This window comes from Lissotriton helveticus, chromosome 2_1 (assembly GCF_964261635.1).
Source record: "Lissotriton helveticus chromosome 2_1, aLisHel1.1, whole genome shotgun sequence".
NCBI lineage: Eukaryota > Metazoa > Chordata > Amphibia > Caudata > Salamandridae > Lissotriton > Lissotriton helveticus.
In genome coordinates, this window is record NC_136059.1 from 1,242,031,149 (window position 1) to 1,242,103,237 (window position 72,089).

General features: G+C 47.8%; 1 protein-coding gene across 2 annotated transcripts; it reads right to left on the bottom strand.

Moving 5' to 3' along the window:
* Positions 1-41,170: 41,170 nt before the first annotated feature.
* HNRNPDL (heterogeneous nuclear ribonucleoprotein D like) lies at positions 41,171-60,360 on the bottom strand. Of its 2 annotated transcripts, XR_013607142.1 has the most exons (9): positions 60,025-60,360; positions 54,380-54,548; positions 54,138-54,299; positions 46,002-46,133; positions 45,811-45,922; positions 44,871-45,044; positions 42,734-42,828; positions 42,236-42,339; positions 41,171-41,465 (listed from the first exon to the last, which is right to left on the bottom strand). XR_013607142.1 is itself a non-coding variant. In XM_078676144.1 (8 exons), the coding sequence occupies exons 1-7, from the start codon at positions 60,138-60,140 to the stop codon at positions 42,758-42,760; spliced, it is 936 nt and encodes a 311-aa protein (XP_078532270.1). In that variant the 5' UTR covers positions 60,141-60,360; the 3' UTR covers positions 41,171-41,465; positions 42,734-42,757. The 2 variants fall into 2 exon arrangements, 1 of the variants encoding a protein (XP_078532270.1); XM_078676144.1 differs by lacking the exon at positions 42,236-42,339.
* Between the last annotated feature and the right edge of the window lie 11,729 nt (positions 60,361-72,089).

Below are 72,089 nucleotides of genomic sequence, written 5' to 3' on the forward strand. Positions count from 1 at the left end.
GACAGACTTGGACATGTTGATGTGCAACGCCTGATTGTTCAAGAGAACGCACGTCTTCTGGAAGTCCGCTTGAGCTTCCAAGAAGGAGGAGGCCTTGATCAACCAATCGTCCAGGTAAGGGTAGACAAACACCTTGTTCTTCCTTAGGTGTGCGGCTACCACTGCCATGCACTTCGAGAATGTCCTGGGTGCAGACTTCAGTCCGAATGGGAGTACTGTGTATTGATAGTGATTGGCGCCGACTTGGAATCGCAGGAACTTCCTGTGTTTGTGTGCAATGGGCACATGGAAGTACGTATCCTGTAGGTCTATGGCACACAGCCAGTCTCCCCGTTGCAGCTGAGGATAAATCTGATGCAACGACAGCATGCAAACCTTTTCTCTGCGAATCCACTTGTTTGCTTGTCGCAAATCCAGAATGGGCCTGAACTCGTTCTTGTCCTTCTTGCGGACAAGGAAGAACCTGGAGTACAGACCTTTTCCTCTTTGAGACAGAGGTACGTCTTCTATCGCCCTTTTCCTTAACAGGATATCTGCCTCCGCTTGGAGCTCGCGCAGTTGATACTGTGAGCCGACCGGAGGGATTGATGGAGGCGGGCTGGTGAACCGCAGACTGTATCCATTGCAAACAATATTCAGCACCCACTTGTCCTGAGTAATTTTTCTCCACTCTGCCAGAAAAAATCGAACTCTTCCCCCCACCGGAGTGGGTAACGGATGTAGGGGAAGTAAGCGATCAGGGCCTAGACCCAGCCGGGCCTTTAGTCGCTGTAGCCGACTGGTGGCCTCCTCTGCCCCTCTGGCATTTTTGGAACGGTCTTCTGAACTGCTGCTGTTGTTGCTGCTGCTGTTGTTGACCTGAAGACTGGCCATGCCCTCTGCCCTGTCCACCAAACCGTCTCTGGAACGGGCGATACGACTTCTTACTCTCCTTGGGTTTTTCCAAACCCACAGCCGTGAGCGTCTCAGCCTCTGCCTTCATGCGGGCCACTTCGTCATCCGCATGTTTCCCAAACAGGGTTTCGCCAGAGAATGGGAGGTTGGCAACCCTTTGTTGTGCGTCAGGTTTTAATTACGTAAGGCGGAGCCAGGCGTGTCTTCGCTGGTTAATCCCATGGCAGAAACCATGTGCCGCCAGCAGGGAGGAATCGGCAGCGGCACTGATGACCTGATTCGCCACCAACATCCCCTCGCTCAGAACTTCCTGGAAATCCTCTCTCTTCTCACGCGGCAGATGTTCCACAAACTGCTGGAGGGATTCCCAGATGGCTCGATCATATCGTCCCAACAGGGCCGTGGCACTCGCCGCCTTCATAGACGTCGCCGAAGTCCCACAAACCTTCCGTCCAGAGGAATCCAGCCACCTGGATTCTTTATCTGGTGGAACTGTGGACGATGGAGTGGTGGCATGCTGTTTGCGCGCAGCCGTCACGATCACAGAATCCGGAGGAGGGTCCATCCTCAGGAAGGCCGGATCCGAGTCGGGAGCCCGGTATTTTTTCTGTAGCCTCGAGGGAGCCGCCTTGGTCACCGCTGGGGTGAGGAAGAGGTCCATGGCCGGTTCTTCCAGACCCGGCACCAGTGGTAGCAATGGTCGGGATAGATGTTTTTGGTGCAGTGTCTCAAAGATCACCGACGTCTTGGGCGTGGGCACCGTCAACGAGATGCCCAGCTTCGCTGCACCCCTCAAAAGGACTTCCTGAAAGGACACCAGATCGTCAATCGGTGAAACCCTTGTCTCTGGTGATTCCGACAACGTCGGAGAATAGTCCCTGGTCCCCGAGGATCTTGTATGGGAACGAGATCTGTGCCTCCTGTGGCGCCGTCTCGACCGTGTGGAAGACTGGTGGCGCGATCTTTCTCTCCTCCTGGAACGGGATCGCGACCTCCCAGAACGTGGACGCTCCGTAGGTTTCCGAGGAGGCGTCTTCCGTGGTTTCTCCTGGGTTCTAGGTCTTGGTGTCCCCTTCGGAGGTCTAGGTAGGGACGTCGACCTCGGTGGAGGGACCGGAGGCGTCGCCGACCGAGGCCTAGGCCCACGCGGTGGAAGTGGTGGCGGTGGAAGCCCCGGCGGTGGCAGAGGTGGTAGCGGGGGCTTAGTGGGTGGATCCTCCTTAGGTAGAGGGGGAGGCGATTTAGGCCGAGGTGGTGTATAAACCACAGAGTACACCGAGCCGGGTGACTTCTTCGGAGGAGGGGACTGCGAACCAGCCCCTCCAGAACGTGAGCGCCGCCTCCGGCGTCCTTCACCAGATCCCGCCTGACTTCTGGCGCCAGAACTCCTTCTGCGCCATTTTGGGGAGACAGAACGGCTCCCAGACGCCGATCTCTTCCTCCTCGACGTCGAGCGTCGTTTATCTGGCGTCGAACGTCGACCCCGCGACTCAGGCGTTGAACGCAGTCTCCTCGACGTCGAGTGTTTCTTCTTCGGCGCCGAGAGCCGCCACCTCGACGACGAGCGGTCAGCTCTCGACGACGAGCGTCGACTGTCCCTCGCAGTCCGCTTCCTCGCAGTCCTCACGTCGAGGATCCCCTCGACGCCGAACGTCCACTCGACGGCGAACGGCGGTGTCGCCTCGGCGGCGAGCACCGATGCCTACTGGTCCTCCTTCGACGTCGATGGCTCGACGGCGACGAAGACGCCGTCGACGGTGTCTTCGACGGCGGCCTGCCCAGGCCTTTCGACGACGACTTTCCACGCTGTCTCGACCCGGAGCCCCGGAGAGATGGGGAACACACCGTCGTCATCCCTCTCGACGTCGTCGTCGATGCAATCGACGGAGACCAGGATCGTTTGCTGGTCTTCCTGCCTCTGGGGAGCCCCCCAGAGGCCTCAGCAGGGGCAGAGGGAGCCTTCCCAGTCTGCCCAGACCAATCTGCAGCCTGCAGTTGTCTCTCTTCTAGGCCTTGGAGCCAAATCTTCAGCCTTTCCCTCAGGGTCCTTGTTGAAAAGGTCTGACAAGTGTCACAGCCTTCAGGAACATGTTCTTCAGGGAGGCAGAGAATGCAGACGTCGTGGGAGTCCGACTTGGCCTTCTTCCTTCCACATGCAGGGCACTTGTCAAACAAAGCAGGCATTTTAGATCCCTAAAAGCCTGAACAAACACCCAGGAATGAAGAAAAACACCAAGTATTAACAACAGAAAACAGTTTCAAGTCAAAAAAGTGCACAAATCCAATAAACCCTTGAAAAAGGGAGAGCTCAATGCACCAGGGTCCTGTTAGCAGGAGCCGGAAAAAAGAACTGAAAGTAAGTGGGACCTGCTATGCATTCTGGGATACTGGGAGAAAGTTCTGGAAGGTTCTCTTAAAGGCACAGTATCCTATTTAAGCCACATAATGGCAGCCTATGGGGCTTGTCTGTCCATACCTTTCTCTCTATCATTCCAGAGGATTTTACTGGTAGAGGCAAGTTTCTCTATGGTAGAAACTGGGCAGACTGTGCTGTTGTGTGTGTGTTTTTTTGGTGGAATTTCTAGTTGAAGTACTGGACAGTGTAGCCTGTGGATATAGGCTGCATTATTTGTCTTTAAATTATCTCTTAACTGTCTTGCAGTTCTGCAGTTTTTTGACAGCTTAAGAGATTATTTTTGATTGCCGGGGTCCACGCACATGAGCGGGACTATTCACTAGATTATGACTATACACAGAGATCCCCTACTACAGAATCTCCCTTATGACCAGTTCTTGCGTGTTCGCAGGAACTGTTCCACTATACAGAGTTTCCAGAAACATGCAGACAACCTAACATCACAATTAGTACAAAGGAAATATCCCCTCAAATTTCCACGACGTTCTGCAAAGCGAGCACTTAACAACAATCGAGAAGCCTTGCTAGAACACACAACCTCCAAAGTAGAAACATCTAGATTAACGTTAGTTAATACTTTAAGCACGACATCTAATGAAATCAAAAAAGCTGTGTGTAAACATTGGAAAAAATTGAACATTGGAGGAGAACCTATACCAGAAACACTGTTTGCTTTTAAAAGAACAACTAATTTACGGGATAAACTTGTGCATACTATACCTCGTACTGCTAAGGCCCAGATTACAGATACCCTATGGAGCCTTCCAGCGGTACAAGGACATTACCCGTGTGGTTCATGTAAAGTATGTCCACAAACAAAAAAATCGAAGTCAGTGGACATAGGTACAAACAAACCCTGGCTCCAGACCAAATTCACCAATTGTAACAGCGAAAAGGTGATATATCTTATTACATGTCCATGCAAGCAGAATTACGTGGGTAGGACCACACGAAAAGTTAAATTGAGAATAATGAAACATATGAGCACCGTGAGGTGCAAAAAACAAGCTACCAAACTAACCAGCTACTTTCTATAGGCTAATCACCGCCATGATGATTTTGTATGGACAGTGCTAGAACAACCATACATCCCGGGACACATCACCGATATCTCCAAATTTTTGTTACTGAAAGAACAGGAATGGGTCTTTAAATTGAAAAGTGACAGAATAGGATTGAATGATGGTATACCCTGGGTCATGCTATAAGGAAGTAGGCTGTACCATCTTTTGTAATAAAAGTGTCATCAATGTAATTCATCCATATGATAGCACCTAACTTGTTCTCACCACATGGTGTATCTAGCGAGAAAATAAATGAATTTGATTCTGAGAGCCATCATCCTCGAGTGGTGGTTCACATCATATAACATATATATTTCATACATTACACAAGAGGGCTTTGAGATCACACCATATTTGGCTTTGAACGGCTTTAGTTGTGCTGCCCCGCTTCTAGTAAACTATATGTTATATTTATCCATGTACGAGTATTGGTCGGCATCTCGCCATTTGCCATTCATATATATATATATATATATATATATATATATATATATATATATATATATAGGGGATGCCTTACACACAGGTTTTCCACACAGTTCATACTAGAGGTTATATATGGACGGTGACATACAATTATATTTGTACAAACCCATCTTAACCTCTGTTTTATGCACTTATATGAATATACTGAATGATTAGATATTTGAAGTCAATATTGCGGTCTCATGGTGACAAATAAGGATATTTGCAAATTCCTTTTTATCTCTATTTTTTCTCTCCATTTTTGCTATGCGCCGATATAAATACACTGATGACTAACTGTCGATATTGTAGTTCCATGCTACTACGTTTCTTTTCTTTTCTTTTTTAAAGAGAACTACAACTCCCAATGGTTGAAACGTTACGGGATGACGTCATCACGCATGTCAGCGTGATGCGCACCCGGAAACGAGAGAGCTTCCATAGGACATATTAGTTAGCTCCAGCCTAGTCCCGGTACCTCCCAGACAGCCCGGATGACCGCGGTGAGGTACCGACGGATAGGTGAGTAAACGAGGCAGGCGCGTGATTTCTGGAGTTCAAGATCCAGTCTTCCTTTAGTCTTCTTGTGGCTTTTAGAATGTCTAGCCGCTTTAGTACGGTTGTTCACGCGATGGAAGAGTAAAGAGCACAATGATAAAATAGCACTGTTTGTAAATAAGAATATGAGAGTTTTCTCCAGATAAGATGCTGCTTTAAATTTGGTCATATACACATGTCCATTTACTAAGTTAACATACCAATTAGAGGCAGAATGAGTTATTTTTGGCTCATTTAACAAGACGATCAGGAACAACTTACCATTAAGATCCTTTTATTAAATCTAGAGAATGACAAATTATATATGAGTGCACTACATAAGATATAGTGCAAGTTGTCTGTTATGTTTTAAACATTCAGGTATTTGTGTGTTTTACAAAGTATTTTAATGAGACAGAAGACATAAGGGTGGGACGGCGCATCATTAAATATGATGTATTGCTCTGTTTTTCTCCCGTTTAGAGCGGTGCCTCCTGTTTGCCTGAGCTGTTGCCAGGTGGGGTGCGGTAGTTCCCTCAGATATTCGAGGTAAGAATGGTGCACTTGGTTCCTACAAGGAAGTGTGTTAGGTGGCAACATCGTGCCACTTGCACTGTTTGTAAATAAGAATATGAGAGTTTTCTCCACATAAGATGCCGCTTTACATTTGTATTTTTCCAGATTTCTCGAAGAGACTTGAGTATCACTGAGGAGAAATTTGTGTATATTGCTCTACTAACAATCAGGTTGTATGGTGACCAGCAATCATTTTACATATCATTTTTTCACTTTATTGCAGTAGCGTATCATTTTTTATAGGTCCTGATGAATGCACAAGGCTTACTTTTGCTGTTAATGTGCTGAAACATGTTGACCATTTGAATACCATATAGACAGCTATTTGTTGAATCTGTCTAATTGCACTGTTTTTAACCTTGGTCCACGGTGTACAAGAATAAAATGTTTGGGTCCACCGCATTCCAATTTTAACATCACTTTCTCACTATTGCACTGCATATATTTCCCAATTACTTAACTGCTCACTTCTGATAATTAGATAAACTATCTTTATAACAAAACATCCTCGGGCTCCTTCACCATTATGATGAAGTTGTAGCCCTTAAAGCCACTAGGTTGGCTTTCAGAGGAGACCCATATGATGAAGCATGTCACCCCATCTGGGTGAGTGATGGGAATCCGAAAAAATCATGCGTATTTTTTCAGTTAAGAATTTATTTGGCGGAATTATTCGGGAGTAACGTCTCAGATTCATTAGTAGTTTACAGACCAGGGGATATTCTTGTTTGTAGAGGTATGAAATTTGTGCCAACATGCTGATCTCACACACAAACGCAAAGACTCCCCCAGGTGTCAAGTTTTCAGAAACGTCTGGGTTTGGTAAGTTTACCTAGATGGCCACCAAGCCCAGGAACAAAAACCCAGGTCCCCTCCATCTATCACAAAAAACCTGTTTTTGTAAAGGAGGTTCATGTGTTTAAGACCCGGGCTAGGCAGCCATCCAGGTAAACCTACCGGACCCAGACATCTGACACCCACAGGAGTCCAGGGAGGTGTAGCTTGCAAGGATCTCCAACTTTTTTTTTTACCAAGAATACCCTGCAAACAAATGTTGCTAAAAACATTACATTTACCACACATTTGTGTTGGAAAGTTGTGGGATCACCAGGCTGACCTTTCCTACCACCGAGTGTTGCCCCAGGTCTCCAGATAAAAGGTACCTCACTTGTGGGGGTGGGCCATGTGCCTGCAACAAGGAAGGGCCCAAAACGTATTGCAGAGACATCAAAATTATCTCGCACAAAAACCACCCGGTTTTGCAAGTGGCACCACTGGTTTTAGTCCCAGGCACAGCAGCCATCTGGGGAAACCCACCAAACCCATACATTTATAAAAATTAGACATCCAGGCCAGAAGAGTCCAAGGATATGTGGCTTGCAAGGGTGCCCCACGTCTTCTCACCCAGAATCCCCTGCACACAGCTATTAAAAACCCCAAAATAAAAACATTTTGCTCACATTGATGTGTGGGATCACCATGCTGGCACAAATTTCCTACCACCCAATATTCCTCTCGGTCTCCCAAGTAAAAAGATACCTCACTTGCATGGCTGGGCCAAGGGCCTGCCACTCAGAAGGGCCAAAAACGTAGCGATTGATGGGACAGCGCGCTCTAAGATATATTGGTTTAATATACGTTTTTAAGCTGACTCTGTGTTGGATACATAAACAAGTACGGTATCATTTTTATCAGGAGACCAAGGGGAACGCTGGGTAGTAGGAAATTTGTGCCAGCACAACATCCCAGACAGAAATGTAAGGAAAAAAATGTTTAAAGCTATATTTAAGGTTTGCAGGATATTCTGGGTAGGAAAACATTAGTGGGATCTACGCAAGCCATACCTCCCTGGACTCCCCCAGGTGTCTACTTTTAAGAAATGTCTGAGTTTGGTAGGTTAGTTTCTCTCAATGGATGTGAAGCCCGGGACGAATAACCCAGGTGCCCACTTGCAAAACCAGGTAGTTTCGGTATAGCCAATTCAAATGTCTCCACAAAATGTTTTTTGTCCTTCTATGTCCCAGGCACTTGGCCCACCCACACAAGTGAGTTAATTTTTATCAGGGGAACGCTGTGTCAGCCTGGTGATCCCTCAACATTCCCACACAGAAATGAGGGACATTTGTTTTTTCAGCTAAAGTGGAGGTTTGCTGGGTATTCTTGTTAGGAAATTGTTGGGTGATTTACACAAGCCACACCTCCCTGGACTCCTCCAGGTGACTAGCTTTGAGAAACATCCATGTTTGGTAGGTTTTCCTAGATGCCTGCAGAGCCTGGGACTAGAAATGCACATTACTCCCTCGCAAAACCAAGTCTTTTGCAAGCACTAATTTTGAAGTTTCCACAGTGCGTTTCGGGCAATTTCCTGTCACGGGCACCAAGTCTACCCATACAAGTGAGGTACCATTTTTATTGGGAGACATGAGGGAATGCTGGGTGGGTGGAAGTTTATGGCTCCCCGTAGATTCCAGAACTTTCCATCAAAAACGTGAAGAAAGTTTTATTTTTTTAATAAGTTTTCAAGAGATTCTGGGTAACAAAATCTGGTGATAGCCACACAAGTCACCCCATCCCGGATTCCCCTGGGTGTCTAGTTTTCACAAATTTACAGAGTTGCTAGGTTTCCCTAGGTGCCAGCTGAGCTGGGGTCTCACATCCAGATTGCGGCAAAAAAGTATCAGTTCTCACTGGAAAATGTGGTGTCCACAGTGAATTTTGGGCAGTTTCCTGTCACAGGCACTAGGCCTACTCACACATTAGAGGTTCCATTTTTATCAGGAATCTTATTGGGAACACAGAATAGCAGAACAAGTGTTAGTACCAATTGACTTTCTATCCGTTCTACCTTCCAAATGTGTTTATAAAATATTTTAATTAGTTCTGAAAATGCACTCTAATTCACATGCTAGTATGGGTACCTACAAAAATTCAGAGATGTGCAAATAACCACCGCTTCTAAACTCCATATTTTGTTCCCATTCCAAAAATACAAAGGTTTCGATACCCATTTTGCACCCTTTATATTTTACCAAATGAATTGCTGTATACCCGGTTGTTGGACCTGCGATGGGCAAGCCCAGCACAAAGGGGGTAGCTTGGCTCAAATGACAAGGCAAGTGAAGGCTGTAGTGTTAAGCCGGCTCTGACCCAATAATAACTCCTAGTACATCCACACCAAAAAGAAGGACACCACACCACTGCTGTAGAAAAATATGATTCCTTTATATAAAAGTTCTTTGTTGTAAATAGGGTTGACTGGGAAAGCACATATACATTTCTTTTGGTCATACAGTTCTGGTAATAAATAGTATTAATAAATAGAATAACTTCAGGAATGAATATCACAATAAATATCACAATAAAGATCAGAATAAATATCAGAATAAATATCAGAATAAATATTGGTTCATTTAAATAAACAACCACATTTTTCTTCTGGTATCGCTGCCACCAATTAAATACTTTAGAATCATTACATCGGCAATACGTTTCAAATGGGAAAGATAACTCTTACAGTTTATGCTGTTTTCAATGACCAGGTATACGGCTTCTCTGAGCACAAAATAAGGTTTGGGACTCTTTAATAATCACTCAAGGCGTATGCGCGTATATCTAGAAGGCAAGGAAACACAGTAAATACATCATTTGCACTCTGCGGTCACCGGGATAGGATCTCTGCTTTGCCGGTGAAGTCTATGCGCGCCTACGGGCTTTAGCACCACTTGAGCACAGGCGGCACCAGTTCAAAGTCATTAGACTGACGAACGGGCTGCCGGAGAGGTCACACAACCTTCGCGCACAGTCAAATAAATGCCGGTTCACAGTTCCTTCACAACGCTGCATTCACTATGAGGAAACGGGCCCACCTCACATCGGCTGCAATTCAAGATACGATTCAGTCGGGCACAGCACTCCTCTCGTTAGCGACGGGGCTCTCAGGGGCTCCACGGACCTCCCTCCGACTTCCGCATTCAGGGTGGTTCCCGCCCACAGCTACAGCTCCCGGGTCACTGGGGAGTGGCAGAGACGCTAGTCCCGCCCAACGAAGGCCGGCCTTTCCCTGCCCCGGCGCACCACCTCACCTTCAATCGGCGCAGGAAGCGCTCTACGCTGGTGGGGCTCGGAGACGTCACCACCGGGGGGGCGGGGAGGCACACAAATCTGGCCACAGTCTTTGGGGGCAATGAGGTACTCGCTGGGCAGGCGCTGTAGGCGCTAGATCACTTCTCACGTAGCTGACTGGAACGCCAGTCAGACACAACACCAGCAACCCTTTGCTGCTCTACTGCCTGCGCTACCAGCCACCTCAGGGGTCAACAGGGCACGTGTCAATCTGGTGTCAAATCTGGAATCTCTTAATCCTTCATTCAAACTAAAATGGCCGCCAGGGACTGGGCCTTATATAGCCAGTGCCCTGGGGTACTGGCACGAGCCAGAAGGTTCTAGAACCTTCTCTGGCTGTGACAACGACAAGGCACTCTTGAGGGGTATTTAGGACACTCACAGCCACCGTACTGGGGTTCTAGAGCAGCCATTTTCTGTACCTGATGAAAATAAAGGAATTCCTGTCAGAAATGCGCGCCAAACAAAGGGCGCCAAAACCTCAAGAGGCCAGGGTTCATGAAGGCTCCAATGGGAGTCACTTCACATGAGAAAGAAAGGGTGCCCACCATTTTAGGTTCATTTATACAGGTTGACAACCCCAGTTTGTAATGCCACAGGTTTGGGCCAGGCGCCTTGTAAATAGGTGCCACAAACCTTGTGAGCAACTGGGCGTCAAGGAACATCTAACCCCATGAGACAACACATAAAAAGTCCTGATAGACAAATAAAAAGCGACAAATTTTGGGAGGTACAGGGGAACAAAAGAAATCATAGTGGTGAGGGGACTCTCAGAAGCAGACGGGTCTAACACGCGTCCCCCCCAGCTGAAAGTGGGGAGAGCTACCCAACCCCTTGGGAGTCCTCAACACTAAGGCGGAAATACCTGGAGAGACCGTCTGCATTGGCGTGGTCAACTCCGGGCCGGTGTTCCACCCGAAAGTCCATTCCCTGTAGGGAGATAGACCACCTCAACAGTTTGGGATTTTCCCCCTTCATTTGCATGAGCCAACGAAGGGGTCAGTGGTCTGTCTGAACAAGGAAGTGTGAACCAAACAAATATGGTCGCAGCTTCTTCAGTGCTCAGACCACCGCAAAGGCTTCCCGCTCGATGGTACTCCACCTCTGTTCCCGGGGAAGCAGTCTCCGTGACAGAAAGACCACGGGTTGATCCAGACCCTCTTCATTGAGTTGCGATAGCACCGCCCCAATGTCGGATGCATCTGTCTGGACAATGAACTCTTTTGAAAAATCTGGAGCCTTCAGGACTGGAGCTTTACACAATGCTTGTTTCAGAGTGTCGAAGGCTCGCTGGCAAGCCTCCGTCCAAATGACTCTCCTGGGTTGCTTTTTGGCCGTGAGTTCTGTAAGGGGTGCCACGATAGTGCCATACCCCTTCACGAATCGTCTGTAGTAACCTGTGAGGCCCAGGAAGGCTCGGACCTCAGTCTGGGTCTTGGGGGGTTTCCAGGCCATGATTGCCTCAATCTTTGCCTGAAGGGGCTGCACCGTTCCCCGGCCCACCAAGTGTCCTAAGTACACTACCGACCCCTGTCCAATCTGACATTTGCTGGCCTTGATCGTCAAGCCAGCCCGTTCCAGGGCCTGGAGAACGGCTTGCAAGTGCTGCAAGTGATCCTCCCAGCTGCTACTGAAGACAGCTATGTCATCCAAGTAAGCAGCAGAGAATGACTCCATCCCGGTGAGGATCGTGTTCACCAGCCGCTGAAAAGTGGCAGGAGCGTTCTTGAGCCCAAAGGGCATGACGCAAAACTGGTAGTGTCCATCAGGTGTGGAGAAGGCTGACCTTTCCTTGGCTCCATTAGACATGGGAATCTGCCAGTACCCTGCAGTGAGGTCAATGGTACTGAGATATTGGGCAGCCCCAACCGGTCAATCAATTCATCCGCCCGAGGGATCGGATGAGCATCCGTTTTGGTTACCGAATTTAGTCCTCGGTAGTCCACACAGAATCTCAATTCTGGTGTGGTACCAGGTGGGGCAGCTTTAGGAACTAACACCACCGGGCTAGACCAAGGGCTACTTGAAGGTTCGATGACTCCTAGCTCCAGCATCTTAGCTACTTCGCTTTGGATACTGGCCTTCACCTTGTCAGACAGCCGGTAAGACTTTGACTTCACAGGTGGGCTGTCCCCTGTGTCCACGTCATGGGTACACAGGTGGGTCTTACCCGGGACAAGGGAGAACAGAGGAGCGAATGACCCCAAGACCTGGCGACATTCCTCCTGCTGCTCAGGAGTCAGGGTTGGCGAGAGTTTCACTCCCTCCACTGACCCATCCTTTTCTTGAGACGCAAAAAGGTCGGGGAGAGGCTCCGTGTCCTCTTCCTCCGATCCGTCAGTCACCATAACCAACATGACTTCGAGCCTCTCGTAGTGGTGCTTGAGGCGATTGGCATGTAACACCCGATGCGGATGCCGAGGGGTCTTTACGTCCACCAGATAGGTAGACTTGCCCTTCTTCTCCAATACCTCATAGGGGCCTGTCCAACGGTCCTGGAGGGCACTCAGCTCTCCAGGCTCCATCACCCACACCTTCTGGCCAGGCTCCAACTCCACTGGGTGAGCGTTGTGGTCATACCACGCTTTCATGACTGCCTGACTGGCTTCCAAGTTGTCAGAAGCTTGCTTCCACAACTTAGCCATTTGGCTTCAGAAGGCCAGCATGTAGCTCACCACATCCTGGGGAACTTTCCGGGGAGACTTTTCCCAGGAGTCCCTCACCAGGCTGAGAGGTCCACGTACAGGGTGCCCGTACAAAAGCTCGAAGGGGCTGAAGCCCACTCCCTTTTGCGGCACTTCCCTGTAGGAAAAGAGCAAACAGGGTAGGAGGACGTCCCATTTCCTCCGCAGGCTTTCGGGTAGACTTCTGATCATACCCTTCAAGGTTTGGTTGAACCTTTCCACAAGACCATTGGTCTGTGGGTGATAAGGAGTGGTGAACCTGTAAGTCACTCCACACTCCTTCCACATGGCCCGCATATATGCTGACAGGAAGTCGGTCCCCCTGTCAGACACAACTTCCTTGGGGAATCCCACTCGGGTAAAGATCCCCATCAGGGCCTTGGCCACTACTGGTGCAGTAATGGTTCTCAGAGGATTTGCTGGATACCTTGTGGCGTGATCCACCAGGACCAGGATAAACCTGTGACCGGATGATGTAGGTGGATCTAGGGGCCCAGCAATGTCGATGCCCACCCTTTCAAAGGGGGTGCCAACAACGGGAAGTGGTTCCAGGGGAGCCTTCAGCTTCGTCCCTGTTTTCCCACTGGCTTGGCATGACACGCACGACCGACAGTATGTGTCGGACGCCACCCTCATTCGAGGCCAATAAAAATGGGGGACAAGCCGGGCAAAGGTCTTGTCCTGACCCAAGTGTCCTGCCAAGGGAATCTCATGAGCCAACTCTAATAGGAAGGCTCGGTAACCCTGTGGGACTACCAAGGCCCGAGACAATCCGTGCACTGGTGCCCTGGGTTCACTGTAGAGGAGACCATCCTCCCAGTAAACACGATAGTTCCCAGTCTCGTTACCTGCTGCCTGGGCTTCAGCCTGTTGCCTCAGACCCTCGAGGGTGGGACATTCCCTTTGTCCCTTGCTCAGTTCCTCCCTGGATGGTCCTCCTTCCACTCGCCACTCAGCGGGGATAGGCAAGTCCTCCAATGGAACCATGTCCTCCTCCGCGGACTCCGGGTCCACCTCCACAGGTGGCCTATCCGTCTCACGGGGCATGGACCTCGAGGCAGGCTCCTCCTGTCCTCAAAATGTTCCCTCATTAGCAGCTGGGTGGGCCATTGTTCCATGCTCCAACCCACGCGACTTCTCCTCCCGAGCAGCCGCAGACCTGGTACTCACACAGGCCCAATCAGGTGTACCCAGCATCTCAGTATGAGTCCGGTATTCCACCTCCTTCCAAGCATTGTGCTCCATATCATTGCCCAGCAGACAATCGACTGGCACGGTGGGGCTTAAGGCAACTCGAAGTGAACCTGCAACCCCTCCCCACTCAAAGGGAACCTCGGCCACAGGATAGTGGCCCATTCTGCCGTCAGCCATCGCGGCTGGATGAAGTACGCCTGGAATCACCTGCTCTGAGGACACCAGATGACTCCTTACCATAGTCATACTGGCTCCTGTATCTCTCAGAGCTTCCCCTCTATGGCCATTGATGGTGACCCATTGCCCATACTTGGTAGTATTTGAGGGCACCTGGATCTTTGGAACCACCTCCCGATCACGCAGGGACACTAAGGTGACACCCGCCCACTCCCCCCCCTAAACTAAGGGCATCTCCTCGCCGAGCGCTACACTAGAGACTCCCGGGGCCTTTCCTCCAGTGGGAGGGGGTGGTCTCTTTGGGCATTTCACGTCTCCCTTATAATGTCCAATACCACCACACTCATAGCAATGGATAACCCTTGGCTGCTGACTCTGGCCAGGATTAGGGTTCTTCTGCGGGTTAGCCTTAGAAGTGGAGAAGAAACTTTTCCCCTTAAAGGTATTTTGGGGGCCTTTGGAGAACTCCTGCTTCTTGTTATCTCCCCCCTCTTTCTTCTGAGGAGCGCCCTGTCCGGACTTCTGAGAATCTCCTCCCGTCCCCTTCGTGGACACTCGGGTACTTGCCCAAATGTCCGCCTCCTCAGCAAGCTTACGGGGGCAAGTAAGTTTGCTGTCTACCAGGTGTTGCCTCAGCTCGGGAAGACATTTCTCGAGTAGATGTTCCTTGAGTATCAGGTCGTACAACCCTCGATAGTCCACCACCTCATTACCTTGGACCCACCCATCCAGGGCTTTCTTAGCAAAATCCAGGAAGTCAACCCAATTCTGTGAGCTCAGCTTGTGGCTGCCCCTAAACCTTTGCCGGTTTTCTCGGGGGTCAACCCAAACTTCCTGATGAGCGCCACCTTCATGGCGGGGTAATTAACCTGTTCCTCCCGGTCTAGGGCCAATAGGGCATCCCTACCTGTCGGAGGCATATACCGGTATAATCCACCACCCCAATGCTTCTCATGGATCCCATGGGCTCTAAAGGAGACCTCATAGGCTGCCAGCCACTTGGCTATGTCGTCTCCAGCGGTATAACTGGCGACTACGTCCTTGGGTAATTGGGGCCTGGGCTCCCTGGCAAATTCCTTTGACTCGACACCCTTCGGAGTGATGTTAGGGGCCTGGAATTCGAGTTCTCGTAGCTTGAACTCGTGTTCCAACCTCCTCCCTTCCCTCCTTTCTTCCAACTCCATTTTTGCTATTTCCCACCTTAACAGTCTTTCCTCTCTCCTGTCAGCTAACTCGGTTTCTGACAACCCTCTCGATGACACACTGCTGCCCTCCCGTGAGGTTGCCTTGGGGCTGATTGACATCTCACCCACCCCCGGGGGACATTCCGCAGTCCTATCAATGACAGTACCTCTGTCCGATTCCTCCTCCTCCACCGTTACCCTCCGTGTGTGCTTCCACCCATGCTCGCAGACTAGTACGGAGCTCCTCTCTTTTGGCCCCTCGCCTGACAAACACTCCCCTCTCCTGACAGAAATCCTTGAGCTGTGCCACAGTATAGGTCTCCAGCTCTGACATTTCAAATTCCATCTTGTCAGTGAAAAGTGTGGACAACCACTCCGAAGTAGGTGACCAGGATAAGAACCTTGAGGGTCACTTCCACCCACCTCCAGGAAAGAATTTGAAAAAACCAAAAAGTTGAATTGGAAGGCCGCTAGGAGAAAACTCCGGGTGTGTACCTGTGGTGCACACTGAATTATTATGGGGTTCAAAACAAGCACGGCTCGCAATCCCACCCGCTGAGCACCAATTTTATGTTGGACCTGCGATGGGCAAGCCCAGCACAAAGGGGGTAGCTTGGCTCAAATGAGAAGGCAAGTGAAGGCTGTAGTGTTAAGCCGGCTCTGACCCAATAATAACTCCTTGTACATCCACACCAAAAAGAAGGACACCACACCACTGCTGTAGAAAAATACGATTCCTTTATATAAAAGTTCTTTGTTGTAAATAGGGTTGACTGGGAAAGCACATATACATTTCTTTTGGTCATACAGTTCTGGTAATAAATAGTATTAATAATTAGAATAACTTCAGGAATGAATATCAGAATAAAGATCAGAATAAAGATCAGAATAAAGATCAGAATAAAGATCAGAATAAATATCAGAATAAATATCAGAATAAATATCAGAATAAATATTGGTTCATTTAAATAAACAACCACATTTTTCTTCTGGTATCGCTGCCACCAATTAAATACTTTAGAATCATTACATCGGCAATACGTTTCAAATGGGAAAGATAACTCTTACAGTTTATGCTGTTTTCAATGACCAGGTATACGGCTTCTCTGAGCACAAAATAAGGTTTGGGACTCTTTAATAATCACTCAAGGCGTATGCGCGTATATCTAGAAGGCAAGGAAACACAGTAAATACATCATTTGCACTCGGCGGTCACCGAATAGGATCTCTGCTTTGCCGGTGAAGTCTATGCGCGCCTACGGGCTTTAGCACCACTTGAGCACAGGCGGCACCAGTTCAAAGTCAATAGACTGACGAACGGGCTGCCGGAGAGGTCACACAACCTTCGCGCACAGTCAAATAAATGCCGGTTCACAGTTCCTTCACAACGCTGCATTCACTATGAGGAAACGGGCCCACCTCACATCGGCTGCAATTCAAGATACGATTCAGTCGGGCACAGCACTCCTCTCGTTAGCGATGGGGCTCTCAGGGGCTCCACAGACCTCCCTCCGACTTCCGCATTCAGGGTGGTTCCCGCCCACAGCTACAGCTCCCGGGTCACTGGGGAGTGGCAGAGACGCTAGTCCCGCCCAACGAAGGCCGGCCTTTCCCCGCCCTGGCGCACCACCTCACCTTCAATCGGCGCAGGAAGCGTTCTACGCTGGTGGGGCTCGGAGACGTCCGAGCTCCCCTCTAGAGGCACCTGTCGCGAAGGGGGCACAGCTGACGATCGCGGTCGCAGCGAACTTGCTCTCGCCTCGCGACTCGATAAATCGATCACAGTTCACCACCGGGGGGGCGGGGAGGCACACGAATCAGGCCACAGTCTTTGGGGGCAATGAGATACTCGCTGGGCAGGCGCTGTAGGCGCTAGATCACTTCTCACGTAGCTGACTGGAACGCCAGTCAGACACAACGCCAGCAACCCTTTGCTGCTCTACTGCCTGCGCTACCAGCCACCTCAGGGGTCAACAGGGCAGGTGTCAATCGGGTGTCAAGTCTGGAATCTCTTAATCCTTAATCAATCCTTCATAATCCAATCAATAATATTTTGTTCCCATTCCAAAAATACAAAGGTTTCGATACCCATTTTGCACCCTTTATATTTTACCAAATGAATTGCTGTATACCCGGTACACAATGAAAAACCATTGCCAGGTTCAGCTGAGTTATTGGCTCTGGGTACCTTGGGTTCTTGGTGATCCCACAAGTCCTACATATCCCCCCCAAACCAGATGTGTCCAACAGACACCTTTTTTTTTTTTATCAGCCATATTTAGTAGTTACTGATGAAAACAGGCACAAATAACTTTTTTTCCAACTCATTTCAATGTTATTTCAACTGTTAAGTTTCTATAGGAAAACATTGAAGGATCTATACAAAAGACCCCTTGCTGAATTCAGAATGGTCTACTTTTCAGAAATGTATAACTTTCCAGGACCAGTTTTTGATTTCACACCCACTTCTACCACTAACTGGAAAGAGGTTGAAAGCATGAAAAAACGGTGTCCCAGTAAAGTTAAAAAAATCTGACGAAAATTTTGGTTTCCTGACAAAACATCTGCCTGTTCCTGAAAGTAGGGAAGATGGTGATTTTAGCACTGTAAACCCTTCGTTGATCCCATTTGCAGGGGAAAAAACCTGATGCTTTCTTCTGCAGCCCTTCGCTCAGCAACCCCCCCCCCCCCAACCAAAATAAAGCTGCACCCTTTAGAATCCTCAGGATGTCGAAAAAACATATGCACATTTGGCATGGATGTCATATGGACAAAAAGTTACATGAGCCTAAGCACAAAGTACCCCAAATGGCCAAAAAAAGAGGCATGCACTAAGGCTCATACTGTAAATATGATGGGTACTCACAAATTTGGTCTAAAACTACCCATAACCTGCTTGGGGAAGCGACACCCATTGGTTCCAGTCTTTCAGGAGTTTTAATTAATCAACTTGTCTTCTGTGACTTGTTAAAGCAGTTTTATAGATCACACAAGGCCTATTGGGGATTGTGTGAGCTCCCTCAAGTAAATAAATCTACACTACGTGGCCATTCTGAGATGAACATGCCATTTTTTAAGTTTTCTGCCCTTGAGGTGTAGGACATAAATTGCAGATTATAGTGGACCCAAGGGATTCTAGCTTTTTTCATAGAAATACACTATTTCTTGTGTAGGATTACCACATAATCTTTCCAACACTTCCACCTAGTGTGGTTATTGTGATGGTGGTAACTGAGAACTTAATTGCTCAGACTTTAAACCCACCAGTCAAGTCCAGGATTGTATATTTTAAAAACCTTTAGCAAAAGTTTAAATATTTGCATCAGTAGTTCTAGACAGAAAACTGGGTTATATATCAATTTTTTTTAAATAGCGCAAACAAGAACCGAGAAATCGGGTATCCGAGCGCTTTACATAAGCACAAGTTTCGTTACAGATGGACACATACACTCATGGTTTCACGCTGAGAACAAATGGCAGTGGTTGTAGAAAACTAGCAGCACCTCCGCAACGTTTGCAGAGTATTAGAGAACCTCGTATAGATGTGTGCTCAATACAAAACACTGCCACTTATCCAGTGTTGCCCCGTATGTGGAAAAATGAGATTCCCTATACAGAAATCCAAATTATACAATGTAGAGCACAGCAATATTTTTGAGACCGATGTGTCAATTTTAATTTTTTTAAAAGCAAGTAGAAAAAAGCAACTGAGTGCACAGACTAATATGGTCCAAATACAAGACAATGTAATGGAATAATGTCCATATATAAGGTGTCAAGCAAACTTATGTCGTTTGGAGTGTAGTAATCACGTTGATGTAGACACTTGTTTAGTCGTGTAGACGACTTCTTCAAAGAATCGCTGAGTCACACATCAAGTATGAAATAAATACTTTAAACTGCTCGGGAGGAATGCGCCCGTATGGTAACCCAGTTCTGTCGGTATTGTCCCTGCTTCTGCAAGAAATATCCTCCCAGTTATTTCTAAATACCTATCAATACGTATTGTGCCCCCGGGCTACGTACCTTCAACCATGTTACCATAAGAGGCGCATTCCTCCCAAGCAGTTTTAAGTATTTCTTTCATGCTTGACGTGACACTGCAGTTCTTTATTATGTACTTCCACCCCTCTACAAAAGGATTAGAGGACTACAGATTTTATTGGTCTACCAAGCCCGCGCTCAAACCTTGAAGTCTACATGACAAAACAAGACCGCTGTCTGCATCAACGAGATTACTACACTCCAACGACATCATAAGCTTGGGTGACACCTTAAATATGGACATTATTCCATTACATTGTCTTGTATTTGGCCAGATTGGTCTGCACTCAGTTGCGTTTTTCTACTCGCTTTTTTTTAAAGCAAAATTGACAAGTCAGTCTTAAAAATAATTTTTCTGAGCTCTAGCGGAAGGATTCCAATTGCTACAATCATAGCACTTCAGCTGGCACCACCCCAAAGATACCAAAGGTGGTGTAGCGAATCCTGGACCAGCACACCTGATGCCCTCCACGGCCCTCTTCCTACTACAGGAACTGGTCTGTTTTCAATTTGTATTACTTTTTTTGTACCCATGGGCAACACATGGGTGGTGCCATCATGCTTGCTAGTCCAGTTAGACATGCATCTGTAATAATTATAGACAGTAAAGCACTATGTAATGATTTTTTTTAACAGATTTATCTGATTGCTGAACTTTGAATGATAGAATATAATCGTATCTACCTGCACCTACTGCTCTCGAGCGACTGCGGATTTGATTTGGATGTTGGTAAGTACAATAAATGGGCATATAGAGCATTATTTGATAAAAGTAAATAACTGTAAATATGGTTAAGTAGAAAATGCATCCCATGACACTTGACATAAAGCAGTACTATCACAGCCGTGACATTTCGAATGCAATTATATTTAATTATGTTTTCGTGGTTAGATACACTTGATAAATCACAATTGGGATATTTACTCCCGTGAAGCTTCTGCTGCTACCTGTCCTGCCTACCCAGTGAGAACAGTCCCGGGGGGACTGCAACGATCTAAACTTCACGCTTTGCCGCCATCTCAGTGACAGGGACTACACCCCACAGACCCTCACTGACGCCCACCACCGTGTCAAAGCAAAAGCGCCAGGAGGCGCTTTAAAAACGCTTGTGGTCTTCCGCACCATGGGACCCCGGTGAAGCTTCTGCTGCCACCTGTCCTGCCTACCCAGTGAGAACAGTCCGCGGCCGTCATAGGCCGGAAGAGGCTGGGCTGAGACACCCCCCTGGGTAGTTGATATCAGTGTGTGCAAGGTGAAGTGACGAGCGGGTACGCTTTCTACACCCCCTACACAGACTTGGAGGTATAGTCTCAGAGGCAGTAACTATCGGTTCCTGACAGTGCAACATGGTCAAAATGGCATAAGACTATACTAGCTCTGTCTCAATTATATTCTGGCCATAAAACAAAACTTTGGACTGCGGGGCGCCCCGATAAAAACGGACGACTGCTGTATTGCGGGTAGCAGGGGGAAAAAAAAGGTATAAGTTATACTGGGTAGTGCACGTTTTTTTTAATTTACCTCCGGGGTTAAACTGGATTCATGAATTAAGAGCTAGGGAGTGAAAACATGGGGAAAGGGGGGCCCCAGCAGAAACAAAACTGTTCCTCCATTGCCACAAACATCGATAGATCTAATGCTACAGAGGGATATTGGGGTGGTTAATACAGAAATCAAACTAACAGAGCGGAGGCTGTCACTCACTCAGGATATATTCATACAAACACCGGACCCACCTACACCAGTAGTCACGCCCCAATCACCAGAGGTTATACAAACCGAAACGCCCACCCAGGATATTCCCCCCAAAAAGGTCTTGCGCCAGGGTAGACCAGGTATAACTGCCCCTAAGAATGGCAAACGCAAGTCAACCGTTGAGGCTGGCCCCAGGAAAAAAAAACCTGTGGGGAGAATGTGGTCATGGAGGATAAGAGTACAGGGCATGATCCTGAAGAGATTACACACCAACTGGCCAATGGAGATACTCTCTATCCACCATGGGCACACGACCTAATGGTCGCTTTACACAACAAAGTGAGGGACACACTTAGAACTGAACTAGCCCCTCTAATCATTAGATTAGATAAACTTGAGAAAGTGATGGCAAAGGGGGGTGTGGGAATTGCCGCACAGCCTAATTCTACCACAAGGAATATAAGGGGAGGGATGGAAAGTGGCGGTGATGGGGTCACTACCACCAATACATGCAGTAGGGGGAGAACGAATTATGGAGGGTCCACCTACTATATCCGATTGTGGGGCAGGGAGTAGAGATGTGAAGAATAATGGCAACCCCAGTGAGGTCTGGAGAATAGAGAACAGCCCCCCCTGTCGCAAGATGCAGCAATAGTCCTAATATACCAACACTGAGTACTGATAATAAGAGGGGTCAGGTAGAGCATGCTCACAAAGTTGCTGGTAGTACGCCTGATGAATCCAACTTACTCCACATAAATCTCCCCCGGCATGTGCCTCATATGTTATCGTATTAACAGGAACTCCACAAATTGCACCCAACGTGAGAGAGACCCCACTCGAACTTAGAAACAAATGCCTGTTTTGGCTTGCAAGATATAAAAGCTTTGAGCATGTCAGAGCAGGTGAAATAATTATGGTGCGAAGAGTAGGGTGGGTGGGAACCCACAGGAAATCAGAACAAGGGGAGTGTATCATCATTAACTTTAAAAGTCCCATTTCTGTCAGAAATCTACTCCACACTCCAACCAATCAACAGAACGCCCCAACAGGTATTAGTCTCCGATCCCTAGATTTCTTCTATCCCCAGCAACACAAAATACTAACAGTGTAGCTCCGATATTGCAAAAAACAGGCCCTGAGATCGCAAAGGAGAGAAGATGGGACCTGTATAGTAGGTACCCCCAATTCAATATCAGGGTGAACAACTGGTATGAAGGTCTGGAGGAGGTAGACTGACTGGGAGGGGAGTATCAGGATAGGGAAAACCTCATAATCCTGCGGCAGACACAGATGGTAGCAGTTGACCTCTTTGGGCCCTTTTTAGTTGGGGGGAGTTATGCAGATGATGCTCCATCTTCTGGTTTACAATCAATGACTACACAGGAAGGGACTGCCCAAGATGCACCATCCCTAGTAGTCCTGAGGGACTATTGGAGAACTGGGTGGGGCAGATGGCAATTCTTGTGGATTGCATCCTGGTGATTTGCTGGCCCTGCGTGATAGGAGCACTGAGGCACAGTGGAGAGCCAGAGTACAGGACGATAGTATCCGAAACCTGTCCTGGAATCTGGCTGGAATTAGGAGTAAATTACCCTGTCCAGATTGGGGACGTTTTGTAGACCATTATGAGGTCTGCTTATTCCAGGAGACATGGGCCAGGGAAGAATATCAGAGAGCAGGTTATGCTTCCTTTAACGTCATGGCTACCACGAAGGGGAGGGGGAGATCATCAGGTGGTTTAACTATTTGGATGGGCACACACCTTGGCATTAAAGCGGAGCAGATTCCAACTAATACCGACAAAGTGCAAGGTGTTCTTCTAACACTAGCCTCTAAGGCACAAATAGCCCTAATTAATGTTTATTCTAGACTTGTGCATAAAGGGCAAGAATCAGGTGCTATAGAGGACTTGGGACATCTCATACCAACTTTGGATCCAGCAGCTCTATTGATTATAGGAGGCAATTTCAACTGCCAGTTCGAGCCTCTTATTGATCCAACTTTAGATGGGCCCACTGAGGACCAGTATTGGTCGATACCCGACCCACAGATTCCACCAGTCAACGCTTGGACGCCTTTGGTCTTGCAACTTAACTCCCTTACCCTGGCACTCTCATTGAGGGCATGTAATGGGTGGACCAAATCTGATAGACCGGGCCTGTTTACGTTTAATAGAGGGGGGCAGAACTCGTTGCTTGATTACATTCTGGTTCAAACGAGAACTTGGGATAGGATCCTTGACTTCCATGTCCACCAGAGACAAGAAAGCGACCATAATGCTCTAGTAATGACCTTAAAGGCAGGGAGTATAGGTCTGTCTAACCCTCTACCAGTACACAATAGAGAGCCAAATGCACTAATATTGTCTAACAATAGGCAGAGTTAGATGTGTCATTCAGAAATCCCTACCTAAACTGGCCAGTATATATCAGCAGGCTTTAGCATTACTAATCTAAATGGGGGACGCCGGAGGAGGCGACTCATAGGGATACAGGACCCTAAAAATCCACGAGCAGCTAACCGCAAAATTGCTCGATGCATTCTACCCGGTGGGAAAGCCAAGGGAAAATAATGACTCCAAGTATCCTTGGTTTAATGCAAGTTGCCGTAAATCTAAACTGGACCTGCTAAATGCAGTGAAGGTAAAGGATAGGCTAGCAACTAAGCAGTGTAGGCCAAGGTATAAGTGGACTACCCAAATAGAAAAGAAACCTTGGGAAGCGGAGAAGTGGGAAGCCCTTAGGATTGCCCTGAATGATAAAGATTTAAAAACATTTTGGGCAACAATAAGTTCTGGGGACAGGGGAGGGCGACCCACCCTAGAACCCAATATAGCACCTGAAGTTTGGTAAGCACACTTTGGGGCACTGTATGCTGATCAAAGTGAAGTGGGTGCTCCTACTGCCTTTACGAAGCCATACCATGAGTATCGATTGGAAGGTGCGTGGTAGATTACCCTGGGTGGAGTGTGCCATTGTTAAATTGCAACCCAATAAAGCACCTGGCTTAGATAAGTTACCCGGTGATCTTTCGGACGGAACCGAAAATCTGGGCCCGTACTTATGTGCCCTGTTTAATGCCACCTTGAAGGGCATGGATCCCCCGGACACTTGGCATGGGGTGGATAGTCCCCATACACAAAAAAGGTTGCCCTCTCCTACCATCAAACTAAAGGCCCATCAGCCTAATAGACAACCCAAAAACTCATGGGACGGGTCATTTTGGATAGAATACAGGGTTGGATAGAGGAGACGGATACCAAGTCCTTATCAGGCAGGCTTCAGGTCGAGTACATCAACCGTCGAGCAGATATTCAGACTCCAGCTGCTTTACTGGAAGACGGTGAGTTTAGAGGGTGGCAGCCTCTCTCATATTAGTCGACCTGAGGTCTGCCTTGAACTTAGTTCCCAGGGAAAAGCTATGGAAAGTATTATGCGACCTTGGGATTCCACCTTACCTCCTTGATGTGTTAGTGAGGCTACACACAGGGACCTATGCCCAAGTAAGACGTGGAAAATATGGGGAACTCTACACGCTTCCCTGTCAAAAAGGGGGTTCGCCAGGGGTGCGTGCTTGCTCCTACCCTATTTTGCCTTTACATCCATGGGCTCATTGAACACCTATAGTGTCAAAGATAGCGATGCACCAAGGTTACCTTCGGGGAGGGTGCCCGCATTGATGTTCGCGGACAACACTTCGTTGCTGTCCAAAACTTCAACAGGCATACAACGCACTTTGGATGGTTTCGCAGAATTTTGCAATTTAAGGGGCCTGGTGATCAATCTAAATAAGACCAAATTTATGATCTTCAATCCCCCCAAAACCACCCGTCCAAATCACTTACAGGGCACACCACTGAAGAGAGTGAGGACATTTGAGTACCTGGGTATTATATCAGAACATCTCTAGCGGAAAACCCAACTGGCCAATGCAAGTCTGAAGTTAACAGACAGTCGGGGTGGGGGGATTGGGTCATGAAAATGCTTAGAACAGCTATGTTAAAGCCAGCTGCCCAGTCATTGAAATATAAAAAAGTTCAGGCCAGGGGGGCTACCTTATATGGGGCTGAACTGTGGGGGCACTGTAGGCCCTCTAACCTCATGAAAATAGAACACAATTTCATGAGGCAATTATTGGCCTCCCTCGTAGCACCCTCTTAGTCCCCAATCTAGCCTAATTAATAAGATACCGTGGCTTAACCACGCAAGGGATCTCTGTACTAAGATAGGTAGGCAGAACCTCTGGAAAACATCCAAGCTAGCGTGCCCACTAATACCCAGGTTAGATCTTGTACGGCATTATAGGCACCTTAATCTAATAACCCTCCAAGAAAGGGCCACCGGTGGTCGGCTGACACGAGTTTCTGCCGAATACAGAAAAGAACAGTGCCTGATGTGATCTACTCCCCTCTGGCTAGGAAAGGACATCCAATTTAGAATGGGGACCCTACCATTATTGACACTCGCCAGTAAATGGGGCATAGAAAATAAGGAAGAATGCTGGTGTGTAAATATAGTGTAGTCTGAAACTCATGTGCTTTTTCTCTGCCCTGCATATTCTGTACCACGCAAACTATGGTTATACCCAATATGTAGAAACCTAGGGTTCAGGCACTGTCAAGAAGCCTATAGGAAATTAAAATACGATACCCAGCCCCATATTTTTGCTGTTTTGCGCTTCCTGAATGGTATGTGGCATAAGCACAGGGGCTTTTTGAAGTGACTGGAGAGTTTTATGTATGCCCCCTTTTTTAAATAAAAGTATCTAGGTTTACTTAATGGGGACATTTGCACTACTTCTCAATTTTGCTATTCATCTTTTTCTAACAATCAGCCCTAAGTGAATTTTATAAATGTTTTTACTTGATTTTATGATAATGGTCAGCCATTATTTTATACTGTAAGAATTGTAGATATATGATTGTACTGTCTACCGTTATTTTTTCTCTTTGTTTTGTAATAATGCACTTTTATGGTCAGAGTTGGCCAAAATAAAGTTATTAACTGAACTGATTTTTAAAGGATAACTGAGCTGTATGTTTGTGGGCATTGAGATTATATTTATATATATATATATATATATATATATATATATATATATATATATAGACAAAGCTTAGCCAGGCGCTACAAACGCCTCCAATTATCCGGTTCTTATTTTCAACAGGATAAAAACGAAGAGTAGAACCCAGTTTAGTTCCAAAACAAAAGGTGCCTTTGTGCAAAATTTCGCTCAGCATGTCGCCACAACGCGTTTCGACTGTCTCCACAGTCTTGATCACATGGACACACATACACACAGGACACACATACCTTTCTTCCCATCCCTCCGCTATCCTTCTCACTCCAAATACCAGACTAATATCCACCACTCAAATTACTTTCATATTTCACCATACTAATTCACCACTAATCCTTTATAGGTTTCAGGAGCAGCGTGCTTTAACACCCCATCAGGGGTAATAAGCGCTATATAGATAAAAACCTTTACTCCTCTAGTCAGTCAAAATACACTTCATTCAATTAAAAATCATAAAAGGCATAGAGTCAGCGCTGGATCCAAGTAAAAAATTACGCTACAAGTTACACAGGGGTAAAATCGAGATAGAAGGTGCCATAATTAATGTAATCCATTTGGTGGTGCTTGTCTATGCTTACTTCTAAAAGCCGCCGCTAAAAAACTTGCCACGCAATAAATAATGCGAGTATTACTCAACATCTGGAGGTAAATTAATGCTGGCCTGACTTGGATAAAGCCAGCCTCCCTCAAGATGGGTAACAAATATTTTTTCCTACTACCCGCATAAAACCCACAAAACATAATAAAGTGCATGGTGTCTTGATTGGAAAACATATCGCAGTTAGAAGCGGGAGCTCCCTCAGGCTTGGCCCACGATCGATACCTACCCAGGGTAAAACGGATCATATTAAATCTAAATTTTGTCAATAAAGCACAAGTTACTACTTGTGTAACGATATATCTGTAAGAGACATTAGTTAGTATTAGATTCCTTACCTTAGAATATCCCCAGGCGTCAGACTGGATCCGGAATTTTTTGCGTAGCAGTACCCTTGCGCGTCGGTAGGCGTCGTCTGCGGCTCCGCGTCCGTCGTCGGCGTCGTGGGCGCTGTGATGACGTTGTTGGAGTACTTAGACGTCGCCTCCGCGTGCTGTCAGTTCTTAGACACAGCATTTCCGCACCAGAAACGCAGAGCCATGTTAAAAACCAACACTGGTGCCATTGAAACTAGGGCCCTGAAAGGGGATAACCCTAACCCTACATATTGGTTCGCAGAACGGGGAGGCTGGGTGGGTCGGTAAGGAATCTAATACTAACTAATGTCTCTAACAGATATATCGTTACACAAGTAGTAACTTGTGCATCTGGAAGAGACACGTTAGTATTAGATTCCTTACCTTAGAATAGATACCCCAGCAATACCTACCCCGGTGGCGAGCCTGCGAACCAATAATCACACCAGAAAGTCCTGGAGGACAGAACGGCCAAAGACGCCATCCCTCCGGACTTGGCTGTCCAGGCAGTAGTGTCTTGCAAACGTGTGCAGCAATGCCCACGTAGCTGCCTGACAGATATCCTGTAAGGGCACACCCCTGCCCAGGGCAGTGGTAGTCGCCGTGGCCCGGGTAGAATGAGCCCGCAATCCAGCAGGGGGCTCCTTCCTAGCCAAGGAGTAGCATGCCTGGATACACAAGATGATCCACCGGGAGATGGTCCTCGTGTACCGCTTTCCCCTTCTTAGCGCCCACGTAACCAACAAAGAGTTGGTCATCCACCCCGAACTGGCGTGTGCGATCCAAATAAAATGAGCGCACGTTTTGGGTCCAGACGGTGGAGCCGCTCTTCCTCTTTAGAGGGATGCGGTGGCGGAAAGAAGGTGATAGACTGCCCGATGTGGCAGGCCGTGACAACCTTGGGCAGGAAAGAAGGTTTGGTACGTAGCACCACTTTGTCCGGATGGACAGAAAGGAAAGGTGGAGTACAAGATAGGGCCTGGAGCTCACTCACTCTCCTGGCAGAGGTGATGGCAACCAGGAAAGCAGTCTTCAAAGTCAGAAGGCTAAGAGGACAGTTGTGAAGTGGCTCAAAGGGAGGGCACATCAGAAAGGTAAGAACCAGGTTCAAGTCCCACTGAGGCATCACAAACGGAACAGGAGGAAACGTGTGTGTGATGCCCTTAAGAAATCTATTTACAACAGGGGACTTGAACAAAGAAGGCTGATCAGGTAGCCTGAGAAAGGCTGAAAGGGCAGAAAGGTAGCCCTTGATAGTGCCCAGAGCAGAGCCCTGCTGGGCAAGACAGAAGGAAGAGAAGAACCTCAGAAAGAGGGGCAGCAAGAGGATCCACAGCCTTTGCTGTGCACCATGCCACAAATCTGTTCCACCTGCAGGCGTATACCGACTTTGTGGAGGGACGCCTGGCTGCCAGAATGACGTTACAGACTTCAGGAGGCAAGTCAAATGGCCTCAACTGTCGCCGCTCAATCTCCAAGCATGGAGGTGGAGACTGGACAGGTTCGGGTGGAGGACCGTCCCCTGCTGCTGCGACAGAAGGTCCTCCTGAAGTGGCAGACGAACCGGGGGATCGACTGATATACTGAGTAGCTCTGGATACCAGTACCGTCTCGCCCAGTCTGGAGCCACAAGGATGACTTGGGCCCGGTCGTGCTTGATCTTCTTCAGCACTCTGGGCAGAAGTGGTATAGGCGGAAAGGCGTACAACAGACCGCAACTCCACTCGCGACGAAAAGTGTCTTCGAGCGAGTGCCGCCTTGGAAATTCCAACACGCAGAACAGATGACATTGCGCGTTCTCTTCGGTGGCGAATAGATCTAACCAAGGCTCTCCCCATTGCTGAAAGAGGCCTTGCGCCACATCCGAGTTCAGACGCCATTCGTGATCCATCATGCACCGACGGCTGAGCTCGTCCGCCCTGGCATTCAGAGAACCTACCAGGTGTTGAGCCACCAGGGTCACGCCCTGACGTTCCAGCCATTGCCAGAGGCGCAGAGCCTCCTGGCAAAGGGTCCACAACCCCACCCTGCCCTGTTTGTTGCAGTACCACATGGCGGTGGTGTTGTCCGTGAACACCTGCACTACACTCCCCCGGACAGAGGGGAGGAATGCCTTCAGTGCTAGACGAATCGCCCGTAACTCCAACAGGTTGATGTGGAGCCGGGCCTCCGCCGGAGACCAGAGGCCTCTGATCTCCGCCTCTCCCATGTGGCCTCCCCAGCCCTGGAGGGACGCGTCCGTCACAACTACGTGCTCCGGTTGGGGAAGGGAGAGGGATCTGCCGCTGACCCAATCGCGGTCCGTGAGCCACCACTGCAGCTGTCTCGCAGTGCCCTCCGAGATCAGGACATGGTCGGAGAGGTTGCCCTGATGCTGGGCCCACTGAAACTTCAGGTCCCACTGCAGAGCCCGCATCCGCCACCTGGCGTGATGCACCAGTAGGATGCAGGAGGCCATCAGCCCCAGAAGCCGCAGCGTCAACCTGACCGAGACCCGGGATAACGGCTGAAAGATGGGAATCAGAGCCTGAATTTCCCGGACCCGCTGCTCGGGTGGAAAAACACGAAACTGCGCCGAGTCTAGAACCGCTCTGATGAAGAGGAGCTTCTGAGAGGGGCACAGGTGTGACTTTGGCACATTGATGGAGAACCCCAGCTGGTGTAGGAGATCTGCCGTAGTCTGGAGGTGGCTGTCTGGGGCGAGCCCGCCTTCAACAGCCAGTCGTCGAGGTAGGGGAAGACTGAAACCCCTAACCTGCGCAGATGAGCTGCGACCACCGCCATCACCTTTGTGAACACCCGTGGGGCGCTGGTAAGGCCGAAGGGGAGCACGGTAAACTGAAAGTGCTCGTGGCCAACCGTGAACCGCAGGTAGCGCCGGTGGGCCGGCAGGACGGGGATGTGGAAATAAGCGTCCTGCAAGTCCAACGCTACCATCCAATCTCCTGGGTCCAGGGCAGCTAAGACCTGAGCCAGTGTCAGCATCTTGAACTTCTCCTTCCGGAGGAAGCGTTGACGTTCTGTAGATCCAAGATAGGACGTAGGCCCCCTTTGCCCTTCTTGGGTACCAGAAAGTAGTGGGAGTAGCAACCACACCCTACTTCTGGCCCAGGAACGCGCTCGATGGCCCCCTTGGCCAAGAGGGCCGTAACTTCCTCCTGCAGAAGTCGCAAATGATCCCCCGATATACGGTGGTTCTGCAGTTGGCATGGCTGGAGGAGTCGCCTCGAAGGGGAGGGAGTAGCCCCTTCGGACCATTTGAGCACCCACCTGTCCGAAGTGACAGTGCGCCAGTGGAGGTGGTGATGGCGAACCCTGCCCCCCACTGGCGTCACATGGGCCTGAAGGCACGGACTAGGAGGGTTTTGAGGCGGATGCTGCGGGGGAAGGTGTGGACTGACCTCGTCGTTGACCCCTACCGCCTGGACGGCGGTTACCACGGCCGCCACCGCGTTGGGTATTGCCCTGCGGAGCGTGGCTAGCGGCACGTGTGGGTGCACCCCTTCCGTGGCCACGAAAGGAGTGATAAGCAGCCGATTGCTGGCGCGAGGCCGAGAGGCCCAAGGACTTGGCCGTAGCCCTGGAGTCCTTAAAGCGCTCGAGCGCATCGTCTGCTTTGTCGCCAAAGAGGCCATCGAACAGCATGTCCATGAGTGTGTTCTGGACATCTGCCGAAAAGTTGGCAGACCTCAGCCAGGCGTGGCATCTGACCGCCACCGTCGTTGCCATCGCTCTGCCGAGCGAGTCGGTGGTATCCAGCCCACACCTAATGGAATACTTGGCTGCGTCCCGGCCCTCCACAAGGGCTTGGCCGAGTTTGGCCCGTACCTCCAACGGACACTCTGGCAGCACTTCCGTGACCGTATCCCACAGAGAGTGGGTGTAACGGCCCAAGAGGCATGCGGTGTTGGAAGACCGCAGACCCAGACTAAGGGATGAGAAAATCTTCTTTCCATACTGCTCATACCTCTTGGATTCCCGGTCAGGCGCGGCGGACGGGAATGCGGTCTGGGAATTGGAGGCCTGGATGACCAGGCTCTCGGGGGTGGGGTGGGTGGACAGGAAACATGGGTCGCCCGGGGCTGGGCGGTGGCGTCTGGCCACGTTCCTATCTACGGGCAAACCCCTAGCGGGCTTGGACCAAGTGCCCAGAAGAACGTCGGTCAAGGCCTCATTAAAAGGCAGCAGAGGCTCGGCCGAGCTTGACTGCGGTTTAAGGACCTCAGTGAGGAGATTGGTCCTCAGGCCGCGACGGGGAGCTCAAGGCCCAAGGCCTTGGCAGCCCTCATCAGCACCACACTATAGGTTGCCCCCTCCTCCGAAGCCACGGTAGGAGGGGAGACAAAACCAGTGTCTGGAGAGGTGTCCAGGCCACTGGCCTCCCCAAGGTCTCCTGCCCAGTCCTCATGAGACTGACACTCCCTGGTCAGAGGGTCCTCAGACCCCTCCCAGTCCTCTTCATCACCCATCTCCTGAAACTCAGGGTTCTCAACTAATGGTGCCTGTTCATAAAAGTGAAACTCACCAAACGATGTCTGGAGCAGCGCCCATCGGGGCCGTCCCGACGGCTGAACAGGAACGAAGGTGGAACCGGGGACGGCGCCGCCCGAGGACGGCGCCGGAGGCGACACCCGAGGGTCCGACGCCGGGGAGGTCGTAAGGTCCACCGGTGACGAACCAGATCCCGAAGGACCAGTGGCGTCCTGCGGCGCCGGGCCCGAAGGCGCCGGCAGCGCGGGAACAACTGAACCCCCGGTGCCGGGCCCGAAGGCGCCGGCGGCGAAGCACCCAACGGCGTCGGGGCTGGAGCCGCTGACCCGCTAGGGGTCCCAGACGGGTCCGCGGGGCCTGAAGGAGCCGCGGAGCCCGTCGGAGGAGAGAGTTGCCTCATGGCCATGAGGAAACGCTCGATCTCCTCCTGCGACGTGTGCAGCCCAGGGACCGGAGGGTGTTGAGCTGCACGCAGCGCCCGCGACTGACGGAGCCGCATGGGTGGTGTCACCCGAACCCCCGGCCGCGTCAGGGGGGGGGGGGCTGAGTCAGACGAGCGATGACACCGCTTGGACTTCTTGTGCCTCTTACCCGACGACGACTTCGACCCGGAGGAGTGCGGCCTACTCTCGGAACTGTGGTGGCTCCGAGCCCGCGACCTGTCCCTCGACCTCCCATGGGATCGGGACCTCTCGCGGCGCAGGACCGACTGCCAGAGTTCGAGTCGCCTGCAGGACCGCTCCCGCCTGGCTTTCGAAGAGAGGGCCCGGCAGTCGGAGCAGGCCTGGTCGTCGTGGTAGACGCTGAGACAAGATAAACACACGCGGTGAGGATCCGTGACCGACATCAGGTGGTCGCAATCATCGCAGTGCTTAAAGCCGGCCATCCCTACGGCACCGTTCGGAGTCGAAAGACTTCGAGAAACAATCAAAAGTGATCAAAAAAGTTAGTAAAAAAATGACTAGGGTTACTGCTTTTTCCAGATCTGCGCTTGCTGGCGCGGAAAAAAGAACCGTCGTCAGCACGCGGAGGCGACGTCTAAGTACTCCGATGACGTCATCACGGCACCCACAACGCCGACGACGGACGCGGAACCGCAGACGACGCCTACCGACGCGCAAGGGTACTGCTACGCAAAAATTTCCAGATCCAGTCTGACGCCTGGGGATATTCTAAGGTAAGGAATCTAATACTAACGGGTCTCTTTCAGATAACCTATGTAGAGGTTTAGTAACAATTTTGAGGTAAGGCTCGAGTGACGGGGAGGTGATTAACAAAGTGTGCTCTTACTGTGGGTTTCGGTGATTAACAAAGTGTGCTCTTACTGTGGGTTTCGCTAATTCCCTCTCCTCTCTAGCCAAACGCACCCTCTCCAGGAAATGACTCTTGATCCATTTAACATCCGCCAGCCTGTTAGAGGGTGACAAGAAGAGTTCTGGTCTCCCTAGAAGTGTAAGTGTTTCTAAGGTAATCCAACCAGGGTATTTTCATGGCGTGGTCAAGAGACATATCAAGCAAAATAGCATGGTTCAAGGTTAATTCCGGGTTAAGCCATGTTTTCGCCCAGAATACCAAGGGGGCCAATTTAAATCTGTTATGTAAACCATACCCACCTCAGAGTGGATTGAAAAGGTGGGGGGGAGGGGGGGGGGAAGACTTAGGGATAGACAGTTGTCTTAAAAGCCCGTTTTCTGCCCTTTAGATTTTATCTTGGGCGACATACCCCACAAAGCTGACCCATAGGTGGCAATAGGGATGCATTTGCTGTCAAACTTTCAGGAGGACCTCCATCGGCCTATTCCCTAATCTCTTTGAAAAACCCATGAGGGCAGACGTAGAGCGGGCCAGGAATAAGCTCTTGGCTTTTATCTGGGGAACCCACGTCCCCCTCTCAAACAAGACCCCCAGATACGGGAAATTGGTGACCCTTGAGACCACCTCGCCCTTACAAATAAATGTTTTATGGTTCTGCTTGCTTCTCTGCCGGCCCACCACCATAGTGAGATTTTTTTGCGTTGACCCTTCGATCCAGCTGCTCCATGAAGGACCCAAAAAGGTCCAACAGTCTCTGAAGTCCATTGCCAGTACGTGCAATGAGGACTGCGTCATCCGCGTATAGGAGAGCTGTTACAGGTGCTCCACCTACACGCGGGACGTCGCCCCCCCCCCTCTAGATGTTTTCCCAGCCCATTGAGGTAAATCGTAAAGAGAAGGGGGGCCAGGATGCATCCCTGGCGCACCCCTTTCTCCGATTTAAATCTGGGCATGCACCTGCCCTCCTTATTGACCCTAACCGAGGCAAATAGATCCTGATGAAGGGAAGCCATGAATGTGACTAATGAGGGATCAATTCCAATCTCCAACAGAATGAACCATAGCTTGGACCTATTTACTAGGTCGAAGGCAGAGGAGAGGTTCTTAAAGGCCAAAAAAAGGGACCCTTCCTTGGCTACCGTGTATTTTGATATTAGGAGATGGGAGCATTGATCCAGGGTTCCCCTTTTCTCTCTGAACCCATATTGGATATTCCAGAGCCCCCCACAAACCTCTAGATTAGCCCTCAGCTTGGACAAGAGGACTCTGCCTAAGCTCTTGATGGCAGTCTAGGAGGGAGATCGGTCTGTAGCACGCTGGATCATCGCACTGCCCCTTTTTAGGTCTCGCCTGTCGATGCGCATGCGCATCGAGCTTGCGAGACTATGGGGGCTTCTCCACTCTTTATCCAACTTGCAAGGAATCGTGGCGATTCCTTGCAGTGCCCGTGACTTTTAAGCTCAATGCGCATGTGCATTGAGCTTAAAAGCGCGTGCACAGCCGCCCGCATTCCTCCGACACCTTTGAAGTGAAGCTTAGCTTCACTTCAAAGGCCCGGCTTCTTCACACCCACATGCCGCTCTGCCCCGCTCCGCCCCCTCCCCTGAGTCATCCTGCCTGCCCAGACTTCTCCTCCCCCCTACTTACATCCCGCTTTCACTTGTTAACTTTACCGCTGTCCGGGTGGTTCCATGTTATTTCTTTAACTACCTGCTCGTGACTGCCCGTCCTCGTGCTGGCACTGTGCTTTCCTCTGTGAACTTTAGGACTTCTCCATATAACTGTGGCATTCCAGAAATTCGTCATTGGAACGCAACGTGCAACGCATTGACCCGACGTTGCTCTTTGATTGCGCACCTAGAAACCTTGACGCGCAAACCAGCTTCATTCTCCTTGGCTGACACACCCAGCAGCCTTTACAGACGGACAACAGCGTGTACAACAGCTTTGTGCCAATACTAACGTGCACACCAGCTTTGTGTCCATTTTATGTACACAGCAGCTCCATGCTCTATCGCTCACGCGCACAGCGACGCTGTGTGCACTTTAATGCTCATTCGCTGGCACGCACAGCACATTTGTGCAAGTATTTGCATGTCTACCCTGCAATCCTTTCACTGATACGCACAGCTTGATTTTAAAATTGTGTGTATAAGTTACAGTTCACTCGCTGATGCACACAGCAACTCCGCGGCGCTGACGCGCACAGTTGGATTTTAAATTGCGTGCCTACTTTACAGTTTACTCACTGATGCGCACAGCAGCTCCATGCTTTCTTGCAGACTCGCACAGCAGTGCCCAGTGCAGACTTTTACGTTCTTTTGCTGACACGCAGAGCACTTTTGTACAAGTATTTGGTCGTCTACCCTGCAATCTTTTCGCTGATACGCACATCTTGATTTTAAAACTGCGTGTCTAGTTTACAGTTCACTCGCTGATGCGCACAGCAACTCTGCTGACGCGTTTAGCTGGATTTTAAATTGCGTGCCTACAGTACAATCGCACAACACTTTAGTACAAGTATTGCGTGTCTACTCTGCAATCTTTTCGCTGATGCGCACAGCAACTCTGAGTGCAGTCTCTTTCAATCGCTGACACACACAGCACGTTCCCATCTAATTGTGTGTATACAGTACAACATATTATATCCTATGTCTTCATTAACAATATAGTGTATCTGTACTGAATATATATCCAGCATTTCAGACTGCATTTCAGAGCTTTTAGAAATGTTTATGGCTTTTTTTTTTTGAAATTCTTTAGCATTGGCTACAGGAAACAAAAATGCTAAAGATTTACAAAAAAAACCCATAAACAATTCTAAAAGCACTAACTAATGCTGCGAGACCTATTGCATTTCCAATGCTTGTTAAAGATAGGCACAATGATCGAGATTGCCCAGGTGGTTGGGAATGTAAGGTCATTTGGGTCACGGAAGACATTAGTTAGCACCTCTGCCCACAATTTCGGCGAGTGTTTATACGGCCCCGGCGCCTTGTTTTTCGAGGTCTCTAGGATGGCCTTCTCTACTTCATCCTGACCAAAGGCTAAGGGGGCTAAGTCAAAGGCTGCCAATGGGCCACTGGGAGCGACAGTCAAGGTCACCATATACTTCTTTAAAGTGTAAAAGCCACCTCTCATCGGGGATAACGCAGTCAGTGACAGCGTTATCAGAGCAGTCAGTGACAGCGTTATCAGAGCCTGCAAAAAAGGGCTGGTTTATTGTAGCCCAGAATGGTCTACTGTCTCGCAGTGTATCTATTGAGAGCAGCTTATCCCAGGCATCCCTTTTAATGGCATTTTTCCTACTGGTCATGGTTCTTTTGTATTCCCTCCTCAAGTTGGTAACAAGGGCCTTGTCTCTCAGGGTGGAAGTCAGGGCTTGCTTAAGGGCCCTATGTGCTCTCGAGCAGTTAGCATCGAACCATTTATGGGGTTTATCCCTCCTCCTATCCAGGTTCGACGCCAAGTCTTTCGAGATTTGTGAACATATCCCCTCAAATGCCCCTATGTCGTCTTTATGGGGTGCATCTTGGTCCAAGCAGGTTGCTATGTACCCCTCGATGATTTTAGGGAGTAAAGACGCTGTGAAACTTTCTGGAACCACTTAAGACTTCTCCCCTGGTCTGTGGGTACCACGGTAGACCCAGGCAGGGAGGGACCTACAGGTTTGGCCATTGATTCGCCCCACAGAAATTCCAACAGCAATGGGTTGTGGTCACTATGGGTCGAAACAATTACTTTATACGTCCTGACCTTAGCTAAAATCCCCGGAGACAGAAAAATATAATCTATGATAGAGCCGCGTTCCGTACCCTTGTATGTGGATAGTCTCTCGCCTCCCCCTGTGTAAGTTGGTTCAAATAGGTTATGATTAGCCAACAGTTCCTCCAGGGCTTCTCCTGACCTTGTATGCTCAAAATGAGCAGACGTTGCATCTGGGGGACCCTCGTGCACACCTGTGTAGCAGGGATTGCTGCAAATGTGGATGTTAAATCACCCATTAGGATGACCTCGAAGTTAGTGTAGTTATTTAGACTGTAGTTAACTAAAAAAAAATTCTAGGGAGGCAATGTGATCCTGATCCACTGCCCTACCCCAGGAATTATAAAAATTGATTAGAATTAATATACGTGAGGGCAAAACTGCCCACTCCACAATTAAAAGGTTCGGTGAGCCTGACTCCACATCTTACAGGGCCCGGTAAGTTTTAGTGAGAAGAGAAAGAGGCCCCCCTTGGCTCTACCTGCAATGCTGGGAATGGCAGGGACAGCAAAGCTGGTAAAGTCATCCAGCCAAAAACTAGCGCTGGTATCCCAGGATTCCTGTATGGCTATAACATCGTGGCTCTTAATGAAGTCAACCCAACCTATATCTGCCCTTTTTGCTCGGATGCCCGCGACATTCCAGCTAATGAGCTTGCACACTCCTGTGCCCTATGCGGTCGAAATGCCATACGTAGAGGATGGGCTAGTAGTCAGTCCATATCTACTACATCGGCAAGTGGTTTGAATCTGTTTTGCAAGACTGTACTGGGCCCCACGCTGGATGTTTGGATTGACTGGGGGTGGGCGCCCTTGTGGTACTGGGACCCATGTGTGTACGGTACTCTTCTGTACCTACCCGCTCTAGCCCCATTTTGTACAGATCTCCACCAGTTATCTACCGCGGCCGTGTGGCATGGCCTGCGGTTTGACTCTGGGGGAGGATGATATATGGCATGCGGCGGGTAAAAGAAGCCCAAGGGAACCGGTCTCATGTTTCCTGTGTCAGATCTCTGATCCATCCCAAAACAGAGTATCCGCCAAGTTGGAACTATCAAAGTTGACTTACACAATCACCCTTCACATATTTGGGGCGGTGACCGATCCAACCCACCCTTCTGGCCATAATAATCCTGTTTGAGATATTTATCCCTCCGCTGCTGGTATCTGTGCACCATTGTCTGGCCTTGTGCAGTAGTACCCTGTCTGGTTCTTACTCTCCATTTGCGAGAGGGGGGACCCCTATAAATACAGCAACTAAGGGGGCAGCATCCGGTGGCAGCTCTATAGTTAGTGGGCAGCCCTTAGCCCTCACACTAGGAGCTGGACAATGAGTCATGTGTGATTTCAGAGGGACCCTGTGTGTTGACTTGTCTGCATGCTATTTTACAACGGGCCCCTGAACTAGGGATATCTGCAGTACCCCCCCCCCCCCCACATCACTGGTCACTGTTGAAACCATAGAACATACTACATTGTGGGTGCCAAGATCAGTCGTTCCTGGCCTCCCTTAGGGGTTCCTGGGCAGCGCCCGGTTTCTTAGCCAGAGAGTCGATAAGTGTGCACTTTTTCAACAGGCCAGCGAGGCAAGTGTTCAAAGTGTCAACAGTGCCCACTAACATGGGTTCAATGCGGGCAACAAACAGCGCCTCTAAATGTTCGCCAATATTTTCTTTCGCAAATTGATCGCAGGAGATAGGTCTCTCTCCTCCTTTTGGTGCTGGTTTTTTCGCCTGCCCAGACCCCTGGGGTTGATACAATAGACTAGGGGCGGGGGAACTGGCGGAGGTTGGGCCGGCTGTTGTGGTTGAGCTGTGCTTGGTATTCAGCACAACCACTTCACTCTAAAGGGATACACGGTGCTGGGACAATGGCAGAGGAGATGGACGTGTTTAGTTGCGACGGTGGTATCAAGCCCAGCTCCTGTTGCAATTTCTTTAGTTCATGCCCCCACGGCAGATGTGAGGTAGGAGATAATTGTCTGAGTGTCTTGGTACCTTGGCCTTCTTACCCCCCTCTTCCGTATTTGTAATGATCTTACGCTTACCCATTGCCAGATGTTCAGGGGGTAGCCCGGCCCATCCTCCACTGCCCTTGTCCCGGGCTTCTCCCAGCGCGTCCCGCGGGGAGGCGTTGCTGTGTTAAGTAGCGCCTCCGGGCGGTGTCAGCATCGTCCCAGGTGCACCTGCTCGACCCTGGGGGGGGGGATGTAGTCCTGCACTGGGTAGGGGAGAGATGTTTGAAGTCCAGCCGTTCCCCTCACGGCGCTGCGGTGGCAGGTAGGTTGAAAAGAACTGCCGTTGCCCTCACGGCGCAATTGTGTGCAAGGATATTGCCTCTATCCTGAATACAAGTAACTGACTAACATCTCCATCACTTAAAATTTACTTCCATGTTTCACGATAATAATTCAACACTAATCCTCTATGGGTCCCGGAACAGCGTGCGACTTGCTGAAAAAGGGCTTAGACTCCATGTCAGCGGTAGTAAGCGCTATACGAATGCAATTACAAAATTGTATAATTTACATTCATTATACTTTTTCAGAACATTTCCTTCAACCAAGGGAGGTTTGTAGTATTCCACAATGATGTAGCTTCAATTACATCCACAAAGAAGGTGAAGACAGGTGTGATAAGGCACTTGCTCTTCAGGGGAGAGCGCTGAATCTCGAAGTACATTCTTACTGGTACTTCATGGCCAACATTGGACGACCCAGCAAGTAGGGGCAACTGCTCTTCACGAGCCTTTCCTCTTCCAGCTTCATCTGTACGGTTCGGACCTGGTTGCAATGTGAAAAAGGGCCATCTGTTGTTGCTACAAAGTGTTAGAGCCACAGTCTTCCTTTAGCTTACCAGGGTACGCGTGTCAATATCAAACCGTTGATCTCACGGTCAAATTCATGGTAAATGTTGGTTTATTAACTCTGTAGTATAAGGCCACCATATGCATAGATAGAAACCTTGGGTTTTCACAGCTGGGGGTATGGCTTTTTTTCTTAAAGGGTTATTTTCGGTTTTAGCAGTAATTCGGGCTAGTTTGTTGCATTTTAGTGGCACGAGGGAAACTGCATGACCTGCCACTTGTGACTGCTTCAGAGCTAATTCTGTGTTCACAAGGCTCTGGTAAAAGCCTGCCATGCTCTTAACCCATCCCAGTTTTTATAAGCATGCCACTCAAAGTAAAATGCACATGAATGATGGACAGAATGCGTAACCAATCAAACAGTCACCCCTAGCCAAGAGATCTGGCATTTTTTTGCTCACAATGCTACCCCAGTTTAGACATCCATAGGCAAATCAGTATTGACCCTGCTCACAGGTACAGTTCGGGCTGGGTCTAAACTGAGATTGCACTGTAATCAAAATAAAAGATTTAACCCAGATCTCGACTGGGGGTGAATGTTGGACTTGTTCTGCACTTAGTGATCACATTCTCTACCTCATCCTCTTATTTTCCTTTAAGCCAGGAGAACCCCCAGATTACATCTAGGCTGGTAAATGCACTAGCATAGGCATCATGGATCACGAATTGCAGCACATGCAAACAAGGTCAAAGAGGGTGTTGAAAGGTAGACTGGTATAGTGGTAAAGTATACGAAAAAGGACTTCACCAATTTGTGCCTTCCTGATCCACCCACACTTCATCCTTCTGCTTAATGAAAGACATTGCCCGCTTGCTTTCCAACATCCACGGTGATGTGAAAATCTGGCTGCAAGACTAAGGGATGCAATTGAGAGAACTGTGGTAACCATCTACATTTCGGGTGCTACAGAATTAACTAGGTGTAACCTAATCATGCCATTTGCACTGTACATCCGTCAGCACTAACACCCCGAAGAGGCACATTACATAAAACAGACTCCAGAGTAGGCAACAACTGACCAGAAAAAATTTGAATGGATTAGTCTATCAAGTTCCTTGTGAGTGATATTCATATTTAAACAGGGAATTCAATTTTAAGAATCACACAAACTGAGGCACACAACGCCACCGAGACCAGGAAAGAAACCCCCCCATATTGAAACCCACCCGATTACTGTCAGAAGAGCTGGCAGCATTTGCCCAGTTGATGGTTAGAACCAGCTTTAGCATTAAGTGCAGCAGGCTGCGGTGCACCATCTATACTTACAAGACCAAGGAAGCAAAAATAGAGCAGGGAGTTCAGCCATTTCTAACGCATAACCCCCCTAATCGTAACCACATACAAATAAATTAAAGGGGGCGCCTGGGAATAAAGATACAAATGTAGAATGGGGCAGAGCAATAGTCTTAAACCGAACCAAAGGGACAAAAATTAGCCACATAATTAGGTAGAGCCTTCACCAATGTCCTTCTCCCCATGCACAGATCTGCTATAGAGACTGGTATTAGGGCCAGAATTCCATGCACTGACTTGCACACCCTCCATTTTCACCACAATATCGCTTCCCTCCCCCCACAATAAAAACATTCCAAGACCCTCCTCCCACATTCATGAACTTTAACCAGACCAAGAAAAATAACCAGGGCTTAAAACAAATCGTTTTATTACAAACTTCCGTACAGGACATGAGCACTGACAATCACAGAAATCCATTTATTTCAGAATCATCTCACATGAAACACAAATAAAATTGGGATAAACAAAAATCCATGTTGTGTCAGATGGTCAAAGTAAAAACCACAGAAAAAAAACCTAGTCAAGACGATATGTACACTTCAATTCTTTGCGAAGGATGTTTTTACAAAACAGTTCTTGAGTCATTCGAAGACCACCCTCCGAACTTGGGCTGATGCTCTCCCAAACTCCTTGAGATCACCCCACCTGAAACCAAGAAGTGCGTGATTAGATTCATTCTGCTGTGACACAATATGCAATCTTATCAAAAGGTTATATTACTTTCAACTTGTAAAGATCATATGCACTTAAAAGCACTCCTCATGGTTGTCCAATTCATGGCTGGATATGAAATTGCCCAAAGACAAACTAACGTAGTAAACATTAACTATTGTGGGGAGGGAGGGTAAAACCACCATTTAGTGGTTAAATCGCCATGTGTGCACTTACTCCATTCACTAAGGAAATTTAACTGGATAATTTGGGACAAAAATAAGGTCAACAAACATTGCTCAAGCACTAAAAACAATTGTTTATGAATATACACCATACGTAGCAATACTCCGGGGGGGAAAAAGTTTAAAAACAGCTTCAAAAAGCACCTCATTTTGGACGAATAGATAAAATTAAATGTTTGAAGCTGAGGTGTGCTAATTTGAGTGCATAGGATCTTCAAACCTTCCAATTTGCTATGCTGGTATCTGTGGCGGATGTCATTATCGGCTATAAAAAAGAAACGCAAGCATTAAATCCTAAATAATGCACACTTAAAATGAGGCTCCACAATTGAAATACAAACACTAAACAAAAGAGCAAAATGATTAAGCTGTAAAAACGGCACTTATGCATTTAAAACTCCTGTAAAAAACTGTATTAAAAAAGTTAATCATTTCCAGAAAGATTTAAAAAAGAAGCCAAAGTCTGGAGTTTTCCACTTTAATCTTTACGCTGGTACATGAAGTTGGAAGAGACCATACCACAGGACAGCGTTTTCTGATGTATGCCTTGAGCTCAGCCAGCAACGTGCGACCCCAGAGATAGACGTGGTCAGGGTGACACACGGCCTGCAATGAAGTTCCCGCTGGCGGGTACAAACAAGGTATAATGTCAGAGTTAGAAGACAACATTCTTGTTTCCTTAAGTTGTACCCATTTCAGTACTTTACCTGTTAATAGTTCTAAAAAGTTTATTTATTCCTCTAGACCATCTGGCACAAAAAATGAACAGAAAAACCCCTTAATGTTTTTCTGAAGTACTCTAAAGAAATCCGATTGTAATTTACCAAGTTAAAGATCTATAGACACATTTTAAGTAAAACACGTTTTTGTTACAAAAAAGGAGATGGTGTGATCATTTTAACAAAGTTTAGGTCAAAAATATCAAACTACGAGATGTTTTCACTTATTTGCATTTGTCTATTGATCTTTAAATAAGTTACATTAACAAGCAAGTGACGTCTGTACTCAATTACCCACCTGCTTCCAAATACTGCAACGTAATTAATATGGCTGGTAGGTATTTTGGTGATTGGCAGCACCCCTGGTTGCCTTCCCGTAGGTACTTTGTTGACCTATAAAAATACAAATTGATTACGCAAGGTTAATTACAGGATATGCTCAATGTACCGGATAATGCAGCTTAAGGCCTCACTTAACATACTTTACTAATACGATATGAACCTCAAGCCGTCCCTTTGGCCCTCCCACCTAGCACTAAGTTAGCGTCATAATGTATTTTGTCTTCGATCCAACAAAAATATGTTAAGTAAATTAGATTAACGGCCTGAGGGCGTGGGGATTTGTACCTGGTCTCCAGCCAAGGAGCACCGTGTCCATGTGCTTAACAGATTCTGACAAACATTTCGGGCAGTGAATTTTTTTTAAACCGGGAGCAACATATGAAGCCTTTGGAACCCACTCACGATTAGTTTCAAATCGCACAAAACATAAGTCAGGAAATATTCAGTACTGTGTACTGCCGCGGTCTATGTACTGCATTGTAGAACTTGTTTACACGTCAGTGTGCAAAAATGCACGCTTGAAACCTTTGCATCAGTACTGTACGATGACCCTTCTGGGTCGAATCTATCCTCTTAAATAGAAAATACAATTGACATCTTTGAAAACTTTTCAATGCATATTGCCATTAAATTCAATCCATTCCCTAAACTCACTGCATCGTGGGGTTGTGGACAGTGAGGGGACTAAATGAAGGTACAAGAGCATAAAAAAAAATAGTAGGTCCTTCTTGCCCCCCAAACAAAAAACGATTTAAAAAAACTAGCAAAACCAACAGTCGTGTCTTATATAGGCACGCCCCCCTCCCCTAAACAGTGCATTAGCTTGGATCCACATATAGGGATTGCTGTAGTAGCAGAACCTGTAAAGTCATTAAACTCCTGATCAAACACAGGTTAAGACCAGGGCCACAGGAATTGAGCGATTTTGCGGCAACATTTTCTGTATAGAGATTTGCAGCTTTTACTACATAACCAACTAATTAGTCTGCAAATTAAAAAAAAATCTATATATCAAAAGTTACTAAAAGCCTGTCAACACGTTTCCGTGCAGCAGAAGGCTCTTCCCAAAAGTTGACTGGTCACCTTTTTGTTGAGTATTACGGTTTGTGTATTAATCTAGTATTAATGACATGAAACCTTTGCCCAGACTGTCAACAGGTGTAAAACTGACAAAATGAAGTAATACAATCACAAAAGGTGTTGCATTTTGCCACATTTGTGGCCATTTGATGTGGTCCTCCGAGGTCTCATAATTCCAGTGACCTTGCTTAAGACTTTACTTTCTTTAACAGGTTTCGCTGCTTTAACATGATGAAGACTAGGTCACATTCTTATTTAGAACTGGTGAAACTAGGCTGGACAATACCAGACAGCAATACATCGATTATGTCACCAAAATCAACTTTTTAACCGAGTCTCGACTACAGAGACACTAATTAAAGGTGCTGCTATAAATAGAATATACTATGGTCTTGGAGTCTGCCCTTTACCAGACCTCACTGGAATTATATAGCACTTATTGTACTGGAAAGATGGACTATTTATGCCTGGAAGGACTTCTACTGCACATTCGAGAAGTAAATCACTATAGAGCACTTATGCCATCAATTTATGGATGCTTTCATACACCTCCCGAGAATAGGCACTGAGCAACACCTAAGTCCCTATAATGATTCAGTCCTCATTTCATTTTCCTCAACCCTCTTCTTTTCCCACTGCCTCCCCTCCTTCTCCTTGTACCCTTTTCTCTCCTATATCTCAACCCATCCTCATCCCCCCTACCTACCCCTAAATTACTCCCTTTCCTCAATCTCCTCCTCTAACAAATGCTTTATCCCATGCTAATTTTTATTCACTTTGTAACGATGTTCTAGATGCTTATTTGTTCTTTTGTCTATTACTTGTTCAAGATATGTACTTTTATTATCTGTCTGTAAAGCGCTCTGATACTCCAGGGTCCAGTAGTGCTATATAAAACCTTTTAAATAAAAATAAAAAAAATACAGCAAAGCATTAACCCAATAAACTGCTTCGAAGTGACAAATCTTAACCATAGCCCCTTTATTTTCTGAACTAGAGCACATGCAACTTACCACTGTAGTCTGCATATCCTTGCCCATATCCATAACCTGTATAGCCATAGCTTGTGTAGTCGTAGCCACCATATCCACTGTAACTTTGGTCACCGCCATAAGTACTACTGTTGTAGCTTCCGTAACCTTGATCATAATAGTTGTTATAGCCAGGAGTCCAGCTTTGACTTTGACCTTGAGAAAAAACGTAAAAGCAACGAGGTCATGCAACAATTCTTTAGTTGTGACGGACCACTTTATAGAATGTTGTAATTGCATTCACTCGGTATTACTAATCAGGGTGAACAAAATATACGCAATCCAACATGATAAAACCAGTCATTCAAAACCCATATATACCAGTCCAATGAGCCTAGTTTAAATACCCAGGAACAACTCCCAAACACAAACTTACAATATGAAATTAAAGCTGGCTATGAATACAGGTAACAAACAAGATGGACGGAGTACTGAAACTTTAACCATGCACCCCGAGTCAAGAGATCTGGGTTTAATCAATCACTTTTTTTGCTCACTACACCACCCCAGTTTCGACCCAGCCATTTGCTGGTCAGTCTGGACCCTGTGCCTCAAAGGGAACAGTCCAGCCCAGCCCGAACTGCCAAGCGATGTCTTCTATGGACCGGAAACAGGCATCCCGGGACTGGTTTCGGGGTAACACCTCAGCTAGGCTAGCCTGGGAGTGAGTTTGAAAAGTTTTAGCACTGCGCGCATTATTTTATTTTGTGATTTTGATATGAACACAGTTACACAGCATGCAATATAACAGCCAATGCAAGTTCTGCCAGTCTCCAGCTATAATTCAGCAGTAGCCACAAGTTACACCGTATTCATAAATCAATTATACCGTATCACAACAACACAACTCATATTTCAGTCAACACGCGTTTAAACCAGACATTAAGCTAGAAAATTAAGTCCAACTAATAGTCTAGATTACCTCGACCACGGCCTCTGCCACCACGCCCCGAAAGTGCGACTCTACCTCCACCTTTCTGTTGCTGCTGCTGTTGCTTGTACACCTCTTTGGGTTGTGCTACCTTAATCTCACACTGAAATAAAAGGTAAGAGTTTGGAAAAAAAAGTGTATACAGAAGCAACATGCTAGAAAGCGTTTTAGAATGTCCATACCTTCCCAGATCCTATCTGGTGATAGCGGCTTTCTAATAATTTCTTCACTGGCGCTTCATCGGCGTACGTAATGAAGCAGAAACCCCTCCGTTCGTTGGTCTTTGTGTCCATTGGCAGCTCAATATTTTCTATCTATAAGAAAACCAGTTAGACATAGTTCAATAGTGTATAAAAACCAAATAGCCCAAAAACTTCTTAATGCCCTTTCACAAAGAGGCATAGTCTGCATGCATAATCAAATAAATGCTCCTATAGGACAATTTGAGAGTAACCCTGCCGCTCTTTGCTAACAAACTGGGCACTTTGGCCAATTCAGTCTAGTTCAATCAAGCTTTGTTTTCTCAGTCTAGTTCAATTAAGATTGGTTCTCAGTCTAGTTCAATCAAGCTTTGTTTTCAACCTCGGATCAATAATTCAATGCAAATTTGTTACAACCATGAAATACAGCTTGTGTAAAATGCACAAGCCCTACAATATTAGAGAAATAATTTAGGCCCTTTCCACGTGCCACACACGTGCCTCATTGTTGTGTTAGATCACCAAGATCATAGTTGAAGATTCTTCCTAGGAAAGGGATTTTTTGTAATCTATTTCCACTAGAATTTTTCTATTTGAAGTACGGATCTGCAGAGAATGAGTGGTCACAGGGTCGTTAATTAAACTAAATATTTTGATGCTTTTAGGTGCCAAGTCAAACGGAACATCAGTTCAACAGGGTGTGCAATGAGTGCAATGGTTAGTTGCATCTCCTGCTATTTGAGTCATCCTGGGTGGAAAATCCTAAATAAGAATTGGCCAGCAGCCAACCTTGTTTTGATTAGTTCATGTGAGGAATCCTCAATGGAGAGTTGAGCAGTTTGATCTGAATGAAAACTAACCCTGGACAGTGAACTCTGCTCGTGGAGTTTCTCGTGTTACATGGAGTGCCCAAAAACTACGCCAGAGCTTTTTTTCCTCACGCGTCAGTCACCGTCAAGTTGGCTAACGCGGAAAATCAACCTCATGACGAGATTTCTCAATGCTGGGTGGTCAGGTTTCTCATTGCGAGTGGCTGCTTATGCTCGCAATGAGAAACTGCTGGTTTGCTTTGAGAAAGCTAGAGTAAAAATCTACTTGAGTGGCAATGTGCAAAGCATGTGTAGTGCGGCAAGAGTGTAGCCACTTTGCCGAGTTCCATGTAGTGCAACTCCGCCCAGCGTTAATGAAAACTGATCCAGCTGTAGCAACCCTTTGTTACAGCCTCCTGAGTTGGGTTACCACAACACTTTTTTGCGAAAATTTCAGTCAGAAATCGCTATAGGTCTATAGATGCTAGGTAATTTACAACCGCTTTTTTTTAATAGAAAGTCCCCCTATTGACTGAGAGGGGTGGGGGGGGGGCAAAGTTAGCCTCAAGTACAGGTTTATCACATGATCCGGTCTAGTCAGGGCCCATAGCCCCGGAATTCCTTGCTGACCCTCGCTAATCATTTGCTTTAGCGGAAACCGTGAATTAGCAGCTGCAAGCATTACAAATACAGTTGCCTAGCTTTTGACTTTAGTGACTTTTTTATTTTTAAACGAGCCACTCACGTGTGGATATGTATGGAGGTTTTAAATCTACCGAAATGTGCATTTGCGTCATGGTCACATGGACAAACTTTTCAATAAGCAAATGCATTGATCTGATCTAAAAAAACTACAATAAGGTCACCCGAACTGGGTTCATGGACTATTGTGGAAGTACCATTGTAGAGAACATTAGTACTTTGTGGCAAATAAAGAGCTCAAACTATGTGGCAAGAAGAGTGCTACTTTAGATCTTTTGATCTGACCAAGAAATGCATTGACCTATGAAATGGGGTTTTATAAAGCGCACTTCTACCTGGAGGCCTCGTAGCGCTAAGGACGGGTGGAAGAGAATGCAGTCAGAATAAGAGTTACTGAAAGAGGAAAGTTCAAATTTTTACGAAACTTGAGGAGATCAGGATCGCTGCGCAGGGAGTTAGTCAGAGGCATCGTTCCAAGAGAAGGAGCGGCCTCCCCATCTAGCTCGTTTAATTTTCCTAGTTGATGCCTGAAAGGTTGTGCTGGAACGTAGAGATCTAGGAGGGTGGTATGGGGTGACTAAGGAACAGATCATTGCCGGGCCTTTCTGCCACATGGCTTTGTGCGCTATGCACATCGCCTTTAATTTAATCCTGGCCTGTATGGGCAGTCAGTGCAGTTTCCTCAAGGCGGCAGTCCCAGAATGTCTTCGGGAAGTCCCAGGAGAAGACGTGCAGCCGCATTCTGGGTAACCTGAAGTCTTTTGATTGAGCACACCGATGCGCCCAAATACAGGGCATTCCCATAGTCGGGACGGGATGATTGCCTGTACCATTATCTTCCTTTGTCAGTTTCAACAGGAGTAAAAAAGTTATATTGACCCAGGTGCCCAAACCACCTATAAATTCCCCAGAGGTGCCGTAACTGGCATTGTGCCAATGGTTTTTAGGCCACAAAATTCAGTCGAACAATGTACGTACACCTATTTATGTGGCACAAATGCCCTTCAGGTGTAAAGAAACTAAAGCTTCCAAAAAGATAAATGCTTTAACCTGCAATGAGCAAATTGTCACGGCTAGGAAACACGTAGGGTAGCTGTATTGCCAGCATAGCAACTACAGCAGACAAGACTTTAAAATTACCATTTCGTACACAAACCTGCAAGTCTTTTAGCACAAGAAAATACAGCCAACCCTGGAGAAGGAGAGAGTGAGAAAAGTAATTTCTCTGCATCATAGTTATATTGTGTTATAGGTTTAACCCCTTCACTGCTCATGACGAGCTCAGCTCGTCATGCAGTACACTGGTCGTGTGCTTATGACGAGCTGACCTTCTCATTAACAATGGGATTCCTAAAATATGAGCACAGAGGGGGAATTGCTGTAGCAGTCAAGGTGTTAAATGAAGAAATGGACTTTACCAAATGCTGCCAATTTGCTAAGCAAAATACTTCGAGTCAAACTCCATTTAACTCCTTTGCCAGTGTTTGACAAGAGAAAAATATTAAAGCACCCTAGAGAAATACATTGAATGACACGGATTAGTGCTCTGGTAACATTAAAAATATAGTAAGGGTTCTGGATAGGCCATTAGAAAAAAACTTGGCCCGTCAACGGATCGACTCAACATTGGTTACCATTGCGGCAGACATTTTCAAAATAACTATTTCAGATCCAAAAGGGCATACTAGGTGGATCCTTGTTTAAAACTTGAGAAAAATGTTTACCGGAACCCTGTGCCCAAAACATTCCTCCCCGTGCCCTCAGCAAAAATAAGCATTTACAATGCAATAGGTCTTAATGACATTATTTTAAACTATTGGCATTAAATGTTATTGCTTTTTCCTCCCTTCGTGAAGCATGAATCAAATGATGTAATGCAAAATGGCAATAGCTCACTTTGTTGTAATTGTGAATCTATTGCATTTGTACTTGTGAGTTTCGTATTGTAAATGGTACTGGCTTTTATTAATGTGATTTTATCACATTATTCTAATTTATTAAAAGTGTTAACCCACTCATTTTCGCCCCCAGATTAAATTTGAAAGTTTGACATGCGCAGACTTTGGACTATGTAAATTTAGACACTAAAATCGGTGCGTTGAGATTCTTGTGCCCCCCTCATGTGCGGGATCCCTTTGCAGTGCTTTAAAGGCAGTGGAGTGTTTCGGATTTCGCAATAAATGAGGGGTTGCATGCCACCCTACGCCCCCGGCAGCCGAGGGATGCGGTTTACTCTCATAGTCCGGACACAGTCCGAACTTGTGTTGGAAGAAAGGCTCTCACCTGGTTCTTTCAACAGGCCCAATTAGACTGCCAGAAGGAATCAAACAGTCGAGCCCTGTTAGGGAGCTCTGGGCCTCTCGCCTTACCGATTGAGGATTACGTGGCAGGCGGCAGGGAGCAGAGTGCGTCGCCTGATCGAGTTACCGATGAACTGGTGCCTTGTTCGTAATGCGTGTGCCAGGAGCAGCAGACTGGCTATGCGGCTATTGTAAGGCACCATACGGAAGCCACTCTGGAGGGGGTGCCAGGACTACTACTATGCTGAAACACTCCCATTGACCATAGCTCAAAGGATTAAGGCACTATTTACCTCACTGTACAGGAGACAGCCTCTCGGGAGTTGATAAACGGAGTAAAAGGAGTACCGATGCGTATTTGACCACACCAAGCTTAAGCGCAGTCACCATATAAAACCAAACCTCTGCTGGTTTTATTGTGTACATGGTACAGCATTCTGGCGTTACAATAAATTACAGAAATATACCAACTACAATGACTTATTACTCTGGAATTTATAGGTTTTCATTATTGTAAAATCTAATGCAGGTAAACCTAATTTGCGCATATATTTTTTCATTTTCGTTAGTTAGTTATTTCACGTTCCATCTCCATGGCTATATTTTAGTTCTGTTTTATCGTTTTAATTGTCATAATTGTTAATATTGGACCCTTATCCAAAGTGCTGGTTTTTGGGTCTGACAGTCTCCTTTTTGCATGTGCCCATCCTATGAATTTGTTTTACTCGAAGTTTTACGTTCAAGGTGAACATATCAATCAATCATGCCATTTGTATAGCGCACTACTCGCCCGGGAGGGTCTCAAGGCGCTTGGGGGGGGGGGGGAGGGGTATGCTACTGCTCGAACAGCCAGGTCTTGAGTTCTTTCCTGAAGGCGAGATGGTCCTGGGTCAGCCGAAGGTGGATGGGGAGGGAGTTCCAAGTCTTGGCAGCCAGGTAAGAGAAGGATCTTCCTCCGGCGGTGGCTCTTCAGATGCGTGGTACGGCTGCGAGGGCGAGGCTGGTGGACCGTAGCTGGCGGGTGGGCGTGTAGAGGGTCAGGCGGTCGTTGAGGTACTTGGGGCCCAGGTCGTGGAGAGACTTGTGTGCGTGGGTGAGGAGCCGGAACGTGATCCTCTTGTCGACGGGGAGCCAGTGCAGGTTCCTCAGGTGGCTGGAGATGTGGCTGCGTCGGGGGACATCCATGATGAGTCGGGCGGAGGCGTTCTGGATGCGCTGGAGTCTTTTCTGTAGCTTGGCTGTGGTGGCGTAGAGGGCGTTTCCGTAGTCCAGTCGGCTGGTGACTAGTGCCTGGGTGACATCCTGGTCTCGGTCGGGATCCAGCGGAAGATCGCGAAGCATACGCAGGGTGTTTGAGCACGATGAGGAGAAGGCGTTGACTTGTCTTGTCATCGAGAGGGAGGGGTCCAGGATGAAGCCCAGGTCGCGTGCGTGGTCAGTTGGCTTGGGTGCGGTGCCCAGGACTGGGGGCCACCAGGAGTCGTCCCAGGCGGAGGGCGAAGATCCCAGGATGAGAACTTCCGTCTTGTTCGAGTTCAGTTTCAGGCGGCTGTCCTTCACTCGGCGACGTCTTTCATCCCTTTGTGTAGGCAGGTTCTGGCGGTGTCGGGGTCTCTAGTGAGGGAGAGGATCAGCTGGGTGTCGTCAGCGTAAGAGATGATGTTGAGGTTGTGCTGGCGTGCGAGAGGTTTCATGTAGATGTTGAAGAGGGTGGGGCTGAGTGGCAGATGACTTCGGTGGCCTCGGAGCGAAACGGGGGGAGGCGGACTCTTGTGTTCGTCCGGCGAGGAACGAGATGATCCACTCCAGTGCCTTCTCTTGGATACCGATGTTGCTGAGGCGCTGGACTAGGGTGCGGAGGCAGACCGTGTCGAACGCAGCGGAGAGGTCCAGGAGGATAAGGGCCACTGTTTCCCCCTTGTCGAGCAGGGTCCGGATGTCGTCGGTGGCTGCGATGAGGGCGGTCTCGGTGCTGTGGTTGGCTCTGAAGCCGGACTGCGAGGGGTCGAGGGATCCGTTCGTCTCGAGGAAGGCGGTCAGCTGTCTGTTGACGATCTTCTCGATGACTTTAGCAGGAAAAGGGAGGAGCGAGATGGGGCGGAAGTTTTTGAGATCGGTGGGGTTCGCTGTAGGGTTCTTCAGGAGGACGCTGATCTCGGCGTGCTTCCAGCTCTCCGGGAAGGTGGCGGTGTTGAAGGAGGCGTTGATGATGTTCCGGAGTTGGGGTGCGATGGTGGAGTCGGCCTTGTTGAAGACATGGTGTGGGCAGGGGTCGGTGATCCGGAGTGGAAGGTGTTCATCGTGCGGGCTGTGTCTTCGGTGGTCACGGTGCGAAGGGTGGCGGGCGTTGGTTCGACGGTTGGGTGCGTGGGGCGCCGAAGCTGTTGTGGATGTCAGCGATCTGACATGATATGACATATGTATCAGTGAGCTTTCCTCCCAGACGCCCTTGAATATGTTACTCTGCTGCAGCAGTACATATCCTGGGTTTGTTCTTTGAGTGCAGTTATTCAGTTTGTATAGCTCCTAGACTCTGGACTGCGGCGCCCTCTCACTGTTCGTGAACCTCTGTCACTAGAAGGTCCAGAGGATCCTGCGATCAGTGCCAGCGGCTCAGTCCAGACCTTAAACCAGTCTTGGGAATATTGGATTTTTAAATTTCCCTTCTAGGGCTGAGCTCAAGGCACGAGAACTGCTTTTGGTCCCGTGAGATTTAAGTTTAGATGCAGGTCAGCCCCATACTTTGCAGCGGTGGGGCTCAAGTTCACATTTCAGTGAAAATTGTACCTTTAATGTGCGCTTCAGGGTCTCATGGACACCGCAGCGCCACCTCACAAAGGGGGAGGGAACATGTGTATTTGGGTTTATCTGTAACAGTTGTTACAATAAACTCTGCATTCGCATAGGGGAGGTGGGGCCTCGCGCATTGTGTCATACATTTACATGCTGAATGCTGCTGCGCAGTGTAAAGTATTTGTAGCATTCCTTGAGTGGGGTCTGATACGGATGGACTGCTTTGCTGTAAATGGTGTTCTGCGTGTGGTGCTGTAATTGCATTTATATCGCGCTTACTACCCCTGACGAGGTGTCAAAGCACGTTTTCAGCGAGTAGCACTACTCCGAAACCCATAAAGGATAAGTGTTGAATTAGTCTAGTGAAATATTAAAGTAATTTTAGTGGTGGATAGGTTAGTCAATTATTTGGATTCAGAAGGAAAAAAGGTTTGTATTTCTATAGCACTTGTTACCCCATGATGGGGCGTTTGAAAGGCTTTTTTTGGCGAGCAGCACGCTACTCTGGAAACCCTTAAGGATTAGTGGGGAATTAGTATAGTGAAATATTAAAGTAATTTGAGTGGTGGATGTTAGTTATTTGGAGTGATAAGGATAGGGGAGCGATAGAAGAGGGGAAAAAAGGTTTGCATTTATATAGTGCTGGTTACCCCTGATGGTATGTTGAAGTGCTTTTTGGCAAGTAGCATGCTACTCTGGAACCCATATAGGATTAGTGTTGAAAACTAGTATAGTGAAATATCTCATGCGGAATGAGAGGGATGCACAATGGCATCATGCCTGTTTCACAGACTGACCCTTCTGGTAGAAGCAAGCTTGCTTCTCTATCCTCATTACACAACCAGCAACTCTACAGAGAGTAGAAAAAAAACAAGCTGTTGGAAATACGAGCCAGCAGGACACACCTCCTGACGCATGGGCCGGACTAAATGGGCGGCAACAAAAAAAAAAAAAAAAAAACTTGTTTCCAATGGCAGGCCACCATTTAGCATAAACGGTCACACCAGCCAATGTAATAGAGAGGCGAGACTTCAAGTCCCCTTCTGAAATCTCACTAAATGTTTCGAAAAACGAGCAGCGCATGTGCTGCAACGCTAGGCGAGACCCAACAAGCATTTGGAGAAATTAACTTTTGATGCCTGGTGCAGCATTGATTTGAATGGTAAACATGTGCAAAGCAAATAGATTCTTCCATATGAAGTTGCAACAGTAAATGTTTTTAAACTCCATGCACTGGTTTAATATAGCGCTAAAATTCTAATGTCTTGTGATGAAGACAAACTGCAAACTACCGCATAACGCCTCTTAGAAAAGGGGATCTCAAATTGTAAATCACACTTAATTACCCGTTGCAAAGAACGTAGCACTACCAATGTTGCGCAAGGAAGTTTGGGAACTGGAAACAATACTGAAAAGTACTGAGGAGCCAGCGCGATGAATCCAGGTAAAAGTTAATGGATGCAAGGACTTAACATATCTTAATATATTGTAGATACTGAATGTTCTGCACATACCTCTCCAAAAGCACCGAAGTATTCTCGAATCATATCTTCTGATGTGTCTGTGCTCAGGCCACCAACAAACACTTTCTTCGGGGGCTCTTTCCCTTGCAGTGCTTTAGCTCTTTTAGGATCAATCAACTTCCCATCCAGTTTATGTTCCTTTAATTCCAAGACCTGTAAAAGCCAGAAGTGACACCTGTAAAAGTCGTTCATGTTCACAACTATGTAGTCGATCTGGCCGAGAGGATACAAACCTTATCAACACTGACAGAATCTTTAAAAAGCACGAAACCAAAGCCCCTTGATCGTCCTGTGACTGGATCCGTTTTGATAGTGCAGTCCAGGACCTCACCAAACCTAGACAAGTATTCCGTCAAATCCTTCTTACTCGTATCCCAGCTCAGGCCCCCAATAAACATTTTGCTGCATTAAAAAGATTAAAAATCCACAATTTAAAATAGGTAACAAATACACTTCAAAACTAATACTATAGAGCAACGCACAAACATTAGGACGTTACATACAGGGGAAAAAACATCCAGATCGATCTATTTCACAAACACCTGGTTCAGTTTACTTACCAACCGCAAGCGAGAACTACATTAAACTTAACAAAAGCATGCCCATACCACAACAACCCCCAGACTCCATGGCAGAACACGGTAGATCGCACCTTAAAAAACAGAAATAACTACCCATACTTCTGGAAGGGTTGGTATAACCCAAGTCTATGGCCGACAAACACTATCTTTCTGAAAATAGTTCCAGGTTTAAAATTGTCAGTGTCACAATCAACCATACCAGTTTTCATTTCAGGAAGTCTCAAGTTCAACAGAAATAACAGACCTCTCAAATATTATCACTCCCTCGTGATACCATACACTACATGTGCTTTCATTCCTCGAAATGTAAACACAACAAAGCATTTCTCTACTGGGAAAGAAAACTTCAAATAGGCATGGAAAATAATAGTTATGGATTTTGTCTAGACTGGATATTGCAATGTAAATTTCATAACACGCATGGCTCTCAGTCATACCACCACAACAATCAGCTGTTATGTAGCAGACTATAGTTCAGACAGGTTTCAAATTGCATTGAACTTTTTTCCCCACATACAAGCAGCTACATTCAGGTCTATCAAACAGTACTGTTTTAGCCCACACAAACCATGCAACACATGAACAGGCATGGCGTGTTCAAGCTCTTTTTGGGAGGGTGATATTTGAAGAGATGTGGAAGCTAAGGCAGCAACATCGTCAAAAGACCCTTACTAAGGAACTCATCACCCCAGTTGAAACGAACCCAATAACGAACAGTAATTCTAAACTAACCCCAAACTTGTTTTAAATGCGTTTTGCCCTTCCATAACATGCCTATAAATACTGTTTCTCGACAAGGCCCAGTACTCAACCACTATAAACAGAAATACAATAGTAGCGCCCCCCCCCCCCCCAACAAATTAACCAGGGCATCCTATATTCCTGAGATAAGGCAGCATCTTATTTTATAGTCCATTTGATAATCTCCTAACTTTACCACTTCGTGCGTGGCTCATTTTATCCGCTCAACTATTGGCCACTCAACCGTAGGTTTCACCCAATCCATATCTACAACTTATCAGGAACCAATGAATTGCTAACTTCTGCACTCATTACTGGAGATTTCCTTAACTTGTAAATATGTACATTGAACAGGGACTAATCTGCCACCCTGAGCTCCAACTAAACTCCGAAATTATAGGCCGAGGTAGCACCACACGTCATTTACTTAGATATTGGTTCAGTCAGTACAGTGTTATCAATCTAAAAGCCCATATAAGCAAAACCCACTATCACCCTAGTCAAGAAACCACAGTGGCTAATTTGACCTAAATACTCTAAAAGGGATTACTACGGTCAGACCAGATTTTGTTGCAAAACACTCATTTATACTGTGCTGTTCTTACAATATACTAGAAACGTTGTCTAGTTCAAGTAATTTTATTAAGTCCTTAAACCCGTCTACATATTTAGGAATCGGGACATGGAGCCACCCCCCAAATACTATTTGCCTCTTCACTAAATGTGTTGAAAAGGCAGCTCGTACTGAAGGCACAACCACCTCTTAGCCTCAAACCTTATATCCAGGGCCTTAGAAATACGCAACATGAGGGGGCCAAATTATGAATCCAGGAAACAAATGATGCAGCATATTTTCTGATAGAATCACTTCCCTTGCTAGCACTGACTGGGCATGGGTTGCATATGCACCTAATCAGTACTAGTTTAACACTCAAAAATAGCCATAAGAAAACAGAAAGGCGACCAGTCCACCTTCACAAAGGGGCAGCAACAAGCGTGTTTAACAGCTTTTGAACCGTTTGAGCTAGGAACAATTTTATGCTTAGGGGGCGGGTAAAATATGCATATTATGTGGCAAACGTGGAAAACCATAATTCTGTGTAACACAGCATGGACCCCGATTTACTTCACACAGGCAGTGACCCAGTTTTAAAAACTGGCAGCAAAAAAACACATGGGTGTAGAGGTGAGATGATCACGCACAATTCAGTCTTGGGGAAATGCCAGGGACAATATTTGCCCACATATATGGGGATGGAGGTGGGAGGGAAGAATAGTTTAATAAAAGTAGTGAGTGAGCTGTTGAGCATCTCATAATTGGAATGTGCACAATACAGACCCCATTGGTATTAAAACAAGAAAAATTACGATGTAACCCTACAGTACCCCAACTGTAAAATATGAAATCTTGAAATCACATCCAGGGATTCCCAATTTACTAAGATGTGATCTGCAGCCCATTGCTCCACAACACTTAATTCAGTGATACCCGCACTTAATTGCGTCATATATGGAAACACCAACCGGGATACTATTGGGGATTAGCACAGATGGTGTTACACTACAGAAGTATACAGACCATGTATAGCTAGGGCCTGGCTGGATAAAAGTCCCCCTATATTACAAACTTGGTTGGCAAACCTACTGACTGCATATAACTTGGAAAAATCAATCTATGCACTGTAAGGTAGGAGAGGGAGGCAGCTTGGGTTAAGAATATGGGATCCTATTAGGAGATGGAAAGGTGGACTGGCGCTGTCGTGAGTATCGTAGTAAATTGCAATGAAGCTTAATTGTAATATGTATTTGCTGTATATAAGTATTGATGGTTTTGTATAGACTGTATAAAGCTGTGCTCTGATGTAAAAGTGTTGGAAGACAAAATTTGGAAAACTTTTATTAAAAACTTTTTTTAAAACTATTTTAAGTCTATCATATTTTGGCATGATATTCGTTGGCAGAGTTACATCTTTTGTTGGCCTGGCTTGAATGTTTGCTTTTAGATCCAAGTAAAAAACTCATGGCTCACCTCAAGAATGTCCTTCATGGACATTTAGTGTAAGCGCACACCATTGATGCCTAGTTATTCAAATTAATTATGATGCCCCATCAATGAATTCGTCAGCTAATTTTCCCACAGTACACATTTGCATCTCAGTAAATTCGGATGAAACTGGAGAATCCAAGGCTCTGATCTACTCCTTTCAGACCTGAAAGTGTCAGTCTTGCATTGTACACCTTTTATGCCTGCAACCCCATCCAGAGTTCCACGAGGATCCTGCCCGACCCTCTTCAACGCATACATGATCCCTCTATGCTGCCTAGGCTCCCGCTATACCAACGTCCTCCTAACAAAGGTGACAACCCCTTCCCTCCCGGAGAAGACACACAGTACCCATACCAAGTTCAACTCCCGCACAACTGAAATTGCCCACAAGATGAAGCTATCTAAAGCTTAACAGTCAATACTGAAGTTGTGATCTTCGTTAAGTGCACATCACAGTGGGAATCCACCTGGTGCCTAACAGCTAGGACTGAACCAAAAACCTTGGGTTCATGGACTGCAAACTCAACATGTCTGCCCAAGTCATGCCTTAACCACCTCATGGATTCCATACCCTGAAGTTGCTTAAGATTTGCAAATGGCTCTTAATCAGCACCCAGAAAACCATCACCCATGCCATGGCCATAAACAAGCTTAAATACAGAACACTCTGCCAAAACAAAAAAAACTGCACAAAAAGGATGTTCTCCAGTGCTTGAATATTAGCCTCTTATGCCATCAATATAGTGTTGTAATGAAGACTGGGTCCGGTTCCATGGTAAACTCAGGGTGGTATTTATTAAGTTAAGTTCAGTTCAAGATAAAGGTACCGTGAGCCCCACCAGAAGCCTTCTGCTGCTCATGAGGCCCATTCTCTCAAATGACAAACTCCACTCACCCAACATTCCACAGCATCAACCAAACCAACATTCCAAACCACTCACACTGGCTGAGCAACAAATAAAACATAGCTGTGTCTGAATTGTCAAACTTGTAGGATTTACGTTGGTACTGCCGTTGGCAGTGCTGGCAGGGATTGGGTGTGTAGGCTGCAGTGGCCTTCCGAGAAGGGCCCCGTTTTGGCAAATTAAGCACAGTAGTACTCCATTCAGAACCTGAAGGGTAGAAGCACACAACCTTGCATGCAGCACTCACACCATACCTGAAGGATATCCACTTGCTTCCCGTTCACAAACCGGCACAATTCAAACTCAACACTTTCAATGCGCTACATTAACACTGGCCCATCTTCCCTCAACAATGACATGCTTTCACAAACCTGCCATACACTGCTCTTCGTCTGGAAGATAGACCAAGAACAGAAGAGGTTGAGGAGAAATTAAAGGTAAAAGGTTCAAATGATAGTGGCGCCAAAGCAGAGAAAAGCATAGCAAACCATAGTCAAAAAGCCTCAAACATCGAGCCTCAACTATCGCCATAGTTTGAGAGGTCTGCCATCTGAGAGGTTATAGAAGAGGGTTGTGGCTATAAGCCTCAAGCAACCAGTCTAGTTATGGATAGCAGAACTATCACTATGTAGTATCGGTCCTCTGACAAATTCTGGTTAAGAGGAATGTGGCTCTAACTACCAAGCTTTTAAGAAATTAAGATTTAACGGACACAGATCCCTTAGACTAGAGAAAACCGGGGGAGGCATCATCAAATGAAACGGCTGAATAATTAAGAACACACTTGAGTGCATGAAGGTTAAGAAAATAAAGGCTGGCGAAAAATGGCTACTCAATTGTCGCACGATATTCTACCAATGTCAACTACTAAGAGGTAGGGGGAGATAGAATTGTACAGGCCAGACAGCACAGATCAACGCGCGCTCAGGTGAACGCAGCGTTTTCCGCGACGGCTCGCGTTGCCCAAAAAGGGCCCAAAAAGAAATTTCATTCTCTAGCGATTAGTCACCGCCTTAATAAAAGGCGACCGCCGCCTTGACAAGTAAACAGTTCGGCTAAACTCAAAAAATAAGCGCCTCTGTTCTTCAAGTCCCGCCCCCTTTGCCACGGCTTAGTTTCTGAAATAAGAGTGGGTTGAGTGGACACCGGGAAGAAGGTAGTTTTACTAATTTCACTCTATACATTAAACATGTTCTGTGTTTACAGGATTTAAAAAAAAAGAAAAAAAATGTTTTTTAAAAGTTAGTTTCCAATTTAACGTTCTTGGGATGTACCAGCCCGAAAGCGCCGTTGAGGAGGGGGAGGGGAATTGAGACTGGGAATATATTTCAAGATTTAATAGGACAGAAGGTGCAGTAAAGAACGGGCGCCGCCCGCTAACCCCCGCGTAAGTTCCAACTGACATCATCGTCTAGATCAACCTAACCGCCGCAGCACTATCCCTCCCCTCTACCCGCAAAAGCGCGTCACCGAGGGGGCGGGGAGCTCATCAACACACAAAGCGACAAACATCTAGTATCTCTTCTCGGCAACGCGGAATGACTCGCGCGCCGAGACAAACCCACAAGCAGCGGCACGCGCCCCTCTCCCTTTACCCCGCTTACCCCTCGTCCTGCTGGTTTTTGCTGGCGTTTATCTTTGATCCCTCCGCGAATTCATCTACGGAGGCCCCGCCAGAGGGGGCGGCGGTGTTATTTGCGTAGCTGACCATTTCTGTCATGGTGGCCGAGGCGGTAAGGAGCCACGGGCCCCGGTCAATTTCGAATGGGGTAAAAGCGGAAGGAGCCGCGGTGTCCACGCGCCTGAGATGAGTAAATGCGTTGGTCGGGTCCGATTGAAAAGAATACGAAATCCAGCGACAAAAAAATCAAGAACGCACAGAAGATAAGATGGCGGCTTTAAAAGATCTGGGAGTTGCCTGATCTCTGGTTTTATACTACGAGGTTTCAGCCTATCCGCATGCTCGTTTTTAGTGACGTTAGTGCGCAACAGAGCCAATGGGCGGAGTCAGGCGCTATTTTGCCAGTACGCTACCAGGTTAATACGAAATCTCGCGCTCGCGCAAGAGATAAGCCGGAATGGCAAGGTGCTTCCAGGAGAGTGTTCATTTGCTGGTGCAAATGCAATTTAAGTATTATGTGTTTTTACAGATGTTTAAACGAAAAACATATTTATTGCTTTGTTTTATTACCAATATACATTTATTTGAAAAGTTCCTTTATGACAAATAGTTTTTATTATTGACACTCGGGTGTACATTTTCGATCGTTTATTAGTACCACATCACGACGATAACATTGCTCGTTCCCCATTGCGAAAATAGGCTGTGCTACTTGGCGGCTCGGTTTAGCAGAATGCGGAAAACGGGTCTTACATTTTTTTTTTTTCGTTGAACTAGGTCGATGGTGGTAATCCGAAAACTGTACAGTCCTCCTTTTAGAGGTGGAGGCGAGTGGATGAACGCCCACAACACAAATGTATAACATTATAATTAGCCTTACCCATTAAATGACGAGGAGCTAAACAGGATCGTGTGCCCCCCTCCCCGTAATTTAATCAGCCCCAAACCGAGCAGTTGATATATTGTAATTAAGACTCCCTGTTTTACGTTTTTACTTATTTTTTACAGATAAATACAGACAAGAAAATCATTTATTTTCTTGTCCGTATTTATATTTAAATGTGGATTGATTGATTGATTGTGGGTTTCTAAAGCGCTAGAATCGACTCCCGAAGGAGTATCTCTGCGCTGTAGACCGCTGGGGAACCCGTCCTGGCTTTCCCTGTGAGATGGTCCCTACTGGGTATCTCCAAGGTGAAACCAGGCATCCCCTGGGGGGACCCAGGGAGAGCCAGGCGCGAGCCGGTCTCTTCCTGGGCAGGTTCGCGCGAGGATCATTACCAGGTGGGGGCTGATTAGCAGAAGGCTTAAAAGGGGAAGTTAGGCGGGCGGTTAGGAACTGCGTGGCGGGAGGCGTGAAGGGAGGTTGTTTTGCGCTCGTGTTCCTACCTTTGTCCTGAGTTATGGAGGAAGCTGCGGAGGTCAGGAGGGCTGTCCAAATCCTTTGTGCGGCAGGGCGCGAGGACTTGTTGATGCCGGGTGTCCCGGCGGAAGCCTGGGTCGGCATGGCCCGCCCCCCTCGCAAGGCTTCGGAGGGCGTCGCCAGGGCTGTGGAGGCGTGTCTATCGCCGGGCCCGGAGGACGAGGAGGACGGCGAGGCGGCCATGCCGGCAGACGGGCCTGGGCTTCTTTTGCCCGCCGTGGAAGCAGAACCCCCGCCGTGTGACCCGGGCGCCCTCCAGCAGGTATGTGCCTTACCGTTTTTCGATGCTGGTGCACGAGGGGCGCCCGGGGGGAGGCGGGGGCGTTCCATGGGCCGGCTGGCTACGCGCACAGGCGGAATGGCACCTGGGAAATCTGTGACATTGCAAGGGGGCCCCAGGCCCAAGCGAGGGCGAAGCTTGGAGCAGAATGGGCGCTTGCACGCCCCGCTACCTGCTGCGGTGCCCCCTGCCCCCCCCCCTCAGTGCCGCCTTTGGCAGATGGGGTCTCCCCATATTTATGGCTTAACGGGCAGTGTTATCTGCTTTCCCCGGCATTGCCGGGGCCTGTTCCTGCCCCCCTCCCTTATGTTGGCACTCCTACCACGGTTGACGCCGATGCCAGGCACCCCTGTGCCACGCTGACGTCGCCCCCTCGCCCTGAGGCCCTGCCCCCGGCCCCTGCTGTGGTTTCGGTGGGTGCTGCCCATACCACGCTGCCCCCCCCTGGCTAAGGCTGCTTCAACTAGTGCCCTCGGCTCTCTGCCCCCCCCCCCCCAAATCCTTTGCCTCAGGTGGTAGGGGTTTGCTGCGCAAAGGGGCGCCCCCAGCTACTGGTCTGTCACTGTTCCCGGTCCCCAGGGGTCGTCCAGGTGGGCTTTTGGGTGGCCCTGAGGCTGGGTCGGTGGGTGTCACTGCTCTGGCGTCGGGGGGTGATTGCGGTTCCGCTGTGGGGGGCAATGTTTCTGGGGCTGTTTCTTTGTCTGGCTCGAGCGGCCGCAGTTTTCAATCTGCGCCATCGGCTGGGCGGCTGTTGGCTGTCTCTACGGGCCCGGGAACTGTCCACACGGCTGTTTCCAGTGGTGGGCTTACAGGGGGGCTGTCTGGAGCGGACGGCTCTTCTACAGCTTTCAGTGCACATAGCTTTCAAAACATCGACTGGCAATTTTATGATGGGGGTATTGGTGATGGGGCTATGCCCAGTGGTAGTGCTCAAGTTGATTTTTCTGATGAAGCTTTCGGTGGGAGTTTTCATGATGATGGGTTGGAAGAAGGGGAATTGAGAGACAAGGATGTTGGGCTTTTGGCAGCACGGGCCCAGGGGGGTGGGTTGGGGCAACCCACGGTTTCTCGTGTTTTGCAGGAGTCTCGAGCGGACCTTGCAGGTGTACGAGGGGCAGTGTGGTCTGGACCTTCTCAGAGGGATCGTGGGGCTGTCGCACAGCAGTCGGAGCAGTTACCGCGAGGTAAGAATGGGTGGTGGTCTGTGTGGCAACCTAGGGAGAGTCTCCCTGTTAAAGTTACAAGATCTATTGGTACGGGTGATGGGGTTGTGGTTGAGCGAGTCGCTCTGGCACCGAGGCTTGAGCGGCCTGTATTTTCGAATGTTTCTAATGTGCAAGTTGCAAATGACGTTTCTACAGCGGGGGTGGGCGGGGTGGATGCCACACGTGTCACGGAGGATAGTATCCTACCGAAAAAGTTGCCTTATTCTGGGGTGGGAATGCCTTTGGGGTCTCATTTATCTGCAAAAACGAAGAATTTGATATGGTCTGGGGCATTTGTGGATGTTTTTCGGCTTCTCCATAGGGATGTTCAGGCAAAAGAAGGGTCAAAAGAGGAGGAATTAGAATTGGCTCGGAGGCCTCGTGTTCCGAAGTCCATAGAGAACTGGACTTCGGCCTTTCTAATTTATGCCAGCGTTTATTGTCAACGTCATCCTGAGAAAGCAATAGACATGTTTAAATATGCAGATGTCATCCGCAAGGCTCACAGTTATTTTGGCGGCTTTGCTTGGTTGTCCTACGATGACGAATTCAGGGCGCGCATGAGCGCTTTCCCTGAGCGTTCGTGGGGTGAGGTTGACTCCGAGTTATGGTTGCAATGGATGGCATCGGCAAACCCACCTGCTACGACCCACACAGCTAGCGGGCAGCCTGTGTTTTATCGGCCCTTTTCAGCTCGCCCCGCTCAGTCTGGGGCGGGGGTTTGGGGCAGAGGTCAATCAGCCGCCTCTGGCACATGCTGGCATTTTAACAGGGGTTCCTGTAACAGACCTGCTTGCAGGTACAAACATGAGTGTTCGCAGTGTGGAGGGAAGCATGCCCTCACCCAGTGTTTTCCCGGCCAGCGATGGGGTGATCAGGGACGAGGTTCAGGGGGTAGGGGGCAGCAACAACAGTCTGTTTACAAGGGCCCCTACTCCTATTAGGCAGGAGGTTCTCGATCTCTGGCTGGTGGATTATCCAGATTTTGAGGCCGCTAAGATTTTGTCTTGGGGTTTCAAAATTGGGTTTCGGATTGGGTATCAGGGACCCAGGGTGGGCAGGTGGTCGGATAATTTGAAGTCTGCGAAGGAGAGTCCACATGTGGTGCGGAAGAAACTGGATGCAGAGCTTGCGGCTGGTAGGATTGCTGGTCCTTTTGTGAATTGTCCCCTGCCTGACTTGATTGTATCACCCCTGGGCGTGGTGCCCAAGAAGGCGGAAGGGGAGTTTCGTCTTATCCATCACCTGTCCTGGCCCGAGGGTTCATCAATCAATGACTTTATTGATCCAGCTGACTCAACTGTCAATTATGCTTCGGTGGACGATGCCTTACGGCTCGTGCGCACGGCTGGTGTTGGGGCTTTGCTGGCGAAGAGCGACATTCCGTCGGCTTTCCGGCTATTGCCCATTCATCCTTGGGATTTCAGTCTGTTGGGAATGCATTTTGATGGTAGTTTCTACGTGGATCGGGTGTTGCCCATGGGCTGTTCAGTGTCATGCTCCCTTTTTGAAACTTTCAGTACCTTCCTACAGTGGCGATTCACTTTTGTTAGTGGCCACGTGTTGGTCTGTCATTACCTTGATGATTTTCTTTTCATTGGGGAGGGTCGCTCTGGGCAGTGTCAGTCGGCTTTGAACATCTTTCAGGCTCTAGCGGAGGAATTGGGTGTCCCCTTGGCGCCGGACAAGACAGAGGGTCCCTGTACGTCCCTGACTTTCTTGGGGATCGAAATTGATACTCTGTCTATGGTGGCGAGACTGCCTGTGGCTAAAGTGAAGGAAATGTCTGCTTTCATACATCTGGTGTTGGGGGAGCGGAAAGTTGTTTTGAAAACTGTTCAGAAGTTGTTGGGTTACCTCAATTTTGCTTGCCGGGTTGTTCGGGCGGGCAGGACGTTCTGCAGACGTCTGGGTCTGTCCATGTCCGGAGCAAGCCTTCCCCATCATAGGGTGCGCATTACAACCGCTGTGCGTGCCGATTTGACTGTCTGGCTTCGTTTTCTGCAAGAGTTTAATGGCGTGTCCTTGTTTTTTGCGGATGAGGACATGGTGTGGCAAGTACAGTTGTTCACTGATGCGTCAGGGGCTCACGGATTCGGAATATTTTGGGAAGGTCGATGGTGCGCGGCCGGCTGGCCGGCGCACTGGAAGGATCAGGGTCGCAGCATTGCGTTTCTGGAGCTCTTCCCGCTGCTGGTTGCTTTGCACCTATGGGGGGATGAGTTTCAGAATCGCTCAGTCTTGTTTCACGTGGACAATTTGGCTGTAGTACACCTTGTCAATCACCAAAAGGCTCGCGATTTGCGGGTTTTGCGGCTCCTGCGCGCATTCATGCTGCGGTGTCTGCAACTAAATATTGTCTTTAAAGCACGGCATGTTCCTGGTACTTCTAATTGCATCGCTGACTCTTTGTCTCACTTTCAGTGGTCCGAGTTCCGCAAGTTAGCTCCTGGGGCGGACCTGGAACCAACAGCGATCCCACAGTACGTATGGGACCTGGGGGATTGAGGGTTCACCACTTGGTGGAAAATTCTGTGGCTGAATCCACCAGGCGGGGTTATGTGAAAGCCTGGACTGAGTTTCTGCAGTTTGGTAAGGTTTCGATGGGGCCGTTCAGGGCTGGTTGGTCTGATGAACAATGCATCTTGCAGTTTGTTTTACATTTGGCGGACAAAGGCCTATCGCCCACTACCATTTCGGGCAAATTGGCTGGGGTTTCTTTTTATGGACAGCTTTGGTGGGGGAGGGATCCGGTTGGGGGGGTGTTGGTTCGTAAATTGTTGAAAGGTTTGGCCAGGCTCCGGGCTGGGGGTCAGCAGCTCCGGCAGCCAGTGACGTTTGAATTGCTCCAGTTGATGTTGCCGGAATTGGAGGTGTGTTGTCATGATGCTTTTGAGTGTGCCAAATTTCGTTTGTGTTTTGTGTGGTTGTTCTTTGGGGCATTTCGGGCATCAGAGTTGCTGGGGTTGCGGGGCAGGGTAGGTATGACCAGCAGTGAGGTGGTGTTGGAAAGTGACAGAGTGCGACTTTGGCTGCGGGCATCCAAAACCGACCAGATGGGGAGGGGTAAGTGGGTGTTCCTTGGTAGGAGTGGTGTCTCTGCATGTTGCCCGGTTGGGGAATGGGAAATGTTTGTGTCCTCTCCGCATTTTCTCCAGGGGTCCATATTTTGTCATGCGGATGGTAGTCCCATAGTTGCATCTCAATTGTTGGCTGTATTACGCAAGGTTTTGTTGCGTTTGGGGAAGGACCCTGTTCAGTTTGGTACCCATTCCTTCAGAATTGGTGCGGCGACGGAGGCCGCTCGGTTGGGGTGGGACTGGTCCCAGATCCGACGCATTGGTCGTTGGCGTTCCAAGTGCTGTGAAAAGTATGTGAGGAAATAGTGCATTTTGGCTTGTCTAACATTTCTTTCTCTCCTAGGTCCCTGGCTATCAGTCGCCGGATGCAAACGAAGGGTGTGGATACTGGGGCACTCTTTTATTAAACGAGCAGCTTTAGCCGCTGCCAGCCAGCTCTGTGGGAGATCACTTGGTCTGAACAGTATGACACATGAAGTCTCATGGCATGGAACAGGGGGAATGCGCTGGGGTGGGCTTTTTCCCGCCTTGGCTGCTTTGGTTTCGCAGTGTTTGGGGGGCCCTCCGGATCTCCTGGTGCTACACTTGGGAGAGAATGACTTGGTTTCTCTCTCTGGGTTGACCTTGTTACAATTAATGAAGCAGGACCTGGAAATCATCCGAACCACATGGGAGAGCACCATGCTTATATGGACTGAGTTTGTGCCTCGTTTGCAATGGCGTGGGGCACGGACCCATTCTGCCCTGGAAAAGGCTAGAAGGAAAGTGAACAGGACAATGCGCCTTTTTTGTCAACATTGGGGGATATACAGTTTGAACCATTATCATTTAAAAGTCTCTGAACATCATTTATTTTGTGAGGACGGTGTGCATCTCTCAGCTTTGGGCCTCTCTTTTTACCTCCTTGAACTCAGGGACTTGATTAGCAAGGTTCTTCAGGTACAGTTGTGGTGTGCTCCTTCCTTTCCTTTAGGTGGGGCAGGAAAACGCTAAAGGTTTTCCTGGGTGGCGGGTTTTTGTTAGTGGGGGTGGGCAGCCTGGAGCGGGTTGGCCATCCTGAAGGGTAGCGTAGGGTAGGCTAGGGGTAGTAGGCAGGAGTTTGTTCGGGGTTTTGGGATTTAGGTTTCGTAGGCTCACTGTAGAGTTGAAGTATGTAAATAATAAATAAATAATGAATGTGTTTATGAAATTTATGATGCACCTGTCCTAAAATAAAAGTGGCCTTTCTTGCTCCTAAAAGAAGGTGTGGACAATGATTTCTTGCGCGAGGGGGGACCCAGGGAGAGCCAGGCGCGAGCCGGTCTCTTCCTGGGCAGGTTCGCGCGAGGATCATTACCAGGTGGGGGCTGATTAGCAGAAGGCTTAAAAGGGGAAGTTAGGCGGGCGGTTAGGAACTGCGTGACGGGAGGCGTGAAGGGAGGTTGTTTTGCCCCACCCACCCTCCCTCTTTTTTCTTTTTCTTTATTTATTTATGGGTTTTTTATTTTGCGGTGCTCTAGGCACTGTTTAGTTTAGGTAGGTTTGCCACTGTTAGGATGGGTGCCTTTGTTCTTTTGGAGGCGGGTTTTTGTTAGTGGGGGTGGGCAGCCTGGAGCGGGTTGGCCATCCTGAAGGGTAGCGTAGGGTAGGCTAGGGGTAGTAGGCAGGAGTTTGTTCGGGGTTTTGGGATTTAGGTTTCGTAGGCTCACTGTAGAGTTGAAGTATGTAAATAATAAATAAATAATGAATGTGTTTATGAAATTTATGATGCAACTGTCCTAAAATAAAAGTGGCCTTTCTTGCTCCTAAAAGAAGGTGTGGACAATGATTTCTTGCGCGAGCGTATGTGGGGGGCCGTTGTGGAGATGAGGCAAGCTAATGCCCAGAGTTGCAGAGTGTGATCCCTAGTTAGAGTAGGCACCGAGGTGAGAATTATCGAGTTCGTTGACCCTGGTCCAAGACCCTGGATAACAAGCATTTACAATGCAATGGTTTTGCCTTTGTTAAAGTTTGAGCTGTTGGCAAAGCTCTTGACCTTTTTTTTTAACATAACTAAATGGCATTGTTATTTGCAATGGCACTAGCTTTATCTTTTGCAAATGACACCCACAAACACCTACAGAGAGCCCCCAACACACACCCACACTGCGCCCTTCCCACACACACTGCGAGCACCACCACACTGCGAGCCCCCCACACACACTTTGAGCTCCCTCCACAGACTGTGAGCCTCTTCTATAAACTGCGAGTCACCTCCTACAAAGCCCCCTCCACACTTAGAGCCACCCCGCTCACACACAGAAAGCTGTCCCCTTGTTTGGCAATGTATAGTAAGCCCTTAGAGTTCTATAAATCTTTGGAGAGTTATTTTCAACTTTTTATTATGAAGAATATATTTTTAGGTAACTATACAATGGTGTACAATATATCTTATTGAAGCCACTCTTAGATGGACGCAGGCAGATGCTTAGAAAGTTTTTGAAACACCATATACAAGGAGGTCAAGGTCTTAGAATGTGAGTGCATGTATTGTTGTAAAACATTAATAAGGTACATGTGGATGACACCGAACCATGCAGAGGCACAATATTGCACAGTGACTTTATTAATTTAATAAACCCTATAACTGTCACGGACCAACGATTCCTCAGGATCGATGAGATGCTAGAAAGGGGTCCACCTCCAGCTGTCCCCGTGCTCCGACTCAACAGAGGTACAGAGCACCGTGGTCAGCAGGTGAGGGAAAAAATAAGAGAAGCCGGGGCGGGAACCGTCATGGAAAGGTAAATCTGCAAAAGCACAAGAGAACAAACATTAGAGGTGTTCTCGACCTTTTCCCCCACACTTCTCTACCACCCGTGAGACAGTTGCCCACCTGATACGTCTCAGATGCCGCTAGTCCCTTCTCTCTTCTATTCAAGGATATGAGATGACGTCTCTCACTTCTTGTGGATAGGTGTCTGCAATGATATAGACAACATAAACAACATTCCAAGAACTCCTCTGGGATAGCCCACAATGTAACTCCTGTCACTATGAAAACCACATACATACCCTATGTTCTCGCCCCGTAGCTGAAAGGAACTCCTAGGGTACCCACTTGGAAGAATCAGCAAGTAAACCCCCAAAGAAAACTAAATAAAGAAACCAAGGAAACCTCCGTTATGGCCACGGAGTTTCAGCAGATAATTCACTGTTTTACAGATGCAGTTGTAAGTCTTACCAGCAACAGCAATGCCAGCCGCTACCTGGCGGGTGTTCCAACGTTCAAGCAACCCAGTGTGTCCTCCGGATAAGAGAGGGGGAAATCCAGCGTCTCTCTACCGGTGCTTAGGTGTGTGTGACTCGAGAGGGGGCAATCCAGCGTCTCTCCGAGTTCACAAGAAACAAAGGTGTTTGCACCGCAAGGGGGGGAAATCCAGCGTCCCTCGCAATACAAAAGGGTTTTACCCTATGCCAGCAGAAGCAGAGGAAACCCGCGTCTCCGCTCTGTGCAACCAGGCACCCAACAAAGTACTAACACAAACCTCCACTGCTGTTGAGCCGGCTCAGGACGAAATACCGACTAGGCACAACAGCGAGGTGAACAGCAGTCTAAATCAGCGTTCAAAGAATGGCACCAAGGAACAGACTTCCACTGCTTCGCTCTACCAAACGAACAATAGACAAAATCACGTGCACCGCCCCCAGCGTCTCACACAGTTTTGTAGCCTCTCCCCTTTCCTGGCGCCCCTAAGGATTCTGGGAGATGTAGTCCTCAAATTGGGCAGGCACCCGTCAGACCCTGACAATAACTTCTGAAGAATATGAAGATTGATGTATTAAAAGTTGCATGGATGAATGGATGTGTGAAAATGTGGGTGGATTATTGATTGTTGGATGGATTGAAATGTGGATGTTGAAAGGATGGATGTATGGATGGAAGGATGAAAGGGTGGAGGGATGCAGGATGCATTGTTGAAAGTGTGGATGAATAGATGCATGGAAGGATGAAAGTGTGGATGGAAGAAAACGTGGATGTATGGATGGATAAAATGTTGCATGGATGAATGATGGATGTGTGAAAAGGTGTGTGGATGTGTAAAGGATGGATGTATGGATGGAAGGATGAAAGGGTGGATGGATGCAGGATGTATTGTTGAAAGTGTGAATGGATGAAAGGATGCGTGGAAGGATGAAAGGGTGGACGGAAGAAGGACGGATGTAATAAAAGGTGGATGTATGGATGTATAAAATGTTGAATGGATGTATGATGTATGGATGTGTGAAAAGGTGGTGTGATAATGATGGGTGGATGGATGAAAGTGTGTGTGTATTGATGTATAGATGAAACGTTGGATGGATGAAGCATGTAGGATGGATGGATGGAAGAATGAAAGGATGGATAGTTAAAATGTTGCATGGATGTATGATGTATGAGTGAAAATGTAGGTGGATAAGTAATGTGTGGCTGGATGGATGCGTTGATGTGTGTATAGATTGGGGAATTAAATTTTAAGATGGATGTCGAAAATGTTGCATGGATGAATGATTGATGGATCGTTGAAAAGGTGGTTGGACAAATGATGAGTGGATGGATAGAAGGGTGGATGTGTAAAGATGAATGTATGGATGGAAAGCTGAAAGTGTGGATGGATGTATTGTTAGTAGAATAAATGGTAGATGGATGTATTAATAAAAATGTTGCATGAATGATGGGTGGATGTGTGCAAATGTAGGTGGCTGTATGATGGGTGTATGGATTGAAGGGTGGATGAGAAAAGGATGGATGTATGGATGGAAAGATGCAAGTGTGGATGGATGAATAAATGTGTGGATGAAAGGATGCATGAAAGGATAAAAGGGTGGACGGATGAAAGAAAACATGGCTGGATGTATGGATGGATAAAAATTGCATGGATGAATGATGTATGTATGTGTGAAAAGGTGCTGTGGTGAATGATGGGTGGATGCGATGAATGATGTGTGGATGGATGAAAGGGTGGGCGTATTGATGTATAGATGATAGCGAAGATGGATGAAGGATGTATATCACATATCATATATCACAAGGATGTATATACACATATCCCGTGTAGAAGCCTGCTGTGAAACATGCATCATAAAGCACTGCACGGAGATTTACCACCATGGGACACTATGAATTGCAACCGCAAGACAAAACACGTACAAGGAGCGTAAAGGCCTCCCTGTCCGGGGAACGAGTGCTGCACAAAGTGATAAGCAAGGCACAAGTCTGGCGATTATTAAGTCCCCAAGATCCGACACAGAGACAGAGACCATTTATGCAAAACGTACCAACATAGGATACAAAGTCACAGGTAGAGTAAGTTACTTGCCCAGAATGATGATGATTTTGCCGCGACTCGAACCCAGTTCACCAGGGGGAGGACAATCGCCCCAGCCGTTAAGCTGAATCCACTCCCCTCACTGGCTGGATGCAAACCCTTGCTCCGTGAGAAAGCTTCATCACAATGGGAAACACAAGCAGGAGAGCTGAATGGAAGCAAAGCCAGCAATGGCCTGCCACGCAAGTATGCGGTACCAACACCAAGCCAGATTCAGAGGCAGCGAAAGAGAAGGGAATTTTGGAGAGCAAGTACGCTCACCACAATACATAGGACACGAGCCGAAGAGCCAGAACCCAGTCCCCGCTCTAAGCAGTACAGCCACCCGCCGGGGAACCAACAAGACGCCCAGCATAGGCAGGCACCCACATTCTGGCTGCAACAGATAAAGAGCCCCTCCTCACTGGGAGGCAATCAGTGGGTCGCACATGAGACTCAAACCGTGAGTTTGAATACCCGAACGGCAGTTCCGACACCGGAAACAAGGGCACAGAAAGTGAAATGGCAGAAGAACCACACAAACGAGCATGGCCCGGCGCAAGTACCGCTGAAGTACAGCGCACACCACAGAATGCCCAAACCGATTCAGCCTCCAAGAGGCAGTAAAACAAAAACGCACCTGATCGCTCAAGGGTAGGAGCATTAAAAGCACTGCATGTAGGCGGAAAACGCCACCAACCCAGCACTGCCGCACCCCAGATGCTCAGCAGTGCTGGGGTAGCAGAGAGAGAGA

Bases quoted from the DNA above. Each gene is read 5' to 3' on its own strand.
- HNRNPDL (XM_078676144.1), bottom strand. From the start codon at position 60,140: ATGACAGAAATGGTCAGCTACGCAAATAACACCGCCGCCCCCTCTGGC. The intron at 45,923-46,001 runs GTATGGACATTC...CTTTTATTTCAG, and splicing joins ACCAGATAGGATCTGGGAAG to TGTGAGATTAAGGTAGCACA. The intron at 42,829-44,870 runs GTAAGTTGCATG...GTATTTTTATAG, and splicing joins AGGATATGCAGACTACAGTG to GTCAACAAAGTACCTACGGG.